This window comes from Mchenga conophoros, linkage group LG8 (assembly GCF_057382185.1).
Source record: "Mchenga conophoros isolate Kocher_MC1m ecotype Shallow Benthic linkage group LG8, M_conophoros_male_GT1.1, whole genome shotgun sequence".
Classification (NCBI taxonomy): Eukaryota; Metazoa; Chordata; class Actinopteri; order Cichliformes; family Cichlidae; genus Mchenga; species Mchenga conophoros.
The window spans coordinates 14318191-14379138 of record NC_140533.1 but is presented as its reverse complement, the minus strand read 5'-3'; the positions used below and the strand labels follow the sequence as shown (position 1 = coordinate 14379138).

The following is a 60948-nucleotide window of genomic DNA, read 5'->3' as shown; positions in this document are numbered from 1 at the left end:
AATTATAATGAGCGTAAACGGGCAGAGAAAAACAATGGCAATAAAAAAATCGATCTATTTGCTGTTGCCTACATTGCAGATGTTACTGCTCTAGCCAAATCTGACGTGTGTCGTCTGGTAGGGTGTGAATAAGTTTCATGTAGCAGTGTGACTTGTGAACCAGTGTTAGAAATGCATGTAATCAGAGCAAAGAGAAAGCCACACAATTTCTCTATGGTTGTTCTTACCAGAGGTCACTTTGTGTATGAATTGTGTTTTTATCATTCAATTGTGGACTCATCTTTTGTAGCTTTAAAAATCTGGATGACAACATGTTAAAAGTATTGAAGAATCACACTTTTTTCACCATAACAAGTTTGAAATTACTTCACTTCCCTCCTGTGAAATGTTAGATGGTTTGATATACACTACAGTCAGTAGTCAGTAGCATCCACATTTACACAGGAAAATCAGGCTACATTCACACTGCAGGTCTTAATGCTCAATTCTGATTTTTTGATCAAATCCAATTTTTTTGTCTGGTTGTTCACACTGCAAATAAAATGAGACAGCAAACGCGCTCTAGTGTGAGCGGTTTATGACCCTCAAAGCGGCCCGCATGCGCAAAAGAAGACGTCACACACAACACGCTCTGTTTACGGAAGTAAAAATGGCTAGAGCTAGTAGGTGTTGTTGCAGCAGTCTATCAATTTCTGCACACTCATAACCGACAGAATTTTGACAAATTAATTAGAGAAAGAAGGACACTGTGAAAAAAAGAGACCCTGTGCTTTAACAATGGCTTTGTTTGGAGCAGTGTCTCCCCATATGCTAATCAAGTCCAAAACCTCAGTTTCTGTCCATACCCATATGGAAAAGATATATATAAATCTTATAAAGTTTTATCTGTCTTGTATGAAACGTGTATGAAAAGCATACAAGATTGAAAACAGATATAAGATCCCTTGAAAAATCATATAAATGAAACTTGGATGTTTTGGATACTTACTAAAACAATATATGAAAGTAGTATTTGTATTTAGTATTTAGTATTTATTTATTTATTGTCATTGTCAAGAACAATGAAATTGCGTTTGGGGCTTCCATACAACCCAAAAAAAAGAAGAAAATAATAAATACCCCTTAAAACCCAAGTGTACATATTTAACCCAGTGTGACTCCAATGCAATAAGACAATCCTTAGCAATAATGTTCGTAGAAATTCAGACAAAGACCTGAGAAACATGACAAAATACAACAATGCAACCCATTCAATATTATTGTACTGTGAGATATGATATCAGATATGATAGTTATCTATTTAAGAAAGAGGGGGGGGGGGGGGCAGGAGGGGGAAGAGAATAAAGATATGATGCACCAATGCAGACCAGTTCATTGCTATTAAGAAGTTGGATATGGTTATTGTCCGTGAGAGGGGGGCAGAGAGTTCAGGAGCCTCACAGCCTGTGGATACAGGCTGTTGGCCAGTCTGGATGTTCTGGCCTGTATAGACCTGTACCTTCTCCCTGAGGGCAGCAGATGGAAAAGGTGGCGCGCAGGGTGATGTTGGTCCCGCAGGATACTGTGCACTAAAACAATATATGAAAGTAATGAGAAAGTGGCCACTTTCATGAGTAAATCATATAAGCCTTATATGATTCACTACATGAAGTAGGCCACATCTTATGCAAGTCTTTTATAAGTTTTTACTATTTCTTTTCCATATGGGTTGACTCGCTCCGTCTCCAGTTTCCGCCACCATGATTTCTCGTTTGTCTACTCCAGCACTGATAATTGGCTTCTGTCTTGTGTCAGTGATGTAAAAGAAGGATTTAATGCGACATGACCATTCAAACAGCAGTCGCTTTTTAAAACATCAGATATGTATCGGATTCAGTACCACATACAAAAGTGACCTAGGTCGGATTTGAAAATATCGGACTTGTGCTGTTCAAACTGTCATACCATGATCGGATATGGGTCGCATGCAGTGTGAACGCAGCCTTAGTTAAACTCACCAGGTGTGTGTGAACAGTATGGTTGTAATTATGTATAGCATGTATGAGCACTTGCACTCACACATTAAGTATAATCACAGCAATCTAAACAATTTTTAAATTTTTTTAAATTTATTTATTTTTATTTAATTTTAATTTGTTTGTTTTTTTCATGGAAAGCCAAACTGAGCCGAATTGAATTGTCAAAGTTGCCTGCCCGCCCAAATCATATGGTCTGCTGCTGTGGCCTCTTCTTCCTCTCAGCCTTAATTCATCTTTCTCTATCTTTGACTGAAGTTATCTCAAATTTATTTCTCTTCCAGTTAAACGCAGCAGCTGCAGCTTTAACTAGCTGAGGAGTGTGACTGCGGCAAACTGCACAGAAAATTTGTGTAATTTCTGATGTTCATTGGGCTGTTTTCAAAGTTACATCTAAAATTACCTGCCACTTAAAAAGTTAAGCTAAGCTAATATGAACACTGCTGAATTTCCTTCTTCACTGGTATTAGTTTAAGTCTGTTGAGCATTTGACGTGTCGAGGAGTTAAGTGCTAATGGAACTAGCTAGCTATATACTTGCTAGATATAAAAGTACCACAACCACAACTTCCTGACACTTTTACCCTGTAGAACAGTGTTAATAGTGTTGTAAATAATGCATAAATGTTTTTGGCTTCTTTTATCTCTTTGTGTGCCATAATAACTAATGATGAATACATCATTATTGTATTCATCATGCATCATCAGTGCTTCTTCCCTAAAAGTCTGTTTGATTTTTGAAACCGAATTTTATGTCAGTTTGGAGCAACAATAACTGCACATAAGAATCAAACACGCTTGAAAAAGTAAGGAGTAGAAACTACATTTGTTTTCAAATCTGGTGAGTAAAAGTAACTGAAACTACAGATACCTGTTTAATTTGTGATTGACATGACATTGACCAATCAGCTTAAAGGAAGAAAAATAGGGTCAAAATTTGTAGTTGTAACTTGCAGGGTTTTTTTGGGCTAAGTCCACGCACAAATCTTTTTTACACATACAAATCTTTTTTACGCATGCACAAATTTTTTTTACACATACAAATCTTTTTTACACATACAAATCTTTTTTACAAGTACAAAACCGATTTACAAGTACAAAATATTTATGACCACATTTTGAGCCCATAGATGAGTGCCATTCAAAATTTCCTCAGAAGTCAATGTGGCATATGATTGCATTAGCAATAAATCTAATAACGCTCTATATCAACAGCTACACACTATATAGAACAACTTTATAGGATTATATTTGTTCGCAGATGTTGGCAGCTATCAGCGAATAGTTATCAGCTATTTTGAAACAAAAAAAAGACACTTTTTATCCATAACAAGAACTCCATAACAGCAAATGAACTGTACAACAGAAAATGCAAATGCTATTTATGGTCTCCTCACAACAATGATAAGAAAAATAAACTGGGCCAATATGGCATGTTTGTTAATACAGAGACACAGGTCTACGAGTGTCCAGCATTCAGACGGCTACCTGAGGACACTCATGTGAGAGAAAATCTGCTCACACAGACATGTAGAGCCAAGTACTGTCAATAATGCTTCTGCAATGTTCTGAAGACAGTTAAACTTGTCAGGTAGTGATGTCCAGCAGGTGAAAATGCAAGCTCCATGAACACGCACAGCTATGGATTCCAACTGCGTTTGTAGTTCTGCAAACTTTGACCCCCACAAAGTCGAGCTTTTTGGTTCAATCAGGTGCACTTCGATGTCCTCTGTGTCCAGCCAGTTAATGCAAGACAAATCCAGCTGCTCATTAAAGCTTTCTGGTTTGATCAGAAAAAAATACATTGGTCCATACACCTGAAAGTCCCAAAAACAAATTGTGAATTCTGTCTTGAGTCTTCAGATGTATCCATGTATATACGTGGTGCTGATGCTGATGAGTGGACAGCTCCTGAAGCATTTGAAGTGTTGGAATGTGGAAATGTCAACGTCGCTTGGTGTGGCAGCAAGAGGTGGGGATGGAATAAATACTCAATTTAAAAGACAATGCCACCCTGTGAATTTCACCCAGAGAATACTGGATCTAAATAATGCTAATTACCAGGAAGACACTAAGATCCATTATACTCAATATACTGTTTTATCAGTGATAAAACAGACAATTTATTAATAATGATTTAAAACAGCATATAAAAACACGAGCCGAGGCTTGCCAGTGGAGGGGCAGGGATGCCACGCACAAAAACAGCTCAAAAAGAAAAGAAAACTCACCAATACACAAGTGCAGCACACTATCACACGCTCACACTAATAAACTAAAAATGCAGGTGTGTAACACTCAAAGGATCCCACAACCAAGGCACCCCGGTCTCCTCCACGTCAGGCCCTCCACATCTGAATAAAAGAAACAAAGAAAATTTTAATATATTCCAAAAAAAATAGTTTGCACACACTGGGGTTAGCCCAACTGCAGGAACACACTGGTGATCCGCAACTCGATAAAGGGCCTCCTACCGGTGGTGTAACAAAAAAAATAAACTACAAATCAAAACAACCGAACATACAAACTAAATAAAACCTTAAATCTAGAGCAGACGGAGTTACCGTATTACTCCAATTTGCTGTCCGCCCGACTACTTTAATTTAACAATTCAGTCTATCAACATGCACGCCAGCTGACTCCCGTAGCCGGCATGTATGTAGCCGCTGTCCACGCTGACATCCACTCTTAAGAGGCTGGCAGCAGCAGGGAAAAATAACCCTCGCAAACGGAAACAGACGGTAAAAGGCAAAGCAGCAGCACTTCTGTTAGCGTAGCATAGAAAACCGTAGTGACCTTGCTGTAAAGCTACTGGCTGCCCTCTAAGGCCCACACTTCCTGCAATACATAATAAGCGTTTACTATAAAACAACAATAAAAGGCAGAGATCACAACGAAGCTGAGTTACGTACCAATTAAACGGCGTCACTCAATTCATGAACAGAGTGGCCCATAGGAGGCTTCTACAGCTATGACCTATAAACAACACTGGTTTACCACAGCTAAATAATGTACGCACAGCACCAAATACACACATACCAGCCACGATGGAGGCTTCAGGAAGGAAATCCACGGGTGATCTCTGTAACACGAACACCACAATCAACACAAGTACTGCCAATTCAGGCTGAGGCAACAACGACATGTACGCAGCTCCTACCTGCAACACCGGGTGAAGTCAGGTGACCGAAAGGAGATAACAGGTACGCGATTCAGGGGTGCTCAGATGGCTGCTCCTGTTTATACTAGCGCCCCCTAATGCGCCTGACTGAAAGTGGGATGAACCAAGACATAATATTCATCCTGCCACATTGGAAAAACTGCCAGCTAGCAACGTCCCTCTCACCAGTAGGCTAAGTGATTTTTAGCCAATTACAAGTTGAATCTGGTAATTGGGGGTTGTTAGCTAAGATACCGTCATTAAGAAGCAGCACAACTAATGGGTCTATGGGAGCTAATTTGCGATGTGCACCGCTGGCACGGCCATTTATTTTTTAATTCGCCTTCTCAGATTAATTCACCGCGTGTCTTACCCAGGGCTGGACTGGGACAAAAAAACTGCCCAGGCATTTTGACTAGAGACCGGCCCACCAGGTGTTATAGGAAAACACTCTTGTTGGTATATCTATGATTTCTATACATTTTACGTCAGATAAAAACTTTGGTTGTAAGATTCAGATAATTATTTATTAAAAGCTAGACATTTTAAAAATGAGAGTAAGAAAGAAAAGTATTTCTTTGTGCCCCCCTTTCCCTGTTAATGTCCTACCTGGCCCCTTGGCAAAACTTTGCTAGACCCGCCCCTGCACAGTTACCATCTGTCAGCTACTTAGAAAAGGATCCTGGTGTTATTTGTCTCTCAGAAACAGTTCATAACTTCCCTTCAACTCATTCAAGGTAAACCTGTTTCTCATCACCTGTTCAGCTCTGATGATTCAGTAAGGACATCTCCTGGTTTCATCTTCATGTTTCCCTCTCACCACATATCCAAACCGCTATCATGACCAGCAGCTTTTACAGCTGTGGCTCCAGCAAACATCAGCTGATACTAGAAATTAATATTAAATAAATTATAACAACAGCTGATCAAGCTTAAACGTGCTGCCATTGTTTAGTGCGACATCCGCTGGTTTCCTCTTTCTGGTGCAAAGTGGGCGATAAATAAGCAAGAGAGAAAAGCTGATCAGTTTCATCATTGATCAGTTTCGTGATTGAAGTAGCAAAAGGAGAGGGAGGGGGGAGAATGAGAGAAGAAGAAACAGCTGTGCAGTGAAAAGACGCAGAATTACTTCAGCTTTGTGTCTTTTTCCATTCTAGCTGAAGTACAGGACAAACTGTGTTCCTTTTCAGCTCAATACGTTTTCTCTGAATGCGGGACGATTCCGTCTTTTACAGAACGGTTGGCAACTCTACTAACTAACCTTATGAATAAAATAAAGTTCACTATCAGTAACATCATAGCACCCGCCCAGCTGTATAGAAACTCCATCATGCTAGCTAGTACGCAGTACGAGTTATTGTAACTGACTGTAAAAAGTCAGCATAACAAAAATAAACTCTACCTAAACTTGGTTCCTATCTGACCCAGATAGACTGCAGGTCATAACTTCTTACGTGAAGTTCAGGCCCATAAAAACAAAAAATCACCATCGGCAAATGCCCGGTTTGCCTGATGGCCAGTCCAGCTATGGTCGTGCCATCAGTTAACCCAACCCAGGGTTGCCGACTCCTGTGCTAAAGTATATAGTTTAGGCTGGATCAGGTGACCCTGAATCCTCCCTTAGTTATGCTGCAATAGGCATAGGATGCTGGGGGATTCCCATGATGCATTGAATTTTTCCTTTTCAGTCACCTTTTTCACTCATTATGTGTTAATAGACCTTTCTGCATTGAATCATATCTGTTATTAATCTCTTGTCTCTCTTCCACAGCATGTCTTCTATCCTGCGTTCCTTCTCTAACCCCAACCGGTCGCAGCAGATGGCCGCCCCTCCCTGAGCCTGGTTCTGCTGGAGGTTTCTTCCTGTTAAAAGGGAGTTTTTCCTTCTCACTGTCACCAAAGTGCTTGCTCAAAGATTGTTGGGTTTTTTCATTTTCATTTGATTGTTGGGTTTTTCTCTCTATCTATTATTGTAGGGTCTACCTTACAATATAAAGCGCCTTGAGGAGCCTGTTGTTGTGATTTGGCACTATATAAATAAAATTGAATTGAATTGAATATACTGGCCACACATTTGTATATAAGCTGACCATGTAAACTTGAAATTAAGTTTCTTAAATAAATTAAAGAGCTGAAATATTGATGGAAACATGAGATATGTGTGTAAAACAAATCTAGCTACTAGAGGAAAATATATTAAAACTATTTTACAGCATGAGATAAATGCTATCCTGGATTTGGGTTTTATTCAGGGTTAGAGAGTTTAATGTCTGTGTGTAAATTTTATTAAAAATCAAGTTTAATGACATTTTAATAAAGTCAGCAAAACATTATGCATAGTATGAGGACTCAAACAAATTTGTCAACAATCATAGGTGGGGGATGTATTTACTGACCGTTATGCCAGAAGAGAACTGCACACCATTGCATCGTCTCCCTCAGTCAAACACGTCTTTCAAGTGAAGAACTTTGACACACTTGAAGTAATAAGACACATTCTGCAGGACAAAATTTTCTCCATCGAAGGTACAAACATTTTTTTATTGTTACAATTTTCTTAAAGTAAATGTAAATGTTCGAAAAATGAAAATAATTACATTGTATTGAATGCTACTTTGAGCTGATCACTTATTTACAAGGATTTTATTTCACATTTATTACATGGATTTGCGTCCTTCTTGAATTGAAGCAGTAAACGTTCATTTAATGTGTAAACTGCTACACTAAGAAGAAACTAAATCACCACATTCTATTAACTTTATTGTATTTTATTCATTAAAGTCACATTTTAAATTAAACGTAACTGTACATTTGTAAAATGAACAATAAATGCTCACTTTTATAATAAACTGTAAAAACATCATTTAAGATAATTAATTGAAGCATAATGAAAGAATGAACCTGTAAAATTTTATTTGTTGTATTGTGTCTCTCTTTTACCTTTTTGTTTATTTTTCTGTTACAGGATCTCAAAGCAGTGGAGAGTCACTGGAAATGGAAATATCTCAAGAGGGATTCAGTGCAGTTCATGTGCCTGAGGTAATTAAAACTACCTGAAAATCACCAGACCATTTAGTCATAGAAAGAAAGATTCACATGTGCCTTTGTGGCAGTTTTTATGGCCTAAAGGCAAATAAACAGTTAAACACAGTCCGGATTTTAAGTGAAAATAAATTGTATTTTAAATGTATTTTCTGTCTACACTGTAGGGAATTCAGATGTCTATTGTTGGTGCAAACCAGTGGAAGGGAGGCTACGTGCAATACACAACAGGAGGCCAGAAGGTGAAAACATATGAGGATGTGTCTTTGGAGCCTGACAGTTATCTTGGTAAGAATATTACAGCTTTGACAATCTAATTCATACAAATGTGTTCATGTATATAAACAGCTCTGCTGTAATTCTGTCATGTAAAACACACCAATGAGTTTGAAAAATGGGCACAATTTAAAAGAGGAGACTTAATCATTTTTCTCATTTTAAATACCTAAATTCTAGGTTACTCAGTGGCAATTGCTAAAACTCAAAGCAGCTCTCTGACAGTTGTTGGTGCTCCAAGATATAAACACAGAGGAGTTAACAGTCGCTGTTAACAGAGAAAACTTTGAAAATCAAATAATTGAGCCCTTGGCATCACAGGTATGAATTTGCAGCATGACAGATCTGAATGACCTTGTAAATAATATATAAATTATTTTTCTCAAATAAAAGAATAATAATGTGTTCCTTACACAGTATCAGACTGGGGAATATTTCGGGGCAGAGGTGTGTACCATGGGCACAAATGATGATGACATCACTGATCTAATCTTCATATCTGCTCCAATGTACATGGAGCCTGATAGAGAGGGAAGAGTTTATGTTTGCAGATTAACTGGTTTGGTAAATCACAGTTTCATCTAATCCAATTAAATTAATCGTTTTATTTGTCAAATTTTTATTAACTATAAAATATTCACTCTCCTGCTTTTAGTTTGTGGAGTGTAATTTTGATGATCCATTAGTACTAAGAGGACATGCAGCTGTCAAAGGAAGGTTCGGCTCTTCTCTTGCTGTGCTGCCTGATCTAAACTCAGATGGATTCAGGGATTTGGCAGTTGGAGCACCTTTGGAGAATAATGGTGAAGGCAGCGTCTACATATTTAATGGTGAAGGAGGAGGAAGAATCAGTCCTACTTACTCACAGGTACACAACATCAAAGAACTCACAATGATACAATACAATACAATACAATACAACTTCATTTGTATAGCACATTTAAAAACCAGTGGTTCACCGAAGTGCTTCACAGTCATACAATAAATTAGAGATAGGAACAATAACAGGGTATAAATACACCAACGCAGTGTAAAAAATAAAAGAAAATACAAAACACAACTTGACTAAGAGGTTATTCAGCAATAAAGTAAAATGATTAAAACTACATAAGGGAACATCTGCAGGATACCGACACTAACCAGGGAAAGCTAGATTGAATAAATGGGTTTTCAATCAGGATTTAAAAGGCTGAATCGATTCGGATGCACAAATAGCAGTAGGATGATAACTAAAATCATCTACCACATAAATCCAATATCTATACAATCTACAGTTGGAATACTGAGGTAAGTCCAAGATAGTGTAATCATACATTACTGTTGTCTATGATAATTCTACAGTATTTGTTGATATACACATTTACAGAATGCATTAATGATCAAATATTTAGGTACATTTTAAAGTTTATTATTATAAGAATTGCAAACAGATTTTTAAAATATCATAATTATATTGTATTTCATAAAAACATAAATAATTTATTTTAAATTATTACATAAATCATTAACTATCTATCTTCTGGGGTATATTCTCAGCAGCATATTAAACATTTCAGGTCCCCATAAGGAGAATCATGTGCTAACCGCTGTCTAAATGACTCGGGTAAAGTTTGTAGCATGCGTGCTTGTTGTTTTTGTCTGCTTCCACTTGTCTTTGCACTAGGATCATGTCGTAAATGTGCAGTCATATTCGTTGTGTTCCCACTAGTGCTGTCAGCGTTAGTCTCGTTAAAATGACATTAGCGCCATAACGCGGCAAATCTCCGTTAACAAGTTACCGCGTATCGCCCCGTGCATGGGGCTGGACGGCGTCAACACGTTAACGAGCTAACTGCGCTAACGCACTAATTCCCACCAATTGAGCATTCCGTGGCACATCCGACATAATGTTTTACTTTTGTCCATGACGCGCTTACCTTCAGGGTCATCCTTCACATGAAAACCAAAATCGTTCCAAAGGCCAGATATGAATGAGGGTGGGGGAGGTTCAATTTCGGGTAGCGTTGAGGCAGTGGCCATGTTGCAACGAGCTTCTGTCTCGCTAGCTTGCGCTGCGCTCAGTGAATCTGCGCTTGACAGTGCAGCCTAGGCGGAGTAGTCGAGCGTAGCTCCAATGAGCTCTCAACACAGACAGCATCATCAGAAGAGAAGTTGATAAAATAAATTTAAAATTTTGTATTGTTCGATACATCTGCGTACCGAACCGAAAGCACTGTATCGAACGGTTCAATACCGTATAATATATATATATATATATATATATATATTTTAAAAAAATTCCCTGCTCGCCCCTGTGGGTGGTTAATCCTTCAAGCTCGGGTCCTCTACCAGAGGCCTGGGAGCTTGAGGGTCCTGTGCAGTATCTTAGCTGTTCCTAGGACTGCGCTCTTCTGGACAGAGATCTGCGATGTTGTTCCCTGCATCTGCTGGAGCCACTCGCCTAGCTTGGGAGTCACTGCAACTAGTGCTCCGATTACCATTGGGACCACTGTCACCTTCACCCTCCACATCTTCTCGAGCTCTTCTCTGAGCCCTTGGTATTTCTCGAACTTCTCGTGTTCCTTCTTCCTGATGTTGCTGTCATTTGGAACAGCTACATCGATCAACAAAAAATGTTTCTCAAGTTGTCTTGATCCATGCTCAATCATCCAGCGTTCAGCAATCCTCCCAGTGTAATGTCAATGTAATGTCACCATGTTAGCACGTTACTCTGCAGTTGATAAATCTACAGATATTTCTGCAGTTACCTGTGCTGTCAAAGGCATACAGGCTGATTCATATCCTGAAAAACTGTTGACTGAAACCTGGCCTAGGATGATGCAGCAACATTATTTTAAATGACAATTTAAAGAGACAGTAATTTAAATTCTTCAAAATTTAACACACTAAAAAGAAATGCAGAGTGCAAAGGTTTAATATGAAGCTCTGTTTTACAGTAAGTTAAACAAAGAAGATCTGTGCTCACATATCTGCTCACATCGCACTGTGTTTTTATCAATTCTTAGCTAATCAAGAAACAGAAACAATTAAATGTAAGAAACTGAGGGGTTTGTTTCACTATTATTTCATTAAATAACAGTAACATTATTCATAGATTTTCACAGCTTACCATATTAATTTCCTTCAATTGTGTGCAAGTGATGTGTTGTATGAGAGAGTGGGGGAGGTAGGGCTGGAACAATGTAAGACTGGAAGGTAGAAAACTGCTTCCTGAAGTAGAGAACAAGCAAACAACTGGCTCTTTAGGCACCCCCATTCAGTAGTTAGGAAAATGTAAGCTTGGAACCCTCAATGACAATGTTCTGTGGTGATGGACTGAGCAGTGAAGGAAAGTCCCCCCAAAAAAGTTTTTTTATTTAACTTTTTAAGACCTCCCATATGGAAAAGAAATAGTAAAAACATATATGATTTACTCATGAAAGTGGCCACTTTCATGAGTAAATCATATATAAATCATATAAGGCTTACATGATTTACTCATGAAAGTGGCCACTTTCATGAGTAAATCATATATAAATCATATAAGGCTTACATGATTTACTCATGAAAGTGGCCACTTTCTCATTACTTTCATATATATTTTTTTAGTAAGTATACAAAACATACAAGTTTCATTATATAATTTTTCAAGGGATCTTATATGTGTTTTCACTCTTGTATGCTTTTCATACAAGTTTCATAAAAGACAGATAAAAACTTTATAAGATTTATATATATCTTTTCCATATGGGCTACCATAGAACCAAGTCCACCAGAGCTTATATTATATTTTTACATGCTGTATTGCCATTTTTGGGAGCATTTCAAGTTGCTATACATCAATACAACCATTATAGCCCAAATTTTAATAATATGTCTGCATTAAGTGCATAGCAATTACATAAATTGCAAAAAAGTGCAATAAACTACAAAAAAATTGAAAATCGTTTTTGTTTTTTTAACATATATTTCTAGTTAGAGAAATTTAAGAGGCTTATCTCTCAAAACTGTAAATACAAAAAAGTTGCACAAAATAGTTTCCCACCACCGGAAATTTATTTTGAGTGTCTTCATAGTTTTATTTTTGAAATACACCAATTTTTATATACTGCAGGAAAAACGAAAATAAATATTATAATGCAAATTTGCAAAAAAGCAGCATATGCATCAAAATAAACTATTTCCAGCAGTGCAATATGAGTCCTAAGCATCCCAGAAACGACACAGAAAGTCATAAAGTCAAAGATAACTTTTAATAACACCAGTATAGGCTCATGAGGCCCTGGTTGGGTTGTGGACAGTGGTTGTGCTTTTGTAATGTTGCGGTATTGACAGCTACACACTGAGGCTTTGAGCCTCAGTCCTGCCCACATTTTATTCTGTAAAAACTAAATTTTCACTGCTTTTATGGCCTTTTTAGTGGGAAGAACATTTAAAACATTTAATGATTTAACAAATCTTTTAAATCCTTTGTCCTCCACAATGCTAAATGGCTGGGAGTCCTTAATCACCATGCTAACCAGGTCTTCATCTATTTGAGATTGTTCTCCTGAGGAAAGACAGCACAATATAAATATAAATATCACACACGTAACTTATAACAGTTGTATAATATTGTTATATCATTTAGTAACATTACGGCATGCTATATTATCATGGCATTTGATGGCTCACCTGGTCTTGCTCCACAATCGGTGTTCCCCTTATTCTCATGCAAAGCTCTGTAGTGCCTAAGCATGGATGTTGTTATATCCCAGGGGCCCGTTCTTCGTACGTCGCTTACTACATCCAAGATCAAATGACACATCCAAGACCAAATCATCGCGCTAACCGTGAGCTCGCTAATCCGGTTCTCCGAACACACCTGCTGTTGACGATCAGTACAGCTGGATGAAGTAATGTGAGATCACTGGGTGTCGTAAAAGGGGCTACGCATCGATAGTAGAAACATTGATCGGCAACCCTCTGATTGGTCGGCGAAAATGTCGAAGGAGCGCGCTCGGTATTTTTCGGCAGCAGAGCAAGAACTCCTGAGTGAGGGATTTCAGGAGTTTCAGAGTTTAATCAGAACGCAAGGGAACACTGCAAAGGCTGCAAAAGCAAGGAGAGAGGGCTGGCAGAAAGTTGCTGACAAATTAAACTCGGAAGTAATTTAATAATAACAATAATAATGGAGTGGATTTATATAGCGCTTTTCAAGGCACCCAAAGCGCATGACAATGCCACTATTCAGTCACTCTCACATTCACACACTGGTGGAGGCAGCTACGGTTGTAGCCACAGCTGCCCTGGGGCAGACTGACAGAAGCCAGGCTGCCATATCGCGCCATCGGCCCCTCTGGCCAACACCGGTAGGCGGTAGGGTAGATTTATCATATCACACTATATTATCCAATATTATATTACATTATATTATATTATAATATGTTATATTATATCCCCTTTCACATTAGAGCCACAACAGGACCCACTAGAACATGGGAACAAGTAAAAGTGAAATATAAGAATATTCTACAGAATGGTAATATTTATCACTTGTATTGCTTTTCGTCTCTTGGAAAGAGACCCTGGAATAATCTGTTTGTTTGTTTATAACAGCAACCAAGAAAAGGGCAGAGCAAAAAAAGACAGGTGGTGGTCCTGCACCCCCTCGTCAACAAGTTGGTTAAGTAAATAATACCCTCACGGGAAAATCGATATCTCTCTATGAGCACACTGTCGCGCTGAGCTAAAGGATCCTGTCTGCCCCGCAATATACGCTGAATTCTGAAAACTCTCCTTATCAATCTTGCACCTTCCGCAATGGGTGGCTCGCGTAAACGGACAGGACATGGCTGCGACAGGCTTCCCAAATCCACCTTCGCTTTTATAGCCGTGGTCTCTCATCTTGATTACACGAAGTAATTTACAATTACTACTCTGAAATATGAATTACATCTGTAATAATCACATACATGTAATAGAATGTTAATAGTACATTTCCCTTTTTTAGGGAATGACCTGTATGTATCTGTGTGAAATCAATAAAAGGATCAAGTGCTGCATTATCTTCAGTTACATTGATGTTATTTATTTATCGTGAAACAGTGGTGGAATATCGCTGTTGCTTTCGTATAAATGAAGCGGACATACCTGCGTAAAGTAAACCTGCTCCCGAGCAGGTTTACGCTTATGGCTCTGTTGCTATGACAGCAAGTCCCGGATGAGCTTCGGGGAACCGAATGATCCAAGATCACGCGAAATCGTCAACAATCAAATCCAGCTAACTTACTTAGCGAGGTACGAAGAACGGGCCCCAGCTCCCTGGCACATAGCAAACACTTCACCTTGTACAAAAGTAAAGCCGCTTAACATAAATTGTATTGCACCATCAGTATTGTGAAAATACATCTTCTGTAGAAATTTGCATACCTTGTTGGGAGGAATAAAATCCCAATGTTCCCACACAGGGGAGGACATCCTCCTCTTCTTAGCTGGCTCCATTCTCTCCTGGCTTTCTCTCCTCACTGTCATAAACCTCCAAACTCTCTCCAAACTGTCTCGTCTGTCTTCACGTGGTACAGCCGGGCAGCGAGGCTTTGGACGTCATCATTTTCAGCTCCTCCCATAAATGAAGCAAACCTCGATACGCGCATCGCGGAAATGCCCCCTCAATTACTCGACACAAGCTTTGAAGCCTCGATACAGGACGTCACATCACTAGTAAGTACAACTCCTCCGGTTTCATATGCAAAAAAATTTATTGCGCTGGCTTATGTGGTTGCAGTGCTACCGCGATTTAAAAATAGTTACGCAAAACAGAGTGTGCCCGCTCCGACCGGTTTTAAAGGGTTAACACCAAAACTAAGTTGGTTAAATTGGATAGAAAAATCTCAATCTTGGGCCGATAAAAGAGGTCAAAATCATAGAACTCTACTCAAAAGCTAGCAAAAAACAGTACTACTAACACAAACAAACTGGCCTACCTAATCGAGACAAAGGGGTAACTTAAAAAATGGCTGATCAGCCCACAAGCATGCATAAAAGAGTTAAACCCCCCCCCCCCCCCCTCCAATGATCCGGAGTTGTGGTATGTCCTGTTGCGAAATCAGTTTTACCCTGGTTCTTTTCATTCCTCGAGCGTTCAGAGATGGCACCGGACTCAGTAGTCATTTTCACAAAATCTTTATTCATCTTCATTTAAGCATGCACTTCTAGAAGGGAAGACGAGGCCGGTGTCCCTCTCCAAATCTTCACCCCTTTGTTAGTTACAGCCAGCTTTATAGAGGCTGTCCCCATCATAAAACCCCCACGGTGTGCTGGAAACTCTGTGTCTGTGTCTATGTGAGTGCTCGTGAGTGAGTGTAGATTAGATTCGATAAGATTAGATAGAACTTTATTAATCCCTCGGGTGGGTTCCTCTGGGAAATTCGATTTCCAAAAAAGCACAGCACCGACAGAAGTTACAGAATATTATATATATATATATATATATATATATATATATATATATATATATATATATATATATATATATATATATGTATGTATGTATATATATATATATATAATATATATATATATATATATATATATATATATATATATATATATATATACACACACACACACACACATATATATAAATACAGAGACAATATAAATAAAATATACGAAGGGGATAAATAGAATAAATAGGAATAAAAAATAAAAATACAAGTGAATTGCACATTTCAAGTATTGAGGTCTATTGCACTGTTGACTATTTACAAAAGTATTGCACAAAAGGTATTGCACAGTGAGGTGAAGAGGCACTACAGCTTAGTTGTTCCCCCCTCCTTTGTCCTCCTGTTTCCCCTCCCTCTCCCCTCCAGAGAGGAGTTAAACAGTCTGATGGCGTGTGGGACAAAGGAGTTTTTAAGTCTGTTAGTTCTTGTCTTTGGGAGAAGCAACCTGTCACTGAACAGACTCTTCTGGTTGTTAATGGCCGTGTGCAGAGGATGCCTGGCATTGTCCATAATGTCCATCAGTTTCTTTAATGTCCTTTTCTCTGCCACTGTCAGCAGAGTGTCCAGCTTCATGCCGACCACAGAGCTAGCCCTCCTGATCAGTTTCTCCAGCCTGGATGAGTCCTTCTTTGCTGTGCTGCTCCCCCAGCACACCACAGCATAGAAAAGTACTCCAGCAACCACCGACTGGTAAAACATCCTCAGGAGCTTCCTGCAGATGTTAAAAGACCTCAGCCTCCTGAGGAAGTACAGTCGGCTTTGGGCTTTTTTATACAGGTGCTCTGTGTTGCATGACCAGTCCAGTTTATTGTCCACCCACAGCCCGAGGTACTTGTACTTGTTGACCACCTCCACCTCCTCCCCCTCTATCTGAACCGGCAGTGGACCTGCTCTAGACCTCCCGAAGTCCACAACCAGTTCCTTAGTCTTTGAGGTGTTGAGTTGCAGGTGGTTTGTGTGACTCCATGCGACAAAGTTCCTCACCAGACTTCTGTACTCCTCTTCCTGATCATCCCAGATACACCCCATGATGGCTGTGTCGTCTGCAAACTTCTGAATGTGGCATAATTCAGAGTTGTAGCAGAAGTCAGAGGTGTACAGGGTGAAGAGAAGAGGGGGCAGCACAGTTCCCTGTGGTGCTCCTGTGCTGCTGACCACTGTGTCAGACGTGATGTCCTTCAGCCTGACGTACTGTGGTCTGTCGGTGAGGTAGTCGGAGATCCAAGCGACCAGGCAGGGGTCCACCTGCATCCTGTTCAGTTTTTCCTGAAGCATACAGGGCCGGATGGTATTAAAGGCACTGGAAAAGTCAAGAAACAGGATCCTGACCGTGCCTTTTCCCCCATCCAGGTGTGAGTGGGCTCTGTGTAGGAGGTACAGGATGGCATCCTCCACTCCGACACCCGCCTTGTATGCAAACTGTAGTGGGTCCTGGGCATGTTGTACCTGTGGTCGGAGGAGGTTGAGGAAGAGCCGCTCTAGAGTCTTCATAAGATGTGACGTCAGTGCCACTGGTCGGAAGTCATTCAGCTCATTGGGCCGGTTCTTTTTGGGGACCGGGACGATGCAGGATGTCTTCCATAGGGCGGGCACTCTCCCCAGTCGCAGACTGAGGTTGAAGACTCGTTGTAGCGGCTCCCCAAGTTCAGCAGCACACGCCTTTAGCATCCTAGGACACACCTTGTCTGGGCCTGCTGCCTTTCTGGGGCGAAGCTTCCTCAGTTGTCTCCTGACCTGATCCACTGTGACACAGGGAGATGTTTGGGAGGAGGGGAGGGGGGGAGATGTCTTGCTGCTGAGAGAGGGATTGCAGGAGGGGGGTGTCATGGTGTCAGGAAGGGGGGGAAGCGAGGGAGGTAGGAGAGTGGGGATTGGACTCTGTAGTGAAGGTGAGGGTGAGGGTGGGGGGGTTGTGGGCTGGTCAAACCTGTTGAAGAAGTTGTTGAGTTCGTTTGCCTTCTCCACAGTCCCCCCCACTGTGCTTTTCTTGGTGTTGTGGCCTGTGATGGTTTTCACACCATTCCAGACCTCCCTCATATTGTTCCTCTCCAACTTCTGCTCCACCTTCCTCCTGTAGGTGTCCTTTGCTTCCCTCAGGCAGCGTTTCACCTCCCGCTGTGCTGCTTTCATCTCCTCCTTCACTTTGCTCCTGAAAGCCTTCTTCTTCATGTTGAGGACAGCTTTGACTTCCTGTGTTACCCACGGTTTGTTATTAGGATAACACCGTACCGTCTTAGCAGGGGCGACCGTGTCCACACAAAAGTTGAGGTAGTCTGTAAGACAGTGTGTCGCCCCCTCTATGTCCTCACCATGTGGGCTCAGGAGCACATCCCAGTCTGTGGTGTCATAACAGTCCCTCAGAGCATCCTCCTTTTCTGGGGTCCATCTCCGGATGGAGCGCGTTGTGACAGGCTGCCTTTGGACGAGGGGTGTGTATTGTGGCTGTAGGTAAACCAGGTTGTGGTCTGACTTCCCTAGTGGGGGGAGGGGGGTGGCTCTGTATGCATCTCTCACATTAGCATACAGTAGGTCAATTGTCCTGTTGCTCCTTGTGGGTGTGTGCGCATACCTGTGTGTATGTGTGTGCACATGAGTGAGTGTGTGTGTGGATGTGTGTGCATGACCGTTAAAACACTGTGGGTGTAGGTGACTCCCTAGAGGTCATAAAACCCCTCTCACTTCCAGACCATAGTTACAAATGTTGAGACCCCCACCCTAAAACTTCCTCTGGGGAATTTCCACTCAGTGGGGGAGGTCTACAATCTACTCCTACAATCAGCCTTTATTATAGTGAGGGCAGTGTCAGTGTCTCTACAACAGTTCTACATTATATTTTAACACATTTCTAAACTCTAAATCAGCTAAATATTCTACAGTCCCAACTTGCAGATCCCCATATAGGCTTGCTCGGAGTTAATTACAACTGACACACACAGAAAGGGGACAAGACAAAGTGGTCTGGGTCTGAGACAAGCTGCACCCATAAAAGGTTGCTCCCTTACCTGGACACCCAACCCAACTTTCACAAGTCTTAAAAACGTGCGAATGATTGTGCAGATGGCTCCCCTTGTCATAAAATACTGTTATTTGTCTATCAATAGTCAATGTATGCACTTGTTTAAAAAGAGCTATCTTTATCCTCAGTATAACACGGAAGCTCAAAAATTGAAATGACTCCATATTAACAGATGAGGAAAACTATTATCATTTATGAATCCTAACTTCCCCATCATGTTTCCACAGTGGACAACAATTTTCTTTGAAATATCAGCACTTTTTTTGAGCGCTACTCAAAATATGACACCATAAAGACTGTTGTGACTTTGTGCACAGTTAACAGTATGAGGGTAAGTTTCTGTTCGCAGTTCCTTATTGAGATCAACCACAAGGAAGCTATAAATATCACAACTTTCTGAGACAGTGCTAAGACACAAGAAGGAGATCCACTCTGCTGTGAAAGCAATCAGCAGAGGAACCTAAACAGTGATTTTACTTAAAACCTTAAAAAAACTGGAAATTCTTAAAATAAAACAACACAAATATTATTTATTCAAAGTAGCAGTTCACAACTTTACCTGTGATCATAAACAAAAACGTCTCATCTTTTATTTGCCCATAATAAAGGCACACAAGCGGCCACAAGCATGAACAGATAAATAGCAGCTGATATGCAGCAATTACCTCCAATAAACATGTAAGAGAGGCAAATGCTCTTGATTGACGTACCTTTGACAAGCAGCACAGCATGACCGTTAATAAGGAAGTAACAGGCGGGGCAAAGGTCTCTGTAGTTGTACAAGGCCAGAAAGGAGAAGCAGTTATTTACTTAGTCATTTGCCAATATGAAAAGGGACCAGAGGTTACGAGAGGAGGATGTAGCTAAGAATTAAAAGTCAACAACTTTGAATTAAAGTTATCATAGTGCAGGTCAGAGAAATTCTTTGCCAAACTTAAGTGTGGTTTTTGTCAACATACCAGCAGAGGTGCTGAAAATAGCAGCTACAAGGTTATCCGGGGAAAACAAAGGAATTGAACAAGTTCAAAGTATGTGTGCCAGTTAGGAGTCCTGAAGACGATGAAGCTTTTATCCCTTATCTCAGACCACTTGTTGCTCTGTGTCTTCCTGAGTCTACTCTGGGTAAGTTTTTTTTTACCTTTCACTTTGATGGTGATCAGATAGTGAAGCTCAGTGTAGGTTACCCTCGACAAAAGGAAACAGTGCAGTCAAAACCACAGTGAAGCCTAAATGCATGACATGCTTCATTATGTATTTGAAACACTATAGTTATGTTTTGTGAAATACTGGTTTGTACAGAAATACAAGAACAACAAAATCTTGTTAAACGGCATGAAAATTCTGGACTTTTCCAGATTTTGAAACATGAATTTATTCCTTCTTTGCGACACCGATCTGTTTCCTCTGAGAACAAAAAGAGGATGAAAGAAGAAAATTCAACAATATCTTAAACACTTACACGATACAGACTTAATGATTGAATCAAATCAGATGTGGAATTTTAAAGAGTGTGTCCGAGGAGAAATGTGTTAGATATTTCATAGGCCAGTAAATGTAAGTAACTGTAGCTATAATATACAATATAATAATACATATGATTTGTATTTTTAGTCAAAGCAAACACTTAATTAATAGATTTTTTGCCAGCTCTGTGATTTTTATGTTATAGATGTTGCTAGTTGTAGAAGCTGACACATAAAATGCTAAAATAATTTGACACTGACTTATTTGTTTCCTGCACATCATTTTTTTTTTTTTAGTGAAAGTTTTTGTTCTTATAAAGCAGAAAGCTCAGAGGATATCTCGAAGTATTACTGTTCACATAATGTTTGTGATATAATGTAGATGTGAAATTAAAAGCAGCAAACATCGCTCTGTGACTCTGCCACAGACTCGTGTTAACTGGGTATTCAATGGTGATTTTTTTTCACAGATTTTAGATTCTGTATTTTTCACTCTTTTTCTGCTTTTAGGGCACAACTGACTCCACTAGAACAATCACATCAACAGTGACGACGACAGTGACAGCAGGACAGAAAAGTACAGCAAAAACAGAAACAAGCACAAGACTAAGAACCAATCTGCTGACAGGTACAACACAAAAAACCTCTCCACTAACTCAAACAACACAAACATTTACTCCACTGGCTCAAACAAATCCCACTCCACAGACTTCAACAGAACAAACAACTACATCTACAACAGCAAAAGCCCGTAAGAATGAAACACTATACTAGACTTTTGTTGGTGATCGGTAAAACTGAAGTGAATGTCATTCTGGGTTTTTATTGTGGTAAAAGGTGAACACCACTCTCAAATCATCACAGCTCCTGACAATGTAACAAAAAAGGAGTGAAAGCAGTATAGTCAGTGCTTCAGTTCTTGTTCTTTTTTAAACTTTTTTTGAACTACAACCACTGTGTGTCTTTTCTTTTTCAGCTCCAGATAATGTTGACAGAGTGGATGTGACCACACAAAATGAGAACAGTATAACTCTGACCTGGAACAAGGTTAAGAACATCCCAACATACATCCTGCAATATGGTAATATAAGAGAAGATATTAATAAACCTGAAGAAGGACCCATAGTACGTGTGGTCACTTCTCTGACTGCTGGGACAAACTACACATTCACTCTCTTCACCATGTCTGATGGACTCAACAGCAGTGGATACAGGTTCAGTGCTGTGACAGGTTAGTGAGCACTGAACAAAACATTCAGTCTAATTAAAACCTACACAAAATGCAAGATGTTGTTGGGAACATTGTTTTAGTTTCTTTTGTGTGTGTTTTTCTATTCTAGCTCCTCGTAATGCTGAAGAATTCGAGGCCGTTGGTCAAAATGAGACCAGCATAACTCTGGAGTGGAAAACAGTCCTCAACATCGACAAATACATTCTTGCATTTAATGAAAGAGAGATCAACATTAGTAATTCTGAAAAAGAATACAGAGTGTTAAATTTGACCAGTGGAACCAGATACACTTTCACTCTCTTCACTGTGTTTGGAAATGTCAGAAGCAGTGGAGTAAACTGCATCGCAGTCACTGGTAAGATATATTTTCTCTAACATAGACAGATAAACCAGGATGGACCGGCTCATTAGTACTTGAAACTTTAGCTGATGGAGAGTTGTTGTTTTTTTTTTTGTGTGTTTTTTTTTAATCAAAGCCACTTTCCTCTGTTATCTTTAGCTCCACAAAGTGTTAATAATGTGACTGTGGTGCATCAAAATGAGATGAGTATACCACTGGAGTGGAACAAGGTTAAAAACATCCCAGAATACATCCTACAGAATAATAACATAAACATTTGTCAAATTTTCCAACTTGAATATGTCAAATACTAACCCGACCTATAATCCTAGACTGCTTACTGCTAACCTGTTGGAGGTTAACAGATTAAAAACATCTAAAACAGTCATAGTCCTTTAAAATGTTCCACAGTTGATGCTCCTCTACAACATGAACAAGGGCAGAGCTCTATAATGATGTTTAAGGTTTCTCAGAAACAGAAGAGTGTAGCTCACCTAATGTTTTTCAAAAGGACTGATAAAAATACTGAAACTGAAGCCTCGCTCCATGTTTCTGTTTCTGACAGAAAATGTTGTTACAGTTTCTTGTTTGTGCGTTTTTCTATTCTAGCTCCTCGTAATGCTGACGACTTTAAGAAAAATGGACAAAATGAGACCAGCATAACTCTGGAGTGGAAAACAGTCCCTAACATCGACAATTATATTCTTGCGTTTAATGGGAGCAAGATCAATATTAGTAATTCTGAAAAAGAATACAGTGTTAAATTTGACCAGTGGAACCAGATACAATTTCACTCTCTTCACTGTGTTTGATAATGTCAGAAGCAGTGGAGTAAACTGCATCACAGTCACTGGTAAGATATATTTTCTCTAACATAGACAGATAAACCAGGATGGACCGGCTCATTAGTACTTGAAACTTTAGCTGATGGAGAGTTGTTTTTTTTTGTGTTTTTTTTGTTTGTTTGTTTATCAAAACCGCTTTCCTCTGTTATCTTTAGCTCCACAAAGTGTTAATAATGTGACTGTGGTGCATCAAAATGAGATGAGTATACCACTGGAGTGGGACAAGGTTAAAAACATCCCAGAATACATCCTACAGAATAATAACATAAACATTTGTTCAATTTTCCAATTTGAATATGTCAAATACTAACCCGACCTATAATCCTAGACTGCTTACTGCTAACCTGGTGGAGGTTAACAGATTAAAAACAGCTAAAACAGTCATAGTCCTTTAAAATGTTCCACAGTTGATGCTCCTCTACAACATGAACAAGAGCAGAGCTCTATAATGATGTTTAAGGTTTCTCAGAAACAGAAGAGTGTAGCTCACCTAATATTTTTCAAAAGGACAGATAAAAATACTGAAACTGAAGCCTCGCTCCATGTTTCTGTTTCTGACAGAAAATGTTGTTACAGTTTCTTGTTTGTACGTTTTTCTATTCTAGCTCCTCGTAATGCTGACGAATTTAAGAAAAATGGACAAGATGAGACCAGCATAACTCTGGGGTGGAAAATAGTCCCCAACATCGACAATTATATTCTTGTGTTTAATGAAAGAGAGATCAACATTAGTAATTCTGAAAAAGAATACAGAGTGTCAGATTTGACCAGTGGAACCAGATACAATTTCACTCTCTTCACTGTGTTTGGAAATGTCAGAAGCAGTGGAGTAAACTGCATCGCAGTCACTGATGGTGGTAAGACATATTTTCTGTATTATAGATAAATTAGCCCAGATGGACGCCTCATTAGTACTTGAAACTTTAGCTGATGGAGAGATTTTTTTTGTCAAAGCCACTTTCCGCTGTTATCTTACCACAAAGTGTTAATAATGTGACTGTGGTGCATCAAAATGAGATGAGCATAACACTGCAGTGGGAAAAGGTTAAAAACATCCCAGAATACATCCTTACTAAAACTTAGGAAACCAAAATAGTTACTTAAGGATGTCATTTGTGAATCAGAATTTGTAAAATTGTCTTTATTTCATCTTTAGCTCCTTATAATTCACAGCAACTGCATTTGAATCAGACTAAATGAGACCAGAGCTTCATTTATTTATTAACATAGGGGAGACCGGGGATAGTTGTAACATTTTTGACATTTCTGTCTGTAAATTGAAGCTCTTTTAAGGTAGTGGATTCAAAATGTAATGCAAAGTATTTACATGTCTCTGCTATTAAATAGTGCAGCTATTTTCTCTGCAGCACAATTACCCATTGCATGGTATGGTCTCAAACACGAAGAGTGAAATGTTACAATTAACCCCATAGTCTGGGTTAGTTGTAACATATCCTGGGGTAAAATGTAACACAATGAAATAAGGGTACTAACAAAACATTAACATGTAATCTTTGTTTATTCAACACATGAATGCACTTAGAGCCATTTATGTAGCTATGTGTGTGTGTGACAGAATGCAAAAATCTAGCTTTTGAACATATTCCAACCCTGAACATATTAGCCCTGATTGGAGAAATTGGAAGTGTTACAACTGACCCACGTTACAACTATCCCCGGTCTCCCCTATGTGTGTTGCTTTGTCACTATGAGTGCCTTGAAAGGAAAAAGTAACATCTATTTATGCTTCCGAAATCATTCTTTGTCCTCTTTCAGCTCCAAAAAATGTCCAGAATGTGACTGTGACACAAAATGAGAACAGTATAACTCTGATGTGGGAGAAGGTTAACGACATGCTAACATACATCCTAGAATATGACAGCGGTAGTATTGTTATTGGCAAGAATGACATGGACGGATGCACGACATCAGGTGCATCAGTTACATGTGTGGTCTCTTCTCTGACTGCTGGGACAAACTACAATTTTACCCTCTTTACTGTGTTTGAGAACGTCAGCAGCTCTGGATACACAGCAAATTCAAAAGTGTTAAATTTTTTGGTGTTAATAGTCTCCTTGCAAAAGTAGAGTTAATTTTACTCTAAGCAGAGTCACATTCTTTTAATGTAACTCTGAGGTGTAAAATGATAGTAGTTAAAATCGAGTGTTAAAAATGAGTGTTTCTCTGTCAAATCTGGAGGTGTTACAATGGAAACATTAACTCTTGACCTCTTAACTCTGAACTCCTAGAGGGGCTATGACACCAACAGAGTAAATTCGCAGACTCCGCCCCCAGCACGGCTCCAATCGAAGCTGAAGTGAAGCCGTTTCAGAACATTTTGCTCTACATATTTGAGTTGTTTGCCATGCTTGGTAAGTCATTTTTTCAAAGATTGTTTCAATTGTTATTAGCCTTTACTTCTGTGGCTCTTTGGAGTTGAGACAAAGCTGTGTGAAAGGCATTAGCCACGTTGCTCGCTGATAGCATAATATTCTGTTTTAGCTAGCTGAAAGGTATTGTTTGCGGGCAAATACCACAGCCTTGAAAAAAGCTTGCATGTGAATTTTCAGTCAAACCTTTGGTCAAATACACCTAAAACAATGTCTAGAATGTGAAATGTTGGTATAATGGTGCTACTTGAAGCCTGAAAACGATCGCCCATAAAAAAAAACAAAAACCGAGCAAACAGCAGTAGCAGACGTCCTGACTCGATTCTACGGTAGCATAGATCCCTCCAGAGTTTTGTGCACACGGTTTAGGTAAAAATGAAAAAGGTTGAGGTTTTACATTTAGTTCAGTATTACCTGTTGCCTGTGTCCTTGTCTTTTGGGAAAATACTTTACACAAGTAATGGCTCAAAGAGGATTCCTTTTTTTTTTTACTGTGCTGCAATTGTTTACTGGATTATTTGTGCCGTTAATTAGTGTCAACTAATTTTTATTCAATCTCCACACAGGATATGCTTGTGAAGATGGAATATGGGGGAGAGCAGAAGTGCGTTGAAGTTCCACAAAGGGATGAATGAAGGACATGCATATTGTATTGAAGAAATAAGTGATGAGAATGCTGTTATTTGCATTTACCATGTCAGACCTTTTGATAAACAAAATTCTAATAAAAGTGAGAACATGTATACTGTTACATCTTTCAGAAAATGTTTTGAAATTGTGGTGCACAGTTCAGAATAAATGTTTTTCAAAAACCATTGCATCTTTTTAGTAAATGTTTATTTCCAAAAGAAATTTCTAGAAGTTCAGAACAGTAAAATTCCCGCTTTTTAGAATGAATTAGAAGATAACTCTTACGTAGTTAAACTAAAATACTCTTTGAGAGTTAATATATAAACTCTTAACACCAAGTGTTAAATTATCAACTCCAGACAGATTTGGTGTTTAACACTAAATCAGAGTTAACGTACCAACTCTCCAAAAAGAGTTAAATTAACACTCTCTGGTGTGGACCCATATAGACACTTTAATGGTGTTGAAATCAAATCTGACAGTGTTAATTTGGACATGCTGGATTTGCTGTGTACAACTTTAGTGCACCGACAGGTATGTAATCAAGTGGTTTTTTTTAAACTGTTTGTTTTCCTTGTGATACAATATATTTAAATGGACAATATAAGTCCAAGTCAAATTTCTATATTTTCCTTCTGGCCTGCAGTGCCATTTATCCATCCAGGTTCCACTATCTCAGAGCAGAAGGAAGTGTGCATCTAACCCTTATGATAGGCTTGTGCTTGTAATAGAGCAACAAACATGAATGGTGTCCTCTTAGCAAGCAGCATGCTTAATTATAATATTTTATATAATAACTATATAATTATCATATTATTAGTATATGTTGTTATTTTTTATTTATTGAATTTTGACTGATCTGATCACCTGATTGGAAACATACATTGATGCTGAGCCATTTAGCTCACACACCTATTCAGGCTTAAGTATGTAAAAGCTTGTGTTAACTGAACTAGCTCTATACTCCTGTATGTTACACAGTCACATGTAGCTATTTCATTTTAAAAGAAAAAGATGAACAAATTCCACTTCTGAGTTTTGTTTGTGTTTTTTCAGTTCCACCAGTGGTGCCTTGGATCAGTGTGACTGAACGATTTGCTAACAGCATAACTCTAGAGTGGGAGAACATGAATAAAGCCTGGCAATACGAGCTTCAAATCAATGGTGGTGTGTCAGATAGTGTGTCAGACAGGTCCTCAGATACAATCAGAAAAGTAGTGACATCTCTTCATCCTGGAACACAGTATGATTTCAACTTAACCACAGTGTTCGCTGGACTCAGGAGCACTCCTTATACGAATTTCACTGTAACAGGTAAAAAAATTATCTCTGTTCGACTTTTTATAACTTTTTCTTGTCTCTTTTCAATGAGTTGTGTAAAAAAGAAGAAGCAGGTTCATGCATATAACTGTTTTCTCCTCTATTTCAGCCATAGACTGTGCCAGTGCAGACTGGAAAGTTACCAACTCATCAATCAAAGCAAAGATTGAAGGCTTGTTCTCGACCGGAAGCGCCTATAATGGATCTAACTTTCATGTCAGTGATGGACGTGAAAATGTGTCGTTTACTGGACTTTACCCTGGTGCCACCTATAACATCTCTCTTGTCTATGAAAAGTCTTCCAGAGTTTTCCTGCAGTGTGAACACAAATTAACAATTCGTGAGTACAACAGAAACCATTTGAAGGACTAGCATATTTTTAATCTGTAAATTAGTTTTTAAGATCATAAAGTATTCACTCATATTGGTTACAGAAAGGTTATCTGTGAATTTATTTAATTTAATTTTTAATTTTTAGTTTTCACCCTTGCATTCAATTTTTAATCTTAAAAAAGTTTATTGCAGAAAAATAATTTTGTTAACATACCTACATACCACAGGTTAACACAGTTACATAATATGATTCAGTATTAATATATGAGCTTTAACTAACTATCATTTTATTACTAACTGAAGAATTCATTCTGATGAATTAGCTCAAGAAATTAAAAAGGTTAAAACAGAAAATGAGTAATTCTTTCAATATCTAATGTGTCAATGTTGAGGTCTTTATTTTCTAGTTTTTATATGAAAATCCCAAAAATTATAATAAACTTTTTAAACTGTAGGGTACTGCTTTGAATTAAAAGTAAAGCAAATAATCTTTCTATTTGAGAACAAATTTTAAAATGATGCACTTTTCATAGACTCTGTTTTATAGTATAAAAAGTTTAATTATACTTACTATAAGTCATATATTTTCTGCTTTAGTTTTGACTGTAAAACCTTTTTCTTGTTTTACTCAGTTCCTCCTAATCTAAATGCTCACTGTGAGTACTGGGCAGCTGGATACTCTGTTCTTATTAAATGGACAGTTCCAGAGGGCGAGTGGACCAATGCGGAGGTGAATGTGGCTGGAAAGACTCACACAGTAGCTAGTCCTGAAACTGAGATCATAATCGATGGATTCCAACCTGCCAAAAAATATAAGGTGTCTGTAACTTCACTGTCTGGGGTGAGGAGTTCTGAACCGCATGTGTTTTACTGCCAAACTGATCCAAGGGGTGAGTAAAAGTAACTACATTACCATGTTACTGCTTGTAATCATAACAACATACAGTATTTTCAACTTTGACTTGATTACAAATCGTTTCATTTCACTCAAGTGTAAAATAAAGCTCTAAACTTTTTAACTTTGTTGCATTTTAACTATGCTTTTGCTCCCTTTAGGAGTTATTGCAGGGTCCGTATTTGGTGTGCTTCTTTTTGGTCTCCTGGTTGCTCTGGTTGTCTTAATTTTCCTCAAAAGACCAGATATTATTAGGTGGGTCTCAATTCACTGACAAGAATAAAGTAAATTAAATCAAGACATTTATCATATTTAATGTTTTGATCCTGCAGCAGAAAGAAGTCTTCATTCATTGGTGGATCCAAAGTACCAAACACACAGAGCAAGTAAGTGTTTTTTTACAATGACAATTACCCACAATGAAGAAAAAACATTAATTAAGGCAAAATTAATGAATACGTTTGAGAGACGATCATTAATGGCAAGTACTATTGTATAATCTGTATTATTTCATTAGGTCAAAACAAAGCTAAGATTAATTCTACTTTTTTTATGTTTTATTTATTTATGTATTTATTTATTTCTTTTTAGATCTATTCCCTCTGCAAAGTTTCCGGACCACTTCCATCAGCTGAGTTTGGACGAGAACAGAGGCTTCAGCGAGGAATATGAGGTGCATAAAAAGATCAAGATTTTTTTTCCTCTTCTGCTTCTGTGTGTTCCTGTTTTTGTGTCTTTACTGTTTTATTTCTTACCATTTTATTCGTTTTACGATGGCCAGTATCTCAGTTTCATGCTTTGTTATCTGCTACGTTCATGCAGTGCCTCGCTCCTGTTGGAACAGACCAGACACGAAAGACTGCTATTCTACCTGAAAACAAAGCGAAGAATCGTTTCAATAACGTCTTGCCATGTGAGTCTCTCCTCTGACTGTTGAACCGTGCTGTTGTGAGCTCAGTCTAGCAGTCTATGTCAGGACTACTGGAGGTGCACTGGAGTTAAATCACCTGTTTTCTCATATTAGATGACTGGTGTCGTGTGAAGCTAACTACATCAGATCCTGATGGAATTTCAGACTATATCAATGCCAATTACATGCCGGTAAGTGTTACATTAAGATAAAGTTCAGTGAAGATCTCTTTATAACTACACCATACAGAAAGCATATAAACAAGCACCTTTGTGCGATTTCATGAGCTTTCTTTTTTCATTTCTATAACGAGCAGAAGATATACAAGCTAAATTAGTCTACATATTAACTTTGTCCACTGCTTTTCAGGGCTACAGCAGTAACAGAGAGTACATTGCCACTCAGGGCCCTCTGCCCGCTACTGTTAATGATTTCTGGAGAATGATTTGGGAACAAAGAGTTAAGAGGATCGTTATGGTAACCAACTGCATTGAAGGAGGGCGGGTAAGTCTTCAGGAAAATCTTAAAATGTTTTATTGATAGTCTTTCATGGAAGTTGTTGTCAGGAGGAAACATACTGGTCACTTCACAAAGAACAGATCAAGATCTATGATTAAAATACATTTTGTATGTGTATTTTTTTTGCTTTTTGCTCATTTTTCTAGACCAAGTGTGAACAATACTGGCCTGCAGACAGCAAGTCATGCCTTTATGGAGAGCTGTTGGTCACCATGAGATCTGAGCAACAGGAGACCAACTGGACGCTGAGAGAATTCAACCTGAAAGATGTATAAAAACTTACTTATATCTTCTGAGTGTGTGTGTAGATGGTACTAAGTAAGGCTAGAAAACATGAATAGAAAACACTGAAGGCTTTAACTGTTAATGATGCTTTTAAAAGAATAATGGTTGATTGATACCTAAAATATTATGCTGTATATCAAGACATAGGCCTAAAGTAACTGTATATGAATGTTCCTCACAGAGAAAAACCTCAGAAGAACAGACAGTTAAACATTTCCACTTTACTGCCTGGCCTGATCATGGAGTCCCAGAGTGCACAGAGATCCTGATCCAGTTCAGAGGACTGGTGAGACAGCACATAGAGAGAGAAGGGGGCAAAGCACCAACTGTGGTTCACTCCAGGTATGAAATAAGTGTTTCCTTTTACATGGGTGCAGGGTTGCTTTTATACAATATCCACCCAGCTAAAGTCACACACTCTAATACTGGACCACCTTTACTTTAGGCAAGGCAAGGCAAGTTTATTTGTATAGCACAATTCAACAACAAGGTGATTCAAAGTGCTTTACAGAGACATTAGAAACAAAAACAAATAAAAAGCATGATTTAAAATTGATTAAAACAAGCAAACAAACAAACTAATTAACAAACAAACAAAACAGTATATAAAATCAAAACAGATAAAATCAGAACAGTAGATAAAATCAGTAGTTAAATGTAAGTTTTGAAATTTAAGCTTAAAGTGTGGATTTGGTGCTTTATTCAAATGCAGCTGAGAATAGGTGAGTCTTCAACCTGGATTTAAATAAACTGAGTGTTTCAGCTGATCTGAGGCTTTCTGGGAGTTTGTTCCAGATATAAGGAGCATAAAAGCTGAATGCAGCTTCTCCGTGTCTGGTTCTGACTCTGGAAACTGATAAAAGACCGGATCCAGATGACCTGAGGGATCTGGAAGGTTCATACTGGGTCAGGAAGTCACTGATGTATTTTGGTCCTAAACCATTCAGAGCTTTATAGACCAGCATCAGAACTTTAAAGTCTATCCTCTGACGGACAGGCAGCCAGTGTAAGGACCTCAGAGCTGGACTGATGTGGCCCACTTTTTTGGTCTTAGTGAGGACTCGAGCAGCAGAGTTCTGAATGAGCTGTAGTTGTCTGACTGATTTTTTAGGTAGACCTGTAAAGATGCTGTTACAGTAATCAAGCCTACTAAAGATGAACGCATGGACTAGTTTTTCCAGGTCCTGTTGAGACATCAGATCTTTTATCCTTGAAATATTCTTGAGGTGATAGTAAGCTGACTTTGTTATTGTCTTAATGTGTTTCTCTAAGTTTAGGTCTGCATCCATCACTACACCCAAATTTCTCGCCTGGTTTGTGGTTTTTAGGTGTATAGATTGAAGTTCTCTGGTGACCTGTAATCGTTTTTCTTTGGCGCCAAAGACTATTACCTCAGTTTTGTTTTTGTTTAGCTGGAGAAAATTGTGGCACAACCAGTCATTAATTTCCTCGATGCATTTACCAAGAGCCTGTACAGGGCCTTGGTCTCCTGGTGACATTGTGATATATATTTGTGTGTCATCTGCATAGCTGTGGTAGTTTATTTTGTTGTTCTTTATAATCTGTGCCAGTGGGAGCCTGTAAATGTTAAACAGAAGGGGCCCCAAGATGGAACCTTGGGGAACTCCACATGTGATACTTGTCTGCTCAGATGTGAAGTTACCTATTGATACAAAGTATTTCCTGTTTTCTAAGTATGTTTTGAACCAGTTTAGTACAGTTCCTGAAAGACCTGCCCAGTTCTCCAGTCGTTTGAGTAATAAGTTGTGGTCAACTGTATCAAATGCTGCACTGAGATCCAGTAAAACTAAGACTGACATTTTTCCACTGTCTGTATTCAGACATATGTCATTAAACATTTAGATGATCTTGTCAACAAACTTAGGTAAACTCACATCACTTACAACCCAAATTCCAACAATAAATATCAGCTCATTTTAAATTTGATGGCAGCAACACAAGTCAATAAAGTTGGGACATCGCCCCTCTTCTTTTAAGAGCCTATAAACATCTAAGAGAACTGAGTAGCTAAACTATAAAAGTGAATGGTCCTTGTTGAGTCTGCGCTTCAGCAGGCCCGCTAGTTCAGACTTATCACCCATGAAGAATGCAAGGCAGAACAGCTCAACCGGTTTTCACATGCTATAGCAAACGACTCCAAAGAACCAGCACCCACAGTTTCACAAACACCCATTGTAAAACCATCCTGTGGTGCGTCATAAAACTAAGGCACTGTGTGTGTGTGCATGTGTGTGTGTGCATATACAAGCCTGTGTATATGTGTGTGTGTGTGTGTGTGTGTGTGTGTGTGTGTGTGTGTGTGTGTGTGTGTGTGTGTGTGTGTTTATGTGACGTCCTGCTGATCACAAAGGGTCATCTCCCCTCACCCCTTTATCTGGCTTAGCTTCTTCCAACGGTTTACCATATACAGGTGAGGACATAAATGGCAGGAAGTAAAACATACTCACTAAATAAGGACAGAGAATTTTCACATAGGATGTCTCTACAGTTAAACACTACAGCTAATTACCTCCCTCACCATTCAACAGGCTGGGGATGGTAACAGAAACAGAAGAATGTCTTTGATCATACAATTTAAGGCAAGGCGTACAAATTTAAGTAACACAATGACAACATTTAACAATTTCAACCTAACAGTCCTAAGTTCCAAGAGATCCTCCAAATGGCCTATTAAAAGTAATAAAAGTAAAGTAAAAGAAGGTAAAAGGGCCACTTGCAGGACCTCTGGGATATTTATCTGAAAGTGTTGCTCTAAAACATATTTATAGTTTTCAACATTGATGGTGCCTATCCTATTGAATTATCACTAATGACCCCACAGACACACACACACACACACACACACACACACACACACACACACACACACGGCTGCTGTTTTTTGAACTGAGTGGTGAAAGCAAGTCAAATAGTTTTGTATTTTGTTTTGTTTTTTATGATTTGGTTTCACCAAACTGAGCTCAAATTAAATTTAACTGAGCTCAAATCACAATCATTCAAGAATATTTTGCAACCATATTTACTCTCAAAAGATGATGGCTCATTACTTTCTCTCCAGATTTTAATATTAATTTTTAGATTTTATTATATTATAATTTTTTTTTAATGCTTTAGAAATGTCTTAACCCATTTTAGGAGTTTCAGCAATTATATTTCTTTGCTTGATGGAGGCCAGTAATTTGACCTTTCTGAAATGGACTAACATATTTTTCATTACTACAGGATATGTCTTCCTAAATAACCGCTTAATAAATAAGATGCTACTTCAGGGTTAGGGTTAAATAAGCTATTGGTTGCCAAAATTATTAAACATTATTACTGATTACTGCAGTAAGTATGAATGGGAAAGCTATAGACTATTTGCTTGGTTAAATCCAGGTGTTTTGGGCTTTTTGTTTTGTCAGGCACGCTTTCTTTAGTCTCATTCACATTAGATTAAGAAGAAGTGACATAAAAGCTGGAGACCATAAATTTGGTCAGCATAAAGAATTTACTAATATTAAATCATAATTTATTAAAGGTCATTTTTTGTGTAAGTGCTGAGTTTAAAGATCTTCAGTTAGGAGCAACTAGTTCATCCTAATATTTACTTCTTTCCTTCTGTGGCCTTCAATCCTGTAAGATTATGAAAACTCACTGAAACAAATTGGGATCATTCTCATAAATATAAATACCACCAACGACACAATTGTGCTCCAGTGACTTTGTAGAATACAACATGCTGTGTTACAGTTATAGTCAGACCTCTTCTGGGATCTGCAGAGGAGGCATTCAATTAACCACAACATTATAAATTACTACGTACTCACATATAAACTCTACTATATGTGAGACTTTATAGAGACACAGCATGGATAGTGTCTGACTGATACTGTAAAAATATAATGTGATGTTTCGAGGCAGCGTATTAGGAGCAGGTGAAGGGTTGGTATCACATTCCCAAACACTCCTGTCTGTGATTAAAAGTCTTTTGTGACTAACAGTGTCATTCAGGTTTTGTGTTTTCTAATCCATTTTTCTTTCTGTCTTGATGTCTTGTTTTCAGCTCACTTTAGTTTCATTTTGCATTTACTAGTTTCACTTTGGTTTTTACTGTTTTGAAATGTTCCGTTTTATTTAAGCTTTCATTAGTTTGTGTGTTGTTGTTTTTTTAATAATTATAACATTTAGGGTATTTGTCAGGGGTATATTTTTAAAAGCATTGAGCAGATATTACATTACAAATTGCAAACACGTGCACTAAAGCCTTACTGAGCAGGCTGTGATGACAAATTTGACCAAAGGGACAAAGACTATAATTAAAGACATTTCCTCTATAATTTTATTGAAGCTTGTTGTTGTTGTGTACAGTATTGTTTTCCACATTGTTTTCACATCTAGTTATAGGTTCTAGTTTAGTTTTTGTTAACTATAATAACTTTGGCACAGACACAGTGATGAGAGCTTTCTATGTGACCTTAAAAACCTTTTGCTATCTTATTATGACGTTTGTGTCTCTCTTAGTGCTGGAGTCGGGAGAACTGGCACTATCATTTCCCTGGATGTGCTGCTTCAGCAGCTGGAGAAAGAACAAGCAGTCGGCATCAATGCCTTCGTACACAAGATGAGACTGAGCCGACCGTACATGGTGCAGACGGAGGTAACTGTGTTAAACTGCTTCTGATTGAGCCACCACTTCCTTAATTAGCTAATGTATTTCTTTATAGTCACAGCTGGTGACACAACACACAGACAGCACTTTATTCATCATAAGATATGCAGTTGTTTTTTTGTTTGTTTGTTTGTTTTAAATTGAGGTCCTTATTGTCCATCCTTTCATCTTAAAATATGAGTTTGAAAGATTTTTTTCTATTGTTCAATTTCTGTTTTCAAATTTTGTACACATTAACCAGCAGATGACTCCTTAAAATATTTTTAAAAAATCTTTAATGCCCAGTTTGTTCATTGTACATGTTACAGTAAAATAGGGCGATTTGATTCCAATTCACATGGTCCCGAATTGATTCGATCCACGGTTCGATTCGATTTGAATCTGAGAAATTTTGCCTCAGTCAGAAATATTATAATTCTGATCACATATCAGTACATATTTTTATATTTATAAAAAGAAAGCTGACACTTGCGAGAATTTATCAAAAGTGTAAGCATCACAGCAGATGCCTTTGTGTTAAAGTAACTGAGGAAAAAACAGAAAAACATGAAGGCGACTTTCCTTGCCTGGGATTTTATAGCTTTCTTTCAACATTGCAGCACAGTTTCAAAAATAAAGCATTCCAATTCTTTTAATAAACAAAAAGGTCCAACAAGCTTTGTTTTATGAAAAAATTTTTTTAGCTCTCTTACTTAAAAAGATGTAGACATAGACACAAAGACAAATACTGTCCAGAATGTCACAAACAGGACTATAATAAAATTTCAATCAAGTGTTTTGCTGTAGAGGTGGGCTTGGATAACGTAAAATCAATTCATTAAAACCCTAAATCGATTTTTAATACTAATTATATTTTTCCCGAAATGCCAGAATCTCAGGTTAAACCTCACAAAATTTCAACAATCACCAAACAGCTAAAACAGTAAATGAAAGCAGGTACACGGATTCTGCACAAAGACACAAACACAAAGCGCGGACCCATCGACAGATCAGAAGCAGTGAGATCTCTCACCCGACGGCATGGGCAGGGTCGGGGCTGAAAGCTGACAGCTCACTGATTCCCCTCCGTCGGCGGATCCGCGATTTGTATTTACGCCCTTTTTGCGCTAGATTCAGAAGCTGCAGGTTTTTATCTCTCTCCAAACAATATTGACTGAACCAGCAGCAAATGAAGATCCAAACTACGCTTCACATTTCGCTTCACGTAAACATCATCATGAATTAGTTTTGCTGTTTTGCTCCCACCACGATAAAATCACACTTCATGCAGAGTTCGCTGTCTCTCTCCAAGAACAGTTTCCCATCTAAAAATCTTTTTTCTGCATTATTCGCTTGCTTATTATGCACAAGGCTACCGTTGTTTACAGCGCTGTTGGCCGCTGCTTTTTTTTCCCTTTCACTTGCTTCCGAAAAGAAAGACTCATTTCTGCTGTTCAATAGGCTACTGAACAAATTTAAACTTTTTAAAATCATCCAAAATTGCAAAATGCTTAGCTGTGTCTCTAATAAAACCCCTGTAACTTTGCTCTGTCTCACTTCAGCAGCATCAGGTAATGTTCAGATGTTGATTAATGACTTAATGTTTCGTTTTTGATCTACTGCAGAATATTTTATGGTTAGGGTTAGGGGTTAGGGCAGAACTACTGCCTGTAAAGATCATAATATATTATGATATATTATGATCTTTACAGGCAGTAGTTCTGCATTTCAAATAACCAAAAACGTCTGGTATTTCCTTTTCAGTCCCAGTACATTTTCCTGCACCAGTGCATTATGGACAGTCTGCAACCAAAAGACACGAATGAAGAGAACATTTATGAGGATATATGTGAGAACACATACGAGACGCCAGACAGCATATACGTCAATGCCACTGCACTCCAAGAGCTCCATCGGCACAATGTAAATGCCTAGTATTAACCCTGCACTTAATCTTTTATGCACCCAATGAAAAACTATTTGTCTATGAGCAATATTTTGGTTTTAAACTACTATGCAAACTATTACATCTTAACTACACTTCAGATCTTATTTAGTTTGCATCTCTTCTAAATGTGTGATATTATAATTGTTGTTTTTGTGTGAGAAAATAGCCCTCTGATGACTTGGGAATGTTAAAAATGTCATGGTTCTGGGTCCTTTTCACCCATCATGTTGAGTTTCTTCTATTCTAGTGATATTTTGTATTATGGTTTATGTTCAGGTTCATTTATAGTCTTAGTTGTTCTGTTTTGAATTTCTTTATACTCCCTGTTTAGTTCTTGGGTTGTTAGGTTTCCCCTTGTGTCTTTGCCTCTCTCTCTGTGTCTGTGTTTATGTGTTTGTATGAGCCGTTGCGTCTTGTCTCCCTCCTTCTTTTCCATTCTATGTTTCCTGAGCCCATCATGTCTCCTCTCTCTCCCTCATGTTCCCTTGCTCCCTTTCGTCTGCCTTTCCTCCACTCCTCTGTCAAACTCATGTGTCAGTCATTCATTCATTTCCTGTTCTATTGTGAAGGTCTTGTGTTCCATGCTCAGTGTGTTTAGTTTTGGTTCCCTGGTGTCGTCATGTCTAATTTGTCTCAGCTCTGTTCCGCATGTATTTTCTGTTTCCTCGTCATTGTACTGTGTATTTAAGCTTCTGTTTCCCTCAGTCCATTTGCGTTCTCACGTAATTTGTGAATGTTGTATATGGGCTGATGTAGAGGGTGATTATTAGACGGGTAATTAAAAGCATTAAAAGCACAATTACCACAGTGACTCTAAAACATGACTGCACTGCAGGAGTATCTGTAGTGTATCGTGAGATGTTAAATGCAGTTTAGTATATACATTGCAACTGAGAAAAAATGAGTCTGTAGCCAGACTGTGACATACACTGACCATGCACTTCACAGGTACACCACTTCAGCTGCTTGTTAATGCAAATATCTAATCAGCCAATCACATGGCAGAAACTCGGTGCATTTAGGGATGTGGATAGTTTTTTAGTGTCTGTCTGAGCAGAAAAATGCAATTGTTAATTATCTGCTTAGATCACACAGGTACCTGAAGGCGAAATATAACAAGCAGACACATTTTTCTTTAAGGAGTCACAATAGAAGTCATCAGGAATTGATATCTGATGTATAATTCTTATAATTTGGATCCTTAAATAAAATAGACTGAAGGTTTAATGTAACTACTCGAGAAGATGGAGTGATGAAGAGATTGTGATTGTGATGTATTATAGAATGAAATTTAAAATAGCTTATCAAGAATATGCTCATGACTGCACATCTAAATTTAAAATTTTCTGTTTATATTTTCACGGACATTGTATGTTTTAATATACCTTTGTGTGAAATTAAATATATATGCTCAAACTGATTTAGCTTGTGAAAAAAGCACCCGTGATTTGTTAAAATTGTCACTTATGATGCAAATTGTTCACAAATAAATAATATATATAATATTTACTTTTGAATGATGTCAAAAACAAAATCATTTTTCTGCTTAATGAATGTTTATTATATTCTATATGTAATTAGAATTGCATTTAAATTTAGTTCTTAAATTTACTTTTAAATTTACATAATCATACCATTTATATTTAGACAACAGCATGAGAATGCACAGAACAGACATATTTATGTATAATTAGTTCACAGAAACATACCAAAATATTACAAAATAATCAGGTTATATGAATTAGTTTCTTCATTTTGATCTGAGCATCATTAGTACATTAAATAAATATAAATGGGTGCTAATGAAGATTGTTAGCATCTGTTGGTCATTTGTAATAACAAACTAATTCAACCTCCAACAACAACAAACCATAACAACAGGAACATGGAGATAACGAGGACAGCAAAAGACAGCAATAAGGAAACTCAGTAATCTGGTGAAATCTTGTCAAAAGTGCTGCAGGAGATGATGTTTCACTAACAATCTCCTGAAAGAATGACCCAAATCTTCAGGTTTTGGTAAAGATGTCAACATCTGCATGGCTCAGTTTACGTCCAGTGATTGTTACGACAGCAACTTGGAACCATGAAGACTCTGCTCTTATGTCCCTGTGGATGTAAAACAGGATTCATAATCAGTGAGATCCAAGCACAGTCTGAAAGCTATATATATATTTATTTTTTCCATTCATATTCAGACTCACTTAAGAGTCTTGTTAGAGACCAGGACAGGTGTAGCTGCTGTCAGGATCCAGCCCGCTGGAGATGAACTGCACAAATCCTGGCCTATTAGAGCGAATGCGGGACTTGATCCAGGACTGGTAACGGGACACTCTGGAGTAGACTCCTGGCAGATTGGGCCGAGCACAACCAGATCCAAAACTTACAATTCCAGACTGGACCCAAACAGAGCCCTGTTTACTCACCATTGGACCTCCTGAGTCTCCCTGTAGAGATAAAGAGGACACATCTGAGAATCTTTGAAACACCTGGTTATGTAACCAAATGAGATGATGAAGCCTACCTGACATGAGTCTTTGCCTCCTGCCAGAACACCAGCACAGATCATGTTGTCTGTGACTGTGCCCACTCCATTCAGGCAGTTACACTGTCTGTTTCCCACAACTGGCACCTCCACTTCTTGCAGCGTTTGAGGGAAGGGTAAGGCCACTGATGGGATGCAAGACGAGGAGCTGTTTACACACAAACCAATGAACCACAGAACACATGAACACTGAAACACCAACAACAGCCTCACCTCCCTCCTTGACTGCACCCCAGCCAGTCACCCAGCTATCAGTGCCATTGTTGAACACACTGCCACTCGCTGCCAGGCACACAGGTCTGATGTAGTCAGTGAATCTGACTGGTGAGGAGAGTCTGAGCAGAGCGATGTCGTTGTTGTTGGTCATACTGTCATAGTTTGGGTGCAAAATGATTTTGACAACATTTCTGGACACCTTATTTGGATTTGCACCCTGCAGGCTCTGAAGACCAAGAGAAACCGTCCACCCAGAAGGACTTGAACTAAAGTTATAGAAATGAAAAGAAAATATAGACGTTTTGACAAAAAAATGTACTGTAAACATTTGTCATTATGCTGCATTTGAGCTGGAAGAGTAAGAAAGCTTGGGTCAGTTTTTCAACATTTATGTTCATGAAATGTTTCAGGAATTACATAATTTTTAGAATTTCCAATCTGGTATTTGCCTTTTAGACAAATGTTAGTCAAAGTCCTGTTCTAGCTGGATCAGTTAGGTATAAAGATTAAACAGATGTTTGTGTTACTCACCCAGAGAAGCAGTGAGCAGCAGACATCACCCACTCTTTGTTGATGAGGGAACCGCCACAAAAATGTTTACCACGTAGCTGCACGCTGACCTGCCACGGCCAGTATCCAGGTGGAGCATCTTCACCTCCGACTATCCTGCCGTTGAGTGGAGCAGTGCCACATACTGAAACAAAGATCAGCAGGATCAAACTTCAGAAGCAACATAAATCATTGTAGGAACACGGAAAACATTTTTTCTGTTTTTATCTGGATCCCGGTTAATTTTTTTATTTTAAAATACATAATTAATATTAAAAAATAATAAATTTGAATTAATGATTTGTTTTTTTAATCAGAGAAACTGTTGTTTTACCTACCATCAGGCTGAGCATTTGATTCTGGAAAGAAACACAACAGGATCAGTGTTGTTCATGAGAGGAGACAATTTTAAAAGGTTTTAAGTGAAAATATATATTTGCATTTATATTTTAAGTCAAAACATTTATGTTGCATGCACATGTTGGCATAAGCCTGACTTACCTGCTGCCAGGAGGCTCACCAAAGCAAATAAATGAGTCCACTGCCTCAACGCCATTGTGTAAATTCACAGTTCTTGTGTGTCCCTCTTTTGTACTTGTCACCCAGCTAGCAGTGAGTGGCAAATATATAAGCAGAGTGTCACCTGCCACTATGTTTGCCCTGCCCATGTGCACATCCCACTGCCAGAAAACTGAAGCATTTCCTTCTACCTTTAATTTCTGGGACAAAGATTTAAAGACCACAGTGCAATTTAAAAAATATATATAATTTTCTTTATATGTCATATTTGTAATAAACACGAATATTGGCAGTAGTTTTTGTTACAGACTTCTGCCCTTTTTACAGTTCTGTACTTCTTTCCACATTAATGTTCTCAAAGTCATCGAAAAACCTCCCTGTGGATTGTGAACCAAATAAGGAGATTAAATATGTAAAATATCCAAAGACTGAGTCAGCGTCATCTGCTGAGATTGTGGTGAAATTCTGTACAAGTCAGTCAGTTTACTATATCAACATAAAATGATATTTCAGTGACAAAATATTTACTGGTTTTGTCATGTGTTTTAATGACTATCCAGTATCATGTTGTCATGATGTGACAACTATTTACATCACATTCAGAAAACATTATGACTAATTCCCTTTACACCCTAACACTAAAATTGTTCCTGTTAATTTTTTGCCTCGTCATGAATCATTCCATACTTCATGGTTACAAAACAGAAACATAATATCTATAGATGTTTATAAAATACTTTTTTAAAAAGTCACCTCTGATATTCTAAACTGCCTGAAATCAAAGATTTATACAGCTATAACCATGTTAAAATATTTTGTAAGATAACCAAGCCAAATGCACCGTGAGACTGAAGCAACTTTCTGCAGAGCTCTGAGACATTCACAATATCAACCAACAGATCTGCTAAGGCTATAAAGAATGGCCACAATGGCCAACGAAAGTAGTCTGATAGGCTTCTCGAAGTAACAAAGAACCTGGTGATCATTCCAACTAAGCTTCAGAAATCCTGTAAACAATCTCAGTGCAACACTCCAGCATATCTTAGATTTATGGCAGTGGTCAGATGTTTGGTCTCAGTTCTACCATGATGAGTGTGGCATCAATAATCAGCTGCTCAATACAAGTCAGCATAACAGTGAAAGCATTGTGTTATAGGAATGTTCTTCAACTAATTAAAACCTGTTAAGAATGATCAGAAACTGAATGTAGAAACGCAAAGAGACATTATTAAGGTAAATCTGGAGCTCTAAATGTACCACAGGCCCAGAATGAAGGTCTTAAACTAAAGAAATCTACCATAAAAAAGAAAAAAAAAATTTCTCAATTGCTGGTTTGTTGTCAGCACTCAGTTTAATGGAACTGGTGACTTTCACATCTGGAAAAAACACAATTAATGCTGAAAAGTATATACACATATGCTCCCATCCAGATGGCATATTTTTTTAAAAAAAGGCCTTGCATATTTTAGCAAGACAATGTTTAACCACAAACTGCACTGATTACAAAGGCATACCTTTGCAGAAGACGAGTCGAGGTGCTGAACTGCCCTGCCTGCAGGCCAGACCATTCACCAACCCAAAACTGAAAATTTGGCCTATCAACCATTCCTTTAACGTTAGCTAGTAATGACTTCATGTACTTCTTCACAAATAAAATTTTAAGAGAATTTTAATTTTAAGAGTAATTTTTAGAGAAAAAAATTACTCATTATCATCTCACACATGTAGTGTTATCTACAGCTCCTTTCAGTACCATTTATTTAGAGTCTTTTTCTCCAATTGTTCTGTCTGAGTTAATTGCAGTAATTACTTCCTCCAAACCATCAACATGTCTTTTAGAGCCCATTGCTACAAGACTGCTCTAAGAAGTCCCACAATTAATTACTCCAACCAGTCTCTAATAATTAGATATGTACCACAGGCCTTCAAGCTGGCAGTAGTTCAACTGGAACTTATAAGGCCATCTTATGAGGCCATCTCTTGGCCCAGCAGTCTTAGCTAATTATAGGCCAATCTCCAACCTTGCTTTTCTCAGAAATTCTTGAGAAAGTAGTTATAAAACAGCTAACAGATCATCTGCAGAGGGCTGACCTATTTGAAGAGTTTAAGTCAGGTTTCAGAGCCCATCACAGCACAGAAACAGCTTTAGTGAAGGTTACAAATGTTACAAATCTTCTTCAGTGTTCGATACCATTAGATCCTATCGACCATAATATTCCATTAGAGTGATTAGAGCATTACAGCAATAGAGTATTACAAGTACTGCACTGCAGTGGTTTGTATCATATCTATCTAATAGACTCTAATTTATACATGTAAATGGAGAGTCCTCTTCACACACTAAGGTTAATTATGGAGTTCCACAGGGTTCCGTGCTAGGACCAATTCTGTTTATATTATACATGCTTCCCCTGGGCAGCATCATCATCACTCTGAATGGCATTACCTTGGCCTCCAGTAACACTGTGAGGAACCTTGGAGTTATTTTTGACCAGGATATGCACCTTCAATTAAACAAATATGTAGAACTGCTTTCTTCCATTTGTACAATCTCACTAAAATTAGAAATATCCTGTCTCAGAATCACGCTGAAAAACTAATTCATGCAATTATTACTTCTAGGCTGGACTACTGTAATTCATTATGATCAGGATGTCATAAAAACTCCCTGAAAAGCCTTCAATTAATCCAAAATAGTGAATACCGTATCACCTAGAGCACTTTGCTCTCGCACTGCAGGCTTGTTGTTCGTAGAGTATTTAAAAGTAGAGGCAGAGCCTTTAGTTTTCAGGCCCCCCTTCTGTGGAACCAGCATCCAGTTTGGATTTGGGAGACAGACACTATCTGTACTTTTAAGATTAGGCTTAAAACTTTCCTTTTTAAAAAGCATATAGTTAGGGCTGGATCAGGTGACCCTGAATCCTCCCTTAGTTATGCTGCAATAGGTCTAGGGTGCTGGGGCATTCCCATGATGCACTGAGTATTTCTTCTTCAGTCACCTTTCTCACTCACTATGTGTTAATAGACCTCTCTGCATTGAAACATACTTGTTATTAATCTCTTCCACAGCATGTCTTTTGTTCTGTCTTCCTTCTCTCACCCCAGCCGCTTGCGGCAGATGGCCGCCTCTCCCTGAGGCTGGTTCTGCTGGAGGTTTCTTCCTGTTAATTCAATTCAATTCAATTTTATTTATATAGCGCCAAATAACAACAAAAGTCGCCTCAAGGCGCTTCATAAAAAGGGAGATGTTCCTCCCCACTGTCACCAAGGTGCTTCCTCATAGTGGGTCATATGATTGTTGATGTTTTTTTTTGTCTGTATGTATTATTCTAGGGTCTACCTTACAATATAAAGTGCCTTGAGGTGACTGTTGTTGTGAATTGGTGCTGTATAAATAAATTGAATTGAAAATGGAAAATTTAATTTGTCCCTGGGGCATTCTAAGTGTAGAATGTAAAAAAGAATTTACACAATTGTATGATGAGCTTCCCATGACAAAATGTGACAAAATGTTAGGGGGAAAACACTTTCTGAGAGTACTGTATGACTTATCTAAAAGAAAAGTCTAAAAAAAAAAACCAAAACAAAACAAAAAACACTACAGTCTGGCATCAGCTAGTTGAGTTATTCATCTTGTTCCTGCAAAAGACAGCTCATGATATAAATCACTGGATTTGGTCATTATAATTAAAAATAGCAGTCACCAGATGATGGTTAGGGAGGGTGGATTGTTATCATGTCCTCATACATGCAGACAGGCGATAAATGTGGGGATTAGGTGTCTTTGTAATGTTGTAGGGGTTTAATTCTGATTCTATGTATTTATATGTATGTATGTATGTATTAGTTTGCATACAATTTTATGTGTTTCATTCGACATTTGTCCACACTAGACTCTGTTCAGGGAGGTTGCTGTGGTCTGCTAGTAGATCCACTAGCCACCAAGCATTACTGTTCTGTCCTGCTTCCTTCTCCCTTATGCTCTTCCAGTATTGCTCAGTCTGGTCGAGTCTGAGATGCTGTTCTCATATTGTTCCCCTGCCACTCAGAGTACAGCTTCGATGGTTCTGTGGAGAACAGCCGATTTATTCTCCTGCCTTCTATTTGACTGCATGTTGGCTGTTCACAGCAAAATCTTCCAAATACAAGCACCACACCTCCAATCAACTCAACTTTTTTTTTCCTTTTTCAGGCACAGTTTCTGTAGATATTTTTCTGTGCTATTTTATCATCTATCTGAAGAAGCTTTGTGCTGCACTTTAAGTCTACACCTTTTAGACCTTACAACTTTTTGCGAGTTCATCTCATTATTCTTGCTTTTCTGCTTGCTTTTTTAGCAGTTCTTTATATTTCTGTTATATTTCTACATAAGTCACCATCAAGTGTGGGATCTACCAAGGAGATGCACTGTCCCCACTACTGTTCTGCAAAGGCCTGAGCCCCCTCAGTGATATCATCAAAAAGACTGTCTACTTTGGAATGGAGCAGTCATCAGCCATGTTCTCTACATGGATGACATCAAGCTGTATGCCAAGAGTGAATGAGACAATCGATTTATTGAGCCACACCACCAGGATATACAGCAGTGACATCGGAATGACTATTCAGATTGGAGAAGTGTAGTTGGATGATACCAAAGAGAGGGAAAAACTGAGGGGGCTTGAACTACCAAAAGGCAACATTGCAGACATTGAGGACAGCTACAAGTACCTGGGAATCCCACAGGCAAATGGGAACGACGAGGAGCCCGCTAGGAAAGCTGCAACCACCAAGTACCTGAAGAGGGTCAGGTAAGTCTTGAGGAGTCAGCTGAACGGTAAGAATAAGGGCTATCAACACCTACACCCTGCCCATGGCCAGGTACCCTGCTGGCATAATAAGCTGGTCAAAGGAGGAGATAGAAGCCACTGAAATCAAGACAAAGAAGCTCCTGGCCATACATGAAGGGTTTCACCCCAAGTCCAGCATCCTGAGGCTGTATGGTAAGCACAAGGAAGGAAGCCGGGGACTAGTGAGTGTCAGCACCACAGTCCAGGATGAGACAACAAACATCCATGTATACATCAGTAAGATGGCCCCAACAGACCCTGTGATCAGCGAATACCTCAGGCAGCAGAAACCCAAGAAAAAGGAAGAGGAGGGGGAACCATCATGGAAGAACAGAGGAAGTAACTGACATACATAAATCCTACCAGTGGCTGGACAAAGCTGGACTGAAATAAAGCACAGAGGCGCTAATCATGGCAGCACAGGAACAAGCTCTGAACACAAGATCCATAGAGGCTGGGGTCTATCACACCAGGTAAGACCCAAGGTGCAGGCTGTGTAAAGATGCCCCTGAGACAATCCAGCACATAACAGCAGGGTGCAAGATGCTAGCAGGCAAGGCATACATGGAACGCCATAACCAAGTGGCCAGAATAGTATACAGAAACATCTGTGCCGAGTATGGCTTCGAAGTCCTGAGGTCAAAATGGGAGAAACTCCCTAGGGTGGCTGAGAATGACCGAGCTAAGATCCTGTGGGACTTCCAGATACAGATGGACAAAATGGTGATGGCTATCCAGCTGGACATAGTAGTGTTGGACAAGCAGAGGAAGATGGCTGTAGTGATTGACATAGCGATACTGAATGACAGCAACATCAGGAAGAAGTAACACAAGAAGCTGCAGAATTACCAAGGGCTCAGAGAAGAGCTTGAGAAGATGTGGAGGGTGAAGGTGACGGTGGTCCCAGTGGTAATCAGAGCACTAGGTGCAGTGACTCCCAAGCTAGGCGAGTGGCTTCAGCAGATCCCATGAAGAACATCCGAGATCTCTGTCCAGGAGAGCGCAGTCCTTGGAACAGCTAAGATACTACGCAGGACTCTCAAGCTCCCAGGCCTCTGGTAGAGGACCTGAGCTTGAAGGATAAAGACTGCCCGCAGGGGCGAGGGAGCATTTTTATATATATACATTTGTGTGTGTGTGTGTGTTATTTTACTTCTTCATTGTGAAACACAATTTTCAACTCAGTAAAAGGCTGAGTTATAATCACTTCATAAATATATTGTAACTGAATATGGGCTGTTGACCATTGACAGACAAAATCCTTCTAACTTGTTCACTGGACGTCTGCTGTGCACAGCAAATGCAAAGAAAGCCCAGTTCAACCAGAATAGGAAAATAACTAAATATAGCCAGGATTAGCTAACATTTTTGGTGCTATTTGGAGAAAAAATGTACATAATCAGCACTTTTTTACATCACGGCAATGACCTTGTGTTAATCAGAGCGATTTGCACTTTTGTGTGATTGTGTGTTTTGAGTCTTCACACCAGAACTGTGTCAAGAATTTACTTTTTCATCTTCTTTCTCCTGTTTTACTTGTGTAAGCTCAATGTGTAAGCACATTTGTGACATCAAGACATCAACACTGGAACTGTTTTCACTGTAACCTGTACTGTTTCCAACAAGGTAGTCGGGAAAACAGAATTAGAAGACAACGTTACTTTTTGTAGTTCATGCAACTAATCAGTCATTAAAATCTGAAAGAGGTTTATAGGAGAGTTATTGTGCACATGCCACAAGGACAAGCCGTGTATACTCTTTCACCTGCAGTAAAATGCAAAGCATTAACCTTCATATTTTTACCCCACTCCACTGTTTGAGCCAAAACAAAACATGCTAAAGTCAAACTTAGTTATCTCTGGTCAAAATTTGTTACAAAAGAGAAGTATAGGGAAGTGAAGAGTTCAAGATATGTCACTAGTGTTAAATTGGAAAAGTATCAGGAAGAAAACTGTGGTGATTAAGAAAAAGAGGAAATAATGAAATGAGAAATTTTCATGAGAAAATATTGCGTAATTTCGTTTGAGCTGTCCAGTCATTCATGAACTGCCATCTTTTTGGAAGCTACATAAAAACAAAAAGTTTTCAGCAGTGGAAAATATTACTTATTTGTTACTAAAAATAACACAACATATAAACTGATATATTTTTATAATAAGGTTAGTGTAATGTTGGTCAGTGTATATCTACAGAAATCACTTAAATTTGATATAATCTCACCATGTTTACAAGTTAGTCTGCTGGTGATGAATCCCAGGCTACCTTCTCAGGAAATTCTGACTAATTTTGGGTGAAATAAAATGACAACAGTCATGTTATGGAAAGCTTTGATTACAGTCAAAGTTAGTTAAGTCATAGAGAATGACTTGACCAGCTGATTTGATGTGACTGAAACCCGGTCTAGGATGACACACCAACATGATTCAAATGACAGTTTAGAGGGCCAGTGATTTGAATTCTACAAACGTTATCACACTGAACAGATTTTCATACACTCGAAGTTATTAAAAAGTGAAGCCAGGAAGCATAAAGTGATTGTATTTTTTAGATTTGTATTTTCTTTTACTTTTGATTGATTATGCTACAGAAAGTTCAAGAAGTCTGTGCTCTCGTGTCTGCCTGGATTCCAGAGTGTTTACACTTTACATGTGCTATACTTATCTAAATTTAATTCTGTTATCATCACTCTGATTCCATTATCTTCTTGCCCACCTTCAGCAAGCCAATTAGTCTCTCTTTCTTATTATTTATTTATTTATTATGAGAACTTAGTGCAAGTCTGTCATTCTGCCCTTCTGGCTACAGGCCAAAGCTGGCCTGTAAATGAGTCCAATCCAGAGGATGGTTTTGAAAAATGTGAAATCTGCAAAGGAGAGCATTAATGTGTTTTCAGTATGCATGGGAAGCGCCAGGATTCTATTTTCTTATGAACCAGAATCATTTGTAATTACTGAATTAATGTTTTTGATACTACCTCTTCTATTTATTACACTCACATGTGTAAAAGAAAACAATACCACATCTTTCATTACTATTTTTGCTGTGAATTTTAAAGACCAATATACACCATTTAATCACTTAAAGACTGGAATTAAAAGTGTAATTAGATAGATATTGTATAGATATATAAATAATGTGTAAATATCTTATTCAGCGATTACTCTCATATAGACATGGCGAGAAAAACGGAGACTGGTGGGTGAGCTCAGTAAAATATGTCAATAGTCAATATAATTTTGTTGAAGCACACTGTTTATTACGGTTACTGCCTGCTGTCTTTAACAGTCTCAATGTTTTTCTTGCCTTGGTTGGATTTGGATTTCTCCAAAAGATGTGCTCATCACCATTACTGACAGTCTGTTATAATAAGTCGTTTTGTTGGAATTGCGGGGCTTGTCTGCCTCATTTGTTTCACAGAGCAGCATTAAAAAGATGTGGCGATAGTCACATTGGCCAGCAGATGTCACTGTGGAGATTGTTTCAGATTGTTTCGAAGGCTCGGTACATTTTCCTGCGCAAACGGTTCAAACTTGTCATCTTACTTATTATTTTCATCAGTTCTCAGGTAAGTAAGAAATAGAAAAAGCATTAAATGTAAGAAATTGAGGTGTTTGCACCATGAAATAACAATACACATTTTACCATATTAACTGTTTTTGTCGTTGTCCTTTTGAACCACAGTTGAAATAAATTTAATTTTAATAATCAGATTTTTACTTTGAAGGCGAGCTAATGAGCTGCCACTGCTTGTTCTTTTTTATGACATATGGTCTAATAAATTAGTTAAAAACTGTACATATTTAATGATGCACACTTTATTAGATATATTTGTTTATTTTTTATCATCCTTTTTTTTTGTTTTTTGTAGGTCCGGTGACTTTCTTGGGGAGGACGGGTAACTTGAAAAGTCGTTCCAATAAAGTTTGTTTGAACTGCTATTAAATAGACATTTATCTCCATCTGCTGGTAGGACTGAGTAAATGTAATGTGGAGACCTGTATAGCCACTTTTAACACATTTGACCATATAACAGCCCAGAATTCAATCACAACAACAGTCAGAATTCAAAAATGTGTTTTAATCATTACAAGTTAATAACAATATACAAAAGTAGCTGCTGCACAACAAAGTTTCTGTATTGAGAACCAACTTATAGATATTCTGATATTAGAGTTAAATCTCCAGTTGTTTTTCTGTGAAAATACTGAATGTAAACTCATGTAAACACTGGCAAAATACTGTGAGATGAATCCAGCGGGGTTTCAGGAAGGCAGGGAGGGAACATTTGTTACATTTCACAGGCAACACTTTCTATCTGGCTTTTTCCTTAATTTCCTGAACTGCTCTCCTCCGTTTCAGGTTGGTGTAGAGCAATGCAAAGTTGACAATATACGTGGAGACACAGACCATGCAGAAGTCTCCCAGAACAAATGCGAGAATAGATGCAAGATAGAGTGAACCGGCCACAGAGACCCAGGAGGAGAAGACCAAAAAAGCTGCTGCTTTTTTAGACACAGACAGTCCTGTAAATAAAAAAGTCAAATAGAGAGGATATCAGGACCTCAGTCAAACATAGTACATCATTGGGAAATTCCACACAGTCTCACGTCCAGAGTGGAGTAAATGTATTGCTCCATATACATATTATGCAATCTTCAAATACCTGAAATACTTGTGCTTGCCATGGATCACAAACACATTGACTTGCAAATGATATTCTGAATAAAAAGCTGTCAGCAATGCACTGTAATTTAAAGAAGACAATCACAGACTAACCAAGGCCCATCTGCAGAGTGTAAAATATGATGCCAAGAACACTGTTGGGCTGGTTTAGAGGACTATCTTTGGCCACAAAGTACTGGACCAAACCAAAACCACGTCCCCATCTGCCAGAAAGAAAGAAGTAACAGTCAGGGCAGCAATTTCTTCAAAATAAAATGAACAATATTTTTTTTTCTTTCTTTATTCCAATGAAATATAATCAGCCTTACAGAGATATGAAATGTGATATGACCATTTAAATGTACACAAAAGGTATCTATGGCCAAAATGCTTACTTTCAGTAACTTAATACATGTAAATGTTCTATGTAATTTTGTTACATAAGTACAATGTTAAATGTTAAATTTAAGCAAATGAAATTTACTTGAATGGTATACACAGTTTATAATCAACATATTTTAATTAATGATTATTTATTTTAATAAATAAACCTTCGATTTTATACATTACAGCTAAATTTTACTTAAAATTATTGCTTCATGTTTATGAGGGCAAAGAATTATTTCTTGAGTGTACAACATTAAGCGTGTAATAAAGACTTATTCTCTTAAAAATGACAAGAAATGTCAAAATAAATGTATATACCTTGTATGCTCACAATGTGAAACGGGAAGCTACTTGCTTTAAAGTTTTTTCAGATAAATTAAGAACACGTGGCAATTCAATGGGGGTAGAAAGGCTAGAAAAAATATGCTAAAGTATCAGCTGGAAGACAAGGTTAGGATCAGATATGGATCAGTGGTCACTTGAAAACAGATCGAGGTAAGCTGATTCTGCACAAAAAGCGCAGGCATGAGGGAAAACAAAAAGCAGGAGTCAAATCATACCTTGAGGTAAAAACTCTGGAGCAGCTTACAGACTCCCCCAGGTCGCACAGCGCTCTGTAATCTGGGTTTCTCTCCCTGGATACCTCGACGTGAAGGGCATAAACAGACAAAACCAAACCGAAAAGGCACAAAAACATGCGTACCTTTCGCTCCCATTTGGGGAACCCCTGAATGGCACCCATTAGGACACTAAAAGATGAATTTATTGCACTAATGTTTTGAAACTGCACGGTCCAGTCTGGTTTCCTTTCAAGCGTCACCGTCCTAGTCAAGACGACGTGTTCGTGCTCAGATTGTCGCTTTTGATTGGTCTGTGCTAGTTTTGCGACTGCTTTTCATTGGACGGTGGAGTCGAGATGTTGGCAGATGGGTGTTTGCACTGTATTTTTCTGTGGACTTCAGTCTGTTTGAGATTTGAGGAATGTTAATAACCACCCTCGCTGTTCATCTCACGCCACTGGAATATTCCACTGCTAAACTATTATACCTGAAAGAGTTTGTTTGTTTGTTTGTTTGTTTGTTTGTTTGTTTGTTTGTTTGTTTGTTTGTTTGTTTTCACTTAACCAAAAGTGTCTGATTTTTTTAAACATATCCACTCGCAAATGCGTCATTAAAATTGAGCTTAACTAGAGGTAACAACTGCTTAATTCTTTAAATAAAGTAACACAACGTGCTTAGTAAGCTGTGAATTATACTATCAGTTTGGGAGATTTCAGTAATATAATTTTCTATGGTTAGTAGTTAGTATATTCTCCAGCTTTGCCATTTGTCATCTGTTTGAGCAGCCTTCGGGCTGAGTTGGATATATGTTATTATATATTATATATAAAGTTAATATAAAGCACCAGCACGGACAGGTATCTTTGCACAAATCTGACTCCTCCTAAAGCAATTGAACTGTGGGGAAAACAGAAAGAACAGAAACAGAAAAAAAAAATCACAAAGATACATAATTATATTTACATAAATAAAGCGGAGACTGACCAGTAATGTGCCGTCTCCCAACTCGTCCTCTGTTCCTATTGGACGAACTACTTTATGTCAGCGCATGTGGTTGGTCCGCAACATGGCACTCAACCCCTACGCGGAACTATATGAGGAAGCGGCAGACAAAAACAAAAGATGGTCGTGCTACTACGGGGTTAAAACGTCAATGCGGGTGTTGTGGGTGACTCACAAGGTGAGCGCACATTCCTTTAACAGAAAACACGTGTCAGCGTTTGTCCGTTTTGTTATATAATATACAGAAATGCGGTTTAACGATTTCTGTGTCTAGAGTGCTCCAGCTTCAGGTAACGTTATTAGCCTACGCCCCTGCGACTAGTGGCGATCATGGTTACGTCTTTGTCGTGCGGTTAGTTTATAACTATGTAGTACAGAAATTAGTGCGTTCTTATAGACAGCCTCTGCTGGGTTTGGCCTTCAGCTTCTCGCATGAAGACTCCAGCTTCATTGTGGAGACGTTAGTAGAGAGCTACAGGTTTGGTTTTGGCCACTTTCACTGCCAGGCCTAACGGGTGTGGAGTTACTGATCACACCTAGTTTGAGCCTACCAGGTCACTCTCACACAGTTTATCAGCGTTTAAAAGTGTGTTTTTATTTACCAGAAGCAGCAGTTTCTTTTTATTTAAGATTTTCTCCTAAATCTCAATTGAGAAAAACTTTGGCATGTGGTGGTGCTGTCTCTATTGTTCCTCAGTACCCACATTAACAGAGGCACTCCTGGGATGGCTTCCATGCGCACAAGTGTTCAAAGAAAATGCTTTTATATGGGCTTAATTTTAGTTTTCAGTAAAACTGATTTTAATGATGACAGAAACACTGCATAGTGTTGCTGCTACAGACTCCAGCATAACACATGTGGGTCAAGCATAAGGTCCGGGGGCTAAAATCGGCCTAGCAGAGACTTTAATCGAAAATGTAAAGGAGAACATACATTTTGTATGTTTACATTTATTTTAATAAATATTACAGCTTTGTCTTGTTGACTCTCCCATGATCACTCATACTACCCCCCAAATAATTAAGTAAATAAATAAACTGGCATAAAAGTTTGTTCTTTAAATATCACTATAGAAAGCTCTGTTTTTACAACAGTGACATTTTCTGTGAATAGAAACTTTTTTGTTTACAAATATAGGGCAGTCCAGACCAGGGGTCTCAAACTCGTGGCCCAGGGGCCATTAAGGATTTTGAATATTGGAAGACGGAGTTTGAGCTTAATAATTTAGACTATTTTAGATACATCCAGATGAGGAACTACCTCCAGCTAAACATCCTTACCAAAACAGAGATGATCCAGTTTTAATAATTTTTCGGAAAGCTTACCTTACTTAAGGATATGATTGGTAAATTATAAAATGGGCTATTGCCCAGGAGGCCCCATTCCACTATTTATATTAAAGAAAGGTGGGAAAAAGAAGGTGACATTTCAATATCAAAAGAGGAATGGCTGATGGCATGTAAATCGATATGGGAATGTCCGAATTCTAATGTGTGGCGGGATTTCAGTTGGAAATGTCTGATGCGTTTTTTTATAACACCAAACCAGATGACTTATTGGCACACGGGTACCCTCGGTTGTTGGAGAAAGTGTGGGGCACAGGAGGCAGGGCACTGGCACATATTCTGGGATTGCTCGAAGATTAAGCCCTTTTGGCACGAGTTCCACAAAGCCTTAATCACCATATTTAAGGCAAATAATATACCTTTACAATTCTCTACTATATTCCTAACTAATCTTGATCATCTGCAGGACATGAGAAATAAATATCTTTTTATGATTCTTGTGACAGCTGCCAAAAAAGCAGTTACAAGATGCCGGCTCCCCCCACTATGTCAGATTGGAGGGACATTGTGAATGAGATTTATGCAATGGAAATAATTACATTCTCAATATGTCTTAAGAAGAATGTTTTTGCCAAGTTATGGTGTGAGTGGGTCAATTTTATTAAGCCTCTTCAACCGGACTTTGTTGAAATCTCATCTGTTTAGAGACTTGAGTGCTGTGTTCTATTTCCTGTTGAGTTCTATGTATGACATTGTTGCCTTCTCTCCCTATGCGTTTTTTTTTTTGTTTTGTTTTTTTTGTTCCCAAAATGTAAAAAGTTTAAAGTGGGGTATATCTGGATATTTTGTTTTTGATGTACTATGTGTTATACTCCATTTGTTTGTTTGAAAATTAAAAAAAAAATAAACAAATAACTTTTTAAACTTTTCTGTTTTTCATTCTTTACAGAAAAATGTCACTTAAGGAGGGCGGAGAGAGTAAAAATGGTCAACTTGTGGCGTCACCTGAAAGAATGGCCACAGACAAAACCAGAGAAAACCAGAACCCACGGGGAGTTGAGGTACCGGGCAGCAACGCAGACACCAGCACAGCAGCTAAAAACCTGGCTTTGCTTAAAGCACATTCTCTAGATGTGAAGTTTGATGTCGGAGAGGAGTATGACATCATAGAAACCATTGGCACCGGGGCCTATGGTGTTGTTTCCTCTGCCAGGAGGAGGGACAATGGTAGGGCTAATTTAGTTTAAAATATATATATAATTAATTCTGTCTTTAGTACAATGCCGAATAAATGATCAAATGTGGCTCTCCCTTAATTCTGTTCTGCATTTACACTTTGCAGGCCAGCAGGTGGCAATAAAGAAAATCTCCAACGCTTTTGAAGTGGTGACAAATGCCAAACGCACACTGAGAGAACTGAAGATTCTTAAACACTTTAAACATGACAACATTATCGCCATCAAAGACATCCTGCAGCCAAACCTCCCTCATTCTGCCTTCAAGTCTGTGTATGTACTTTTCTTTTTTCTAACTTTGGCTAATAACACGTCCACAGATAGATCTGTAGATTATTAATAAATGCAAGAGCTGGAAACATAGTCATCAAATTGGATGTTGTTCTGTTATGTCCAGGCTTCTTCCTGCAGGGAGGAATTTTGGCAGTTTTTTCAAAGAGATTTTAATCAGAGCTGAGGAATGCATGACATGCAACCCCTTTACTGTACAAGGGCATGCTTACTGTCCTGCCCCTGCCCCCTACAAAAGGGCCACCTGATCTAGAAACAAACAAATAAAATAAAAAAAAACATGCACAATGTTTTTTGTACATTTTAATAAAACTAAAACGGTTTATAAAATGTGAAAAACAAAGCCAGTTATGTGTAAATCAAAATTGTTGACCTGACATCTTTGTGCACACAAGATCTTAATGACTCTTGTTTAGAACAGTAATAAGTTTTAGTAAATTTATTTTGAAGTCTATTTCATTGGGTAAGAATGACGTGCCACTGGTCCCCTGTCTGCCCTGGGCAACAGTTTATAAATAAAAAGTATTTAAATATATATTGCCAAGTGCGCATGTTGTTCACCTTACTTTTGCTTTTCCTGTGTGTGCAGGTATGTGGTGTTGGACCTCATGGAGAGTGACCTGCACCAGATTATCCATTCTGCCCAGACGCTGACACCAGAGCACACACGCTACTTTCTGTACCAGCTCCTTCGTGGCCTTAAGTATGTGCACTCTGCCAACGTCATCCACCGTGACCTCAAACCTTCCAACTTGCTGGTGAACGAAAACTGTGAACTAAAAATCGGTGACTTCGGCATGGCAAGGGGTCTCAGTTCACACCCTGAGGAGTCTCATTCCTTCATGACTGAATATGTGGCGACTCGATGGTACCGTGCTCCTGAACTCCTGCTGTCTCTGAATCACTATAGCTTGGCCATTGACTTGTGGTCTGTGGGCTGCATCTTTGCTGAGATGTTGGGCCGTAAGCAGCTGTTTCCTGGAAAGCACTATGTACACCAGCTCCAGCTTATTTTGAATGTGTTAGGCACTCCTCCCGAGGGTCTAATTGGTGCTAGTAGGGCTGACAGGGTCCGCGCATATGTTCAGAGTCTTCCATCACGATCGCCCATACCTTTGGCCAAACTATATCCACAAGCTGAACCAGAAGCATTAGACCTGCTGGCGGCCATGCTGCGCTTTGACCCTCGCCAGCGAATAAGCGTGACAGAAGCTCTGGAGCATCCTTACCTGGCTAAATACCATGACCCAGATGACGAGCCAATTTGTGTGCCAGCTTTTGACTTTGAGTTTGACAAGCTTCAGTTGAACAAGGAACAAATTAAAGAGGCAATTCTGATGGAGATCCAGGACTTTCACAGAAACAAACAAAGCTCTCGTCAGAGGCTGCAGTTCAGGCCTTTGGTGAGGGTGAAAGGTGGAGCTGCAGCACAAAGCAGTAACCACTGCAGTGCTCAGCCTGCAACTGTCAACCTGAACGAATCATCAGTGGTTCCCTTGGCGCAGCACCCACAAGCAGCACAGCAAATGAGAGAGGTGAAATCTCAGCGGCAACAAGACCACACACCAGCAGAAGGGAGCCACGCATTTACAAATCACATGACGACCTTCAGTAAGCCTGCATCCGCTTTAGAAGTCGCCCCACCCCATGTGAATCACAATTTACCTCTCCTCTCTAAAAGTGAAAGTGGCCCGGTTGACGTGGACATGCCAAGTGCCAACTCGGAGAACGGTCAGCCAGAGACTATAGATTTAACAACACCGGTGTCTAGTCAGGACGCTCCACCAGAGACGATGAGAGACAGCGAGACACAAGGGCAGCTAGCAAGCAGTCAGGGTCCTCTAGCTCAAAACACCCAGAGCCAGAGCATGGCCCAGCCTGCAAACTCCATTCCTACAAAGCCAGCACAGGCAGTGACAACACTCCCCACCACTGTGCCTTCCCTCTCTCTCTCTGCAGCACAGGCCCAGTCACTTTCTCAATCCCTTTCACAGTCCCTGTCCAAGAACGCCAGACCTGCTTCATGTGCAGTAGAGGGAACCAGAAAAGAAGGTGCTATTTCAGAAGACACTAAAGCTGCACTTAAAGCAGCGTTATTGAAATCAGCTCTCAGAAATAGAGCCAGGGGTGGTAAGTTGGTTCTTTCCCATAATCTGCTTTTAATCGCTTAAAATTTTAGACCGCCTTCATCTGAATGTAATATTTTCTTTGCAGATGGAAGCACCTCGGCTCTGGGCACCGACACAGGCGCAGGAGGAGTTGCGCCGTCCTCCCTGTCTTCTGTTCCGGAGTCGCGTCGGCCTGTCACAGCCCAGGAGCGTCAACGAGAAAGAGAGGAGAAAAGAAGGAAGAGGCAGGAGCGCGCGAGAGAGAGGGAGAGGAAAATGAGAGAAAAAGAAAAAAGAGAGGGAAAACAAGGGGATTCGCTGGGCGGGGTTCTGCTGACTGACAACGATAAAAGTCTTCTGCAGCGCTGGACAAAGATGATGGACAGTCGCAATGAGAAATCTCAGCCTTCTAATAACGACGGTGCAAAGAATAAGGACTGCAATGTACAGAGAGGTGTAGTTATGGGTGACAACATTCAAGGAGCACTGAACAACAAAACAGATAAGGAAGCGAGGAAGGTTCAGTCTCATGAACAGTTAATGTCTCAAGTTAAACCTAACCAGCCGGGCTTGTTTCAGGCTCCCAGCACCCGGCAACCATCGTTAGTTTTCTCCATGAGCCAGACGAAGCCTCCAGCAGATATAGTTGTCGCTGTAAGTGGAGGCATAGATATAATGACTGTCACTAGTGGCTTTGTTAAAAACGACACACTCAAACCTCACAGTGAGAGCAATGGGCAGAGTGGATTCAACTGTTTGGGGAATTGGAATGGGCAGCAATTAGAGACGAGGGCGCAGCCAGACAGGACATCACAGCCGCTGCCGTCGAGCTTTCTCCAGCCACAGCTCCAGCCTCAGAATCAAACCCAGCTCGACCCTCAACCTCAGTCACAGCTGCTTGCCCTGGAGGGTTTTTTGTCGAAAGCTCCGCCACTGAGCACCAGAGATACAAACAGGAATGTGGATATCAGGGGGCAGAATAATCACAACTCCCACCACAACTCGCTGACTGCAAGTGCTGGACAAATGGAGAAGATCTGTCCCTCTGTAGGAGAGAAAACTGCACCACAGACCACAAATCCTCTCTGTGGGTCTTTAGGAGTCCCCTCTCAGCCAAAGTCCAGCTTGGGGTTCACAGATACTGGACAGCAAGGACCTTCCATTGCCCCTGACATTCATATGGTGACACTGCAGCTCTCAAAGTCCCAGGTGTGCATTTTTATTTTACTGTAGCTTTTCCCCGCACAGAGTGCATTTTGCTACAAAGAAGTTACACCGATGTTTTTTTCCCCTTAAAAATGTTGTCTTCTTTAGACAAATACCAGGGTTAAACGTCACAGTTTCCTGCTTGTCTTAAAGTGATTTAAAGGGTCCAAAGTTCAGTTGAGCCAATCTTTTCTTCTTTTCTGGTGTCAGGTAGAGGATCTTTTACCCCCTGCATTCTCAGTCACCCCTAAGGGCAGCGGGGCTGGCTACGGCTTGGGCTTTGACCTGGATGACCTTCTCAACCAGTCTCTTACAGACTTGCAACACAGTGACAGAGAAAGGTGAGGTCTGACGCAGCTCTTATAGAAAGAAAAAATAAACACTTCCTGCTCATTCATATGAAAACATTATGTGCATCTGCTTTGTTGTACTATTTAAATTATTAAATAGTCTCAGAAAGGAGACTAAAGGAAACCCAATGAACTGAATATAAAGAACTGACATCCGGTTCTGAAAAGTGAAGATATTTAATAGTAAGTCCCTCAGACATGCATTCTTTCTAGTAGCCTGCAGGGTCGACTTCTCTGGTCTCAAAAAAAGAAGTCAGGTCATATTTGAGAACATGACCCTATTTTTCCACTGGATTTGTGGCATAAGTACACACTGACCTGAATAGTTTATGGTTACTAGTAGAGATGGACCGATCCGATATTACGGATCGGTATCGGTCCGATACTGACCTAAATTACTGGATCGGATATCGGAAAAAAAATAAAAAATGTAATCCGATCCATTAAATATCACGAAAGCACCTCACAAAACTTGCAACACGCCGTAACTCACCTCAGAACGTTAGCACGTCGGAGCAGTATGCATCACGTGATAGAGCGGCTGTGGCATGCAGGACCTGTCGGTGGTCTGGATAGCATTTGGAGCTTCGCTAGCAACCCGGCATTTCATCTCCGACAAAGTTATCCCGAGAGAAGTAAAGCAAGTGTGTAAGTCCATCTCTGAATGTTTGTAAAGCATTCTTGCGTTAAGCTTAACAAACGATATATGGAGCAACTGCCTCTTCTTGCTGCTACTTCAATCATGAAACTGCTTAATGATCAGCTGATCGGCTTTTCTGTCGCGAGTCCGTCTCTCTTGTTTGCTTTTGGCCCACTTTGCAGCAGAAAGAGGAAACCAGCGGCTGAACAACAGCAGCAGGTTTAAGCTTGATAAGCTGTTGTTAGAATTTATTTAATATTACTTTCTACTCGAGGATCTTTTTCTACGTAGCTGACGGCTGGTAGCTGTGCAGGGGCGGATCTAGCAAAGTTTAGCCAGGGGGGCCGATAGGGCATTAACAGGGAAAAGGGGGCACAAAGACATACTTTTCTTTCTTATTCTCATTTAAAATGTCGAGCTTTTAATAAATAATTATCTGACACCCAAAGTTTTAATTTGATGTAAAATGAATAGAAGTCAATTACTGTATATAGTAACTATTAAGTCTAATATACCCTAGTAAGCTATAGTACTTTTTCCTTTGGGAAGGTACCATCTGTGCAGTCTGCAATTTTGTTGAAGAAAGATGTTGAATCTATTTAATATTTCTTGAAAAATAATTGATTTCTGTGCATTTTTTTTTTCACACTGCATCAAATTAAGGTTGATTACGTCGATTAAGCATCATGAGGTGGCGCGTGAGGGGTGGTTCCCTATTTTTTATTTATTTATTTTTGTTGTTGCTGGGAATTGGAACCCTATTAGTTAGGTTGCTTAATATTTATGCTAAGTACTCTTTAAAATACCAGAATAGGGAGGATGGTGTAGGTTTAAGTTTATTAGATTGATCAGTGTTGCTGAACTATGAAATTTTTTTTTTTTGCATACAGGTATAACAGAATAGCTTTAGTGTAGTTGTTGTTTTAAACTTGAGTATGAACTTATACAAAATGCAGCAAGATATTTAAAAAACAGTTTTGTTGATTAAAAAAAACACTATCGGATTCATATTGGTATCGGCAGATATCCAAATTTATGATATCGGTATCGGTATTGGACATAAAAAAGTGGTATCGTGCCATCTCTAGTTACTAGTAGTGTAAGTATGTCAGCTAATCAACTATATCTTAATAAGGGTCATAACAATCCTCTATAAAGCTACTTGTAAACAGCTAAAGGAGCAGAGTGAAGTTGGATGAGTCTTGCGTACAAACAACCTAACTAGCCATCATTTTGAAAGTATAATGTAATCAAATGTGTCAGCTTCCTTGGTTTGGTTTTTGAGTTGTTTAGTTTTAGTTAATGATCTAGCTAATGTGTGTTTAGTGTCACTTTTACAATAAGCACCAGTGTAAATGATTACTTAAAAGAGTAAGAGCTGCATATTTTAAAGGAACTTTGACCAAGTGCTGAAAAACAACTTTGTCACACTTGTTTTTTTATTAAAATACTGCTGAAAGAGCTGCATGCAAAGGCTATGTGGCCTTATCTTATTCAGTTTCATATCAGTTTTCATATTTTTCCTGCATTTTGCATTTTCCTTTTTGTGTTCAGTTACGACTCAGCCCCCCTCTCGGCTTCATTGTTATCTGACTGGAGCGAAGTCCACCGCATGACTCCAGCTGACCTGGAATCTTTGCAGCAGGAGTTACAGCTCGGCTCTCCCATGATTCTCTCTGATACCATCCCTCCTGACGCCTGACGCACCACACCTCGATTTGTGTGTTTGTTTGTTTTTTTAACAATGAAAACCCATTAAATTAATTTAAAAGCTAGCTTTTCAAACAGGCACTACCACAAAGTAATTTTTTTTTACCATTATGGCATG

The 60948-nt window shown here is 38.9% G+C and overlaps 4 protein-coding genes across 7 annotated transcripts in view; 2 read left to right on the top strand and 2 right to left on the bottom strand.

The window, feature by feature from the left end:
• Positions 1 to 19764: 19764 nt before the first annotated feature.
• LOC146568390 (receptor-type tyrosine-protein phosphatase H-like) lies at positions 19765 to 40516 on the top strand. 3 transcript variants are annotated; one of them, XM_085284387.1, is made up of 19 exons: positions 19765 to 20096; positions 20948 to 21065; positions 21414 to 21668; positions 21778 to 22023; positions 23459 to 23710; positions 26930 to 27187; positions 27303 to 27533; positions 28159 to 28416; positions 28583 to 28676; positions 28754 to 28807; positions 29013 to 29094; positions 29244 to 29334; positions 29446 to 29522; positions 29701 to 29835; positions 29997 to 30119; positions 30317 to 30477; positions 34660 to 34795; positions 36551 to 36709; positions 40031 to 40516. In XM_085284387.1, the coding sequence occupies exons 1-19, from the start codon at positions 20034 to 20036 to the stop codon at positions 40067 to 40069; spliced, it is 2832 nt and encodes a 943-aa protein (XP_085140513.1). In that variant the 5' UTR covers positions 19765 to 20033; the 3' UTR covers positions 40070 to 40516. The 3 variants fall into 3 exon arrangements, with proteins under 3 accessions (XP_085140513.1, XP_085140514.1, XP_085140515.1); XM_085284388.1 differs by lacking the exon at positions 23459 to 23710 and having other exon boundaries at positions 19766 to 20096; positions 40031 to 40512; XM_085284389.1 differs by lacking the exons at positions 19765 to 20096; positions 20948 to 21065; positions 21414 to 21668; ... (1 more) ...; positions 23459 to 23710; positions 40031 to 40516 and adding exons at positions 24651 to 24884; positions 26390 to 26407 and having other exon boundaries at positions 36551 to 38243.
• On the bottom strand, positions 38283 to 40746 carry LOC146568389 (serine protease 33-like). 2 transcript variants are annotated; one of them, XM_085284422.1, is made up of 7 exons: positions 40546 to 40746; positions 40383 to 40403; positions 40027 to 40189; positions 39493 to 39761; positions 39259 to 39404; positions 38939 to 39181; positions 38283 to 38843 (listed from the first exon to the last, which is right to left on the bottom strand). In XM_085284422.1, exons 1-6 carry the CDS (start codon positions 40598 to 40600, stop codon positions 38951 to 38953), a joined length of 885 nt encoding a protein of 294 aa, XP_085140548.1. In that variant the 5' UTR covers positions 40601 to 40746; the 3' UTR covers positions 38283 to 38843; positions 38939 to 38950. The 2 variants fall into 2 exon arrangements, with proteins under 2 accessions (XP_085140548.1, XP_085140547.1); XM_085284421.1 differs by having other exon boundaries at positions 38939 to 39081.
• An 8709-nt stretch (positions 40747 to 49455) lies between these two features.
• On the bottom strand, positions 49456 to 51286 carry vkorc1 (vitamin K epoxide reductase complex, subunit 1). Its single transcript, XM_085284429.1, has 3 exons — positions 51002 to 51286; positions 50169 to 50278; positions 49456 to 49915 (listed from the first exon to the last, which is right to left on the bottom strand). Exons 1-3 carry the CDS (start codon positions 51181 to 51183, stop codon positions 49704 to 49706), a joined length of 504 nt encoding a protein of 167 aa, XP_085140555.1. The 5' UTR covers positions 51184 to 51286; the 3' UTR covers positions 49456 to 49703.
• Positions 51287 to 52086: 800 nt separating this feature from the next.
• The window catches only part of mapk7 (mitogen-activated protein kinase 7), an 8899-nt gene continuing 37 nt past the window's right edge, over positions 52087 to 60948 (top strand). Inside the window, exons 1-7 of the mRNA XM_085284386.1 lie at positions 52087 to 52181; positions 54240 to 54517; positions 54633 to 54798; positions 55406 to 56946; positions 57031 to 58133; positions 58341 to 58471; positions 60675 to 60948. The exon at positions 60675 to 60948 is cut by the window's right edge and continues 37 nt beyond it. Of these exons, the coding sequence (XP_085140512.1) occupies positions 54244 to 54517; positions 54633 to 54798; positions 55406 to 56946; positions 57031 to 58133; positions 58341 to 58471; positions 60675 to 60822 (3363 nt within the window). The 5' untranslated portion in view covers positions 52087 to 52181; positions 54240 to 54243 and the 3' untranslated portion in view covers positions 60823 to 60948. The remainder of the gene's footprint in view (positions 52182 to 54239; positions 54518 to 54632; positions 54799 to 55405; positions 56947 to 57030; positions 58134 to 58340; positions 58472 to 60674) is intronic.

Bases quoted from the DNA above. Each gene is read 5' to 3' on its own strand.
- LOC146568390 (XM_085284387.1), top strand. From the start codon at position 20,034: ATGAAGCTTTTATCCCTTATCTCAGACCACTTGTTGCTCTGTGTCTTC. The intron at 23,711-26,929 runs GTAAGACATATT...GTGTTTTTTCAG, and splicing joins CATCGCAGTCACTGATGGTG to TTCCACCAGTGGTGCCTTGG. The intron at 29,335-29,445 runs GTGAGTCTCTCC...TTCTCATATTAG, and splicing joins TTTCAATAACGTCTTGCCAT to ATGACTGGTGTCGTGTGAAG.
- LOC146568389 (XM_085284421.1), bottom strand. From the start codon at position 40,600: ATGGCGTTGAGGCAGTGGACTCATTTATTTGCTTTGGTGAGCCTCCTG. The intron at 39,762-40,026 runs GTGAGTAACACA...CTATAACTTTAG, and splicing joins GCTGCTCACTGCTTCTCTGG to TTCAAGTCCTTCTGGGTGGA. The intron at 39,082-39,258 runs GTAGGCTTCATC...CCAATCTGCCAG, and splicing joins GAGGCAAAGACTCATGTCAG to GAGTCTACTCCAGAGTGTCC.
- vkorc1 (XM_085284429.1), bottom strand. From the start codon at position 51,183: ATGGGTGCCATTCAGGGGTTCCCCAAATGGGAGCGAAAGGTACGCATG. The intron at 50,279-51,001 runs GTATGATTTGAC...TCTTTCTGGCAG, and splicing joins TCCAGAGTTTTTACCTCAAG to ATGGGGACGTGGTTTTGGTT. The intron at 49,916-50,168 runs GTTAGTCTGTGA...TTTTATTTACAG, and splicing joins CACTCTGCAGATGGGCCTTG to GACTGTCTGTGTCTAAAAAA.